This window comes from Pavona decussata, unplaced genomic scaffold (assembly GCF_977016875.1).
Source record: "Pavona decussata unplaced genomic scaffold, jaPavDecu1.1 SCAFFOLD_190, whole genome shotgun sequence".
Classification (NCBI taxonomy): domain Eukaryota; kingdom Metazoa; phylum Cnidaria; class Anthozoa; order Scleractinia; family Agariciidae; genus Pavona; species Pavona decussata.
In genome coordinates this window covers 1,106,548-1,167,495 of record NW_028145599.1, presented here as the reverse complement: position 1 = coordinate 1,167,495, position 60,948 = coordinate 1,106,548, and the positions used below count along the sequence as shown (strand labels likewise).

General features: G+C 40.1%; 2 protein-coding genes and 1 pseudogene across 2 annotated transcripts; 2 read left to right on the top strand and 1 right to left on the bottom strand.

The window, feature by feature from the left end:
- The first annotated feature begins 3,332 nt into the window (after positions 1–3,332).
- Positions 3,333–6,039, top strand: LOC146462245 (uncharacterized). The gene is made up of 4 exons (XM_085085808.1): positions 3,333–3,408; positions 3,690–3,734; positions 5,242–5,279; positions 5,610–6,039. The coding sequence occupies exons 2-4, from the start codon at positions 3,732–3,734 to the stop codon at positions 6,037–6,039; spliced, it is 471 nt and encodes a 156-aa protein (XP_084941934.1). The 5' UTR covers positions 3,333–3,408; positions 3,690–3,731.
- A 2,861-nt stretch (positions 6,040–8,900) lies between these two features.
- On the bottom strand, positions 8,901–10,594 carry LOC146462244 (uncharacterized protein KIAA1958-like; annotated as a pseudogene).
- A 4,580-nt stretch (positions 10,595–15,174) lies between these two features.
- Positions 15,175–16,943, top strand: LOC146462243 (uncharacterized; the record flags this gene model as incomplete). The annotated part of the gene is made up of 1 exon (XM_085085870.1): positions 15,175–16,943. A coding segment is annotated over one exon (1,203 nt), but the record flags the coding sequence as incomplete, so codon positions are not given.
- Positions 16,944–60,948: the final 44,005 nt, after the last annotated feature.

The following is a 60,948-nucleotide window of genomic DNA, read 5'->3' as shown; positions in this document are numbered from 1 at the left end:
TGCACTTCCCTAACGGTACACCTCGGGCATTTTATCAGCCTTTTTTTTAATCGTGATTATTGCGTTGCTGTTACTGGTTATTGTCAATTAAACGTAAATTGAATGATTATTTGCACATAGAAATGCTATTTATTGACTTCTGGGGGAATTTAAAGGAAACCTGTGTAAAGCGGTCACCCTGTATATAACGGTCACCTGGCCATTTCCCAAGGGTGACCGTTATATACAGGTTTGGCTGTACCTTTAAATCGCAAACACGAAAGCGTGTTTTAACAACCCTCTTAAAAGATGGTTGCGCTGGCTGCCATGTATGCAATTCCTAGACTTCCTGTTTACAATAATATTTTCACCGTAAAGATAATTGTGTTCGATCTATTGTCACTGTTTAATGTATTTTAAATAGACACAGCTATATGTATACAGTAGAACCCCGGTAATTCGAACTCGGATAACTCGAACTCCCCCGCTAACTCGAACTGAGTCTCAATTCCCCTGAATTTGACCCAACTTTTCAGTCATTTTTACTCGGTTAACTCGAACTCGCCCATTGAGATATCCCATTAGTTTTTCTTATCGTGTGATCGAAGTCAACACTAGAACAAAGACTGGACGACGTAAAAGGGAACATAACTTGGTGTGTTAAATAACCGAAGTGCTGGAAATCAATAAACTATTAATTATTAACCAATAGAAAATTGAATATTTTAATCGACCCCGATAACTCGAAACCCCGCTAACTCGAACAGTTTTTCGTTTCCCTTCAGAGTTCGAGTTACCGGGGTTCTACTGTATTTCCTTGTAATTTCGCAAGGGAAGAAAATTGTAATATTATTTTCTCAAGTAAAAGTTGAATTCAATTACTGCCGATTTACATGCTTCATGTTAAGCGTATTCCTCTGAAAACATTTTATACAGCTTGCAACGTACAAGTTCTTACAGACAGTTGTACAAAGTTGGTAGATCATCCGTACTAAGCGCATTCAAATCAAAAATTTTTTTAAAGCTAATTGTCTCTTTATCATAGGTTAGGGTGAATATCTTACAATGACTATGTGACCTGGGACGTGAAGAGGAGAGGCCCTGGGAACGAGGTTGCAGTAGCCTTACAAAATATTTAAACATGAATATTTACCTCATTTTCAGTATTTCCTATCCAAATTGAAATGATAAGGGTTGTTATTTCAAACGCCGTTGTAAAAGGCTATCAGGACTTCCAGATCCGCCCACCGCCATCGTTTTCCCTCAAAGTAACTAAAGAATATGGTAATAAGTACGATCCAACTGCGTGCTTGATTTAGGTCCCTGAAATCGAATCTATACCACCGGAGATGAGGCTGTTGTGACCGACATTAAGCGTGGCGAAACTGTGGCAACCATAGCTGGGCTTCCTATTGGACGGGTTCCAAAAGGACTACTGTCCTGCTTTTGGGAGCTTTTGAGTTCCCCTGATGTGGATTCAATTAAGTGCTAAGGAATTTCACTAAAATATCGGTTGTCGATGTTGTTTTTTAAATCCTTTTTATTCGGAAAAAATTAAACTGATTGTTTAACAATATTATGATAAAACCTTACCAAAAAAGCAGTTTACTAAGTTTGGAGAGATTCGGTTATTATTCTTATTATTCTTATTATTTAATATTGTTTAAAAATTATCACGGCTTCCGATGTCACAGCCGGTGGTTTTCTCTGGGTTCCAGGCAACAACACGTGGCCTAAAAAAGTGAACGAAAACACAAAAAGGTAAGAAAATCATGACCAAAGTTTATTCAGTTTTTTCTTATTAACTGGGAAATTCAATTCTCTTTTTAGCAAACAGACCGGAGATCCTTGTATTAGTTTTCCACCGTGGCCATACCTCAGACACCTGGAGGAGGCGCCGTTATACCGTGTGACTACATTATTACAGTAAAGGAAGACTGCAATTGGAGTAGAGTCCGAAATAGGGTCAGCGCTGCCGTGAAAGAAATGGTCGAGACGAGCGTTTTGCAAATAAAGATCATAAAACATGACAAATATTACGTGTTTTATAAGTGTTGTTTTCTAGTCCGGCCGAGTGTCGACTGAGTCAGTCACCAGACTTCCTCATCTTTACAAATTTGTCACTGGGCTCGAGTGGTTTAAATGCTGTGGACTTATTCGATAAATTTGAAAGAGAATGCTTTGAAATTCGGAGAAAAGGTACTTTTCTAAAAGAATAGGCCTTATCACGGTTTTCGACGCTATTTTGACGAGTAGGCAAACAGGCTTGAAATAACAGTGTTTGTATGGAAATCCGATGTCAAATAATTTTCGTAAAACATCGTTTCTGAAAAATTCATGAATTGGAAACTTTTGGCACTAGGAGAAGGATTTTTTCCCCCGAACTATTTTTAGTAGCAGTTCACAGCTGGTTCGCTATACAGACAAATGTATGGAAAGTTCAAAACACGACTGTAGGCTTTCTGGCTCAGCTACATCCCTCTAATTTTTTTCTTAAAATCCTTTTCCTAGTGCCAAAAGTTTCCAATTCATGAATTTTTCAGAAGCGATGTTTTATGAAAATTATTTGACATCGGATTTCCATACAAACACTGTTATTTCAAGCCTGTTTGCCTACTCGTCAAAATGGCGTCGAAAACCGTGATAAGGCCTATTGATCTTTATTTATCTTTTATGGGAGTTATTTTGCACGATAGTGAGGAATATTTAAAAAAAGGCAAATATGTATCTCAATACGATTGTCCGGAAATAGGGCAACCTGTCCGGAATTAGGGCGCCCAATTTGACCAATTCTTTTCGATATTTCGACGAAACCAAGAAGGATCTGGCGATGAAACTTCAAGGCCTAATTACAGACAGTTGACGCTACAGCATGGGGCCCAGTTCTCGGCCACTTTTTGTTCAACGTTTATTTCTCACGCCACAAATGAATCTGAATAAAAAGCAATTGTTTACAAAGGTCGCTTGATTCCTTGTCTTTCGTCCTGCCGAGTTTTGAGTTTACAGCGCTATATACTGTGAGCACGTCGAGGTGACGCGAAGGTAAGTGAATTTCGTTTCCCCTAAAACGTGGTTGTTTAAGGCTACTCGAATTACACGGTTTAATTCAAGTTTATATTCTGTTTGGGTGTTAGTAAAACGCGGGGTCGGGGTCATTTTTTTTTCTTTTTTTTTTTTTTTTTTTTAATGAAATAAAATAATAGTAATATATTCGTTAGAGAAAAAAAATTTTCTTCTTGTTGAGGTAATATATTCGTTATTCACCAACGGTGCAGAGGTGAATGATACACTGAGCATTATGGGAAGGGTTTTCGGTCGTTTTTCCCGCAAAAATGGACACGTGATCGACCATCGCCCTCCACAACACGTTGGATGGACGGCAGTTTTACAAAACGAACGTGATCATGGAAGGCGGCGGGGGTGTTCATGGTAAGTTCTTGCACATTCTAGTTTTCGAATTTGTTAATTCAAGACATATACTCGTACCAGGTATGTTTTGCTTCGTTTCTCTTCTAAGAAGAGTAAAAGTAAAAGGTAGTCAATTCATGGAATCGAACGTCCGCCAGAATAGACCTGCATCGAGTGTTGTCACTAATGACCAAATTTCCGAAACTTTTGAGACTTATTTTAATAATTTTTGTAGCCCTTAATCCTTAGTTGACCCTAGTAGATGTCTTAATATTTGAATAACTTATGGACTTTTATTCCAGGTGTTATTTTGATATCACCTGATTCATCAGATGTAGAGTCACATGGTAAGAAGATATGTAGCTGATCCTCCTTTGCAACCCTACTAACCGAAAATGTCTTCCATAGAGATGTTACAACATAATTTTATTGCCTATTTTGAGTTACTGACATTGACTTGAAGCAAAATGTGCATCAGAATGATAACAACTGTTACAAAAATTAATTCAACTCCGCGATGAAATAGGCAATCAGAAATTGCCTATTACATGACCTGTCCACGAATTCCGTGAGAATTCTTTACGCGAGTGGCATTATTAGATATTCGTAATTTTCTCATGGCTAACGGCAGAAATGGAAAAAAAAATTAATACGCTCATAATTACGCTTGGACATCGCTATAAATGCCTGTATTCTTTAAGAAACGTTAAGATCTCTGTTCATTAATGTGAGGAGACCCGCACATAAGAGTGAGCCGGATGCTCGCTCCCCCACGGAAGGGGGGGGGGGGGGGGGTTGGGGGGACTTTCTGATGTGGCCTCTAAGTGGACAAGCCGCTGGACAGGGTATGACTTTTTACCTCTCTTGTATGTAATTTTAAGCGAATGAAATCCTAGATTGTCCTAAATCTAGTCTTAATCTGTCCTAAGTCCTAAATTGTTGTCATAAGTTATGGTTTGTCCTAAACAGGGTAGGTTTATTTAAATCTGCTATTCTCTTTGTCCTAACATGGTCAGAATTTGATATACTAAGAGACATCACTATACCCAGACATTGGTCAAGCATTCCTCCCCCCCCCCCCCCCCCCTCACCTCCGCACCTACAGCACTTGCCTTATCTCTTAAGGGTTAAAAGTGTGGTTTTCTAACCTCTTAGAGTGTTCACTTACAAAGTGTTTACACTCATAGCCTTCATACCTTTTGGAGTAGAAATGAGATATATTTCATATGAGAGTGCCCTTTTAAAACCCTCCAAAAAACTGTTCATTTTTAGAGGGAACAGTTCCTAAAGTAGAGCATGTTTGATACTACTTACATGATCAAAGTCACAAATTATGAACATGTCAGTTAATGTTTTGTTTTGGTACCTCTTAGGGATAAAATTTATTAGAGTCATTCCCACAAACAAGGTTTTGGTTTTTTTTTTTCAAAATCAGACATACACACCTGTCACTTTTACATGAGAGTACCCCACCCCCAAACACAAGAGGAAATTCCTGTTTAGCTTGATAATAATTATTACTGGCCCTGTGGCCTTCAAAACGTTTTTCTTTTGAGACCACCTCTCCTCATTATAAGAATTAATTATTGTTACATGACCTTCCATGGGGGTTATGGGTAACATTGATAATGCCTTCATTGTTATTATAATAATAAGTGTTGCTTGTTTTGGCTACAAGCCTTGTAGAGATTTACATTATTAATTAACTATCTATTTAATAGAACAGAGAATAACAATAAATAATTCTGAAAGACAGGGTTTGAAGAAAACATAATCTTTTCTTCAGTGTCTACAAGTGTAGTTGGAAGATATTCAGTAGAGTTAATTGAACATGCTCATTTGCTCTTTCTGCAGATGTGTCCAGTGATGAAAATGATGAAAAGAAAGACTCAGTATGTTATTTTTAAGACCATATCACACAGATTAATAATGTTTTGTCGGCAACAGCAGACACATGCCCATGTATATGTGGATCAATATTTATTGATGCTAGGTATCACAGAAAAGTCTTGAAAGTCCAGAGAAAATGTTTAAAACACCTCTTACAAGGTAGGTATTGGAAACCATGAGTTTTAAATAGGATATACATATACAAACTCTTAACTCTATATTATGTTATATAAATTGTAGTGTACAATTCTGTTAATAAGCCCTGGGCTTATATTTTTTATACACGGTTAAGTCCCACGAAGTCATGTTCCATTTGAATTTATTACTTATAGACAAGACTGGTACAATGACGATCCACAAACACCAGTCTATACTAGGACAAAAGCTGTGCTAGCACCAAAAGAAACAGTGGAGTTGTTGCTGAACTGCAGAGATTATGTAGACAGAAGCAAGATATGCACAGCACAGCCGTTAAGAGTTCAACACAACTGTGCATTCATTGTGGATCTCAGCAAACTGAAAGATACTGGGGATGTCAAATGTGATGATCTAGGGTCTTGGAAGAACAATTCCGTCAAAAAGTTTGGTTTCTATATTGAAGATCTTGATGGCTACAATTTGGCCAGGTCAGGTGATGGGAACAAAGAATCCAAGGATCCTGAATATGCTTTGAGACGAGAATACTTCCAGCTCTGCAAAGACTTCCGTAAGAGAATTGATACAGTTATTAGTAAGTATTACAATGTCTTGTTTTCTGAATAACCTTAACCGACAGTGTATTTTAATAATGGGAAAGATGGTAAAAGTAGACCTCAGTCATCTAGCAAGTAATAAAAAAATTAGTCAGAGTTATCCAGAAGGTCACAAGCATGGGACTACAAAATTAATAACAATTTTAGGTCTGACAGGAATCACACCTATGACCTTCCAGAGACTACCCACTAAGCTCAACAGACTAGTGGACAACTACTTGTAACTATAATGGACTACTAACTTTCATTTTCCGGATCCAACCCTCTGGATTCACTGGATTCCGGATTCCAATAATTTGGAATCCAGATTACGGCGTCCTTGGTTCTACTCGTATTTTCAGCTCTTGTGTAATAATTTAAACAAAACACACACCTTTATCCCATCTTGTAGTGGAACAATAAGTCATGATTCCGTTGCGAAAAACACCGATACCCTCTCATAGAACAAACATTTCGAAAACGTCGACATTCTGGCAGTTCCTATATACCATTTACATGATCAAAAAATATCGAACAACGTCACATGTAGTATTTACTGGCAATTCCTATACCGTTTACATCATCAACAAATACCGAACAACAAATATTGACGGCTAATGTTCAAACTTAGTTACAATATATTATGTAACTTTCTGCATAAATCAGTGGCATCATTGGAAAGTTCAATTATGATGCACAAGCTATAAATCTAAACGTTCGTTCCCTTAGTTTATTAGGAAAATGATTTCCCTGAGAAATTAATGCACGTCACAAAAATGAGAAAGCTTTTGTCATTTGATTCTTATGAAGTGCGTTAATTAAATTTAAAAAGTTCTACTCATCGTCCACTTGAGCGTTACAGTAAAGATCATGATGAGCGGCGCTTTTTGAAAGGGTTTTGCTTTTGAGTCTTTCATTAAGCATGGTTGCGTATGGTTGCTTATTATATTAAAGCCTGGTTCGTTTCACTAGGGAAATATGCACAAGTATATGCATAACATCGCTATGTCCGGCATTGTCAAAGCGGGCATATAAGCATAAGTATAAAAGCTTATAAAAATCCAAAATTTCCCTTTTTGTTATGCTTTCTATTATGATTATGTTCCTCTTATGCTAGAGGGAAACCACATATGCAAAGCATAACCAGAAAGGACTATTACTCGATACATCTAATAATATAACAATCCTTCTTGGTCTCTTTCGCGTAAGCTGTCAGACGCATTTATTAAAAGGTGGCTTTTTAAAGCATCATGCTTATGTGTGTATTTCGGGCTTGTTTTCACTGACTTAAATCGTATATATGCTTTCGCTTCCGCTTATGTCCATAGTCAAAACTCACAAAACTAGGCATAAGGAGGGCGCTTTACCTCTTCCATCCCGTGCATGAGACTTGCATAATTGTCGCTGCCAAAGTGGGCTATTAGTAGAGGGTTTTTACCCTCGGCTACACTCCCCCCGACACATTTACAAAGTTCATTAGCTCATTCATTCATTCCGGTTGTCACTTTATGATACACCAGCCCCTTCTCCCCTTCCCTTCTCTCTCCTCACCTTCATTATATATCATGTTCAAAATGTGTTACTGCCAGATATTTGGAACCACTTGTCAATACTTGGAAACGCAGTATGTTTTCCAGCATTTGATAAGAAAGTAAAATGCAATTATTTGACCCGTGTAAGACTATAAAAAGGGTGATTGTACACAATGTTGCGTCGAATTATTAAATTTAGATTATTGGTGATTATTAAGTTATCGAAAGTTAGCTACCATAGCTAACTGCTCTAACTGAACTCTGAGCTAGAATTAACAGATTACGTTCAATTATTTTTTTGCGTCGAAACGTTTACTTGTAAAGAGTCAAAATGGTGTTTTATTTTACTAGTTATTACACCCATTTTGAAATCACTGGTGATCCTTGCAATCTGATTGGCTCTCAACAGTGCGATTTATTCCCAAATTACACCATTTTTTGTTCCAAATCGCATCCTTTCTTAATTAGCCCATCAAAATGGAGATGAAGTAACAAAGATAGAATATTAATATTGACAATAAAACTCTGATTTCAAAATTGGTGTAATAAAGTGGTAATTGAACTTTGTGTCGTGCAATTTTGGTCTGAAATCATACTTGTGATTTCAAATGAAACTTGCGCTGCGCGCTCGTTCGATTTTGAAATCACGCGTATGATTCCAGATCAAATTGCACTCCACTCAGTTCAGTTACCATTATTAATTCAAACAAAGCACCGTACATACTTGTTCTTTAACCATCAGTTTTACTTGAGTTTCACCGACCATTGTTTTTCTGAGTATGTCAAAGACCTTAGATCGCTTAGCGCTTTGAGTTTTTGGACTCTTAAGAAAGAAAACATCGAGAAAAACAATAAAAGCCCAAAAAAATGAAATAGTTCTTAATTAATCTGCCTTTATAAGCAAAGCGCAAGTCTCAGTTCCGGGGATATTGGCTCTTCGGTCACTGTTTGTCTTTCCAGGCGATGTCTGATACGGCTCAAAATATATAAAAATGTTGCTCTTGTTACTATGAATGTTTTCTTAAATCTTGCATCCGAGTAGTTGTTCCAAAAGGTTGCCCACCATCCATTATTCCTCGTTAATCGTCGACAGGAGCGAATAGGTGTTACGACATCATTTCGCTGAATTAGCGTCAGCAACAACAGAAAAAGAGAAATGCTTAACAAGTGCCTTCTTTTTGACAGCAAGTGTGTCACGGCCGTTTCCAGGGTACGACGACGTCTTCGGATTTTACCAAGCAAATACGTAAGGAAAAGTGATCGAGAAAGCAAGTTGTTCGTCTCGGCATCCGCCATGTTTGAATATTTTGTACCTCACATTTAATTCGACACATTTAAATGTGACGTCTGAATCAACGTTGAATTTAATTCATTTGAGTCGATTCAAATAGGTATTAGATTCGGCACATGAGAAGTTCCACGTTTGAACTGGGCTTATATATGTACTGAGATATTACAAAATAATGTTAACAACTATCAATTGCGCAATAAAATCAACACAAAGACCACAATGAGTTGCGAATGATTTTATTCGAGCAAACTGAACGTACAAAAATTCCTATCAACATTAAAGTTATTCAATGACTGAAGAAAGTGGAACAAAGTCTACTTTTAAAAGATTCTTTAACTTTAAATGACAATGAAAATTTTCAGCTTTAAATATCGCCGTTCAAAACCGTAACTATATAAAATTTGAAAAAGTTGACTGTTTTGTAAATCTAATTACCATAATGCATTATAATCAGAGTCAGAATCCAGTACTTTTAGCCTTTTGTACCTCTTTGGAGAAGACTTTACCTCCACTTCTTGGATTGCCAACTTCGGGGATTGATTGAGGCTGCTAATAGAAATACTGAATTGACCTCCATGAATAACAGCGCCCGTGAAAAGCGACATCGCTTGTTGGTGAGCCAAGCTAGCTGAAGGAATTTCAGTGGAGCATTCTCCAACTTCAGATGAATTAATTTTCTCTAAGCTATGCACATTCCTGGACATCAGTTCACTTAAAGTACGAGACATTTTTACTTGCTGTTTTTCAGAAACTACAGAATAATTTGTCACACTGAAGATTTTTATGTCCCGACAGTTGAATAATATCTGTCGCTGGGATGTCGTTTGTTAAAGTATGGATCATTGTTTTGCGACCGCTATGGTTCTTTACATTTGAACCCAGCCCGGCTTTTTCTGCCATTTTTTTTCATTAACAAATTCAGCTTGTTCACGCCAACGGCTGACTTTTTCAACCATGGTTGTGAAGAATCTTTTCTACAGTTATTTACTACTAGATAAAATGGCGCGTTGCTGTCGTTCATTTCGGACAGCCTTTTCTCCGCGTAGAACTTGTAAACAGTGACGGGATCTCTTTCACTTCCCTGAACCGAAAACATTTTCGGTTTTATTTGCCTGACATCTCTGGGATTTTCTCCGGTTCGAGTCTTAGTTTGTCTCTCAGTATACTCTAAAAATTCCTCGCCATTTGTAGTTTGGCGCAGTTGCACATCGCCCCAACACGTCTCTGTGTTCCTTACAACCACGGAGACCAAAAAAGACTGTGTTGTTGAACCAAACTGTATTCAGTAGAGCCTCAGGAGTTGACTTTCCTAACAATCCTTTGTCATACAACAGTTTTATGTCGTCTTCTGTGAAGGGAACTGAAGTGTTTGGTGAACTGAAGTCTTTGCCTTTCTTCTTGAGATCTCTTTGTTTTGATTTTAATGCCGTTTGTGCTATTTCAAACTCGAAGTCTCTTATAATGCTGTAGCCGTAATTCTTCTTCTTTAAATACCGTTCAAAACTGGCCATCATAGCACGCAAGGAAGTGGGTTCGTAATCTTCGTTGTTTTCTCTCTTTCTTACTGTTATGATAAATTCGCTGATAAATGAACTCAGTTTGTGTGGGGGAATTTCTTCAACAGGCCTTGACTCGTCTTTTAGCCTCAAAAATTCCTTAAGCAAAGCAACATTCTGTTCAGTTTTCTTCCTGGTGTTTCCTTCAATAAATTCCTCTACTGAAGTTATATGTGCAAACCTTGAATTGCTCGAAGAAGACGCCATGGTTTTCCTTTTGCCTAGTGACACCGTCAGTGAAAGGAGGGAAAACCGATACGATTTTTGTCACCAGTGAAAACTTTCGTCTGCGGCTTGTGATTGGTCATACGGTATTTTTCACTAGTGAAAAAAATTGTACAACCAATCAGATTGCGTGTACTCTGCAACACATCATTTTTATTTGACAATTCATTTTGTAGTAAATCTCAGTACATATATAATAAAGCTATATCCCTTTGTAACTCCAGTTTTGAATGTACAAAAACAAGTAGCAAGAAAATCATGATCCAAATTTTGGTGGTCTTTTTTTGTTCTACATAGCTTAAATATTATCTTTCCACGCGCAGGGTACCACCACAGCATGCAGGGTGTTCAGTCGACTGTATTTCATTTTTCAGATATCCCTGAGAAATGCAGTGGTGAAGGGATATCACGAGTTTAAAATAAGATCACCTGCCAGCCCTGTCATTTATTTATTTATTTATTTATTTATTTATTTATTTATTTATTCACCACGACATACAAACATAGAAAGTTACAACGCCTTTACATGTGTAAACTGAATGCTGAAGCTAATCGTGTGTGAAATTTCAAGTCCTTACGGCTATTCCAAGGTAAGACATACAAGTTTACGTTTTTTGTGCATACTGGGGAAATTTCAGCTCGTGAAAGCTGTTTTGAGGTAAGATATTACAGTTTTTGCAAAAAGCGTCCGGTAATAGGGCAACTGATTGTACTGACTGTGTTGCCAACAGGTTCGCAACAGCAGAATACAGTTTATGAAGCAGAATCCATATGAAAATTAGCCATGTGAAATTTTTCGTGTTGAGCCAATGACGTCACTTCCTGTAATTTGAGCCTTAACTTCCGGAACAAGGCCAAGTAATGGCGGCCGTGAAATCTCGGATAAAAAGCTAAAAAAAAATACTTCCAATTGCCGTAAAGGCTTGAAATTTGGTAACATGAGTAAGAAGGTCATATTCTACACGAAAATGCAAAAAGATGGAAAATGAAATTTTCGTCCCAGGGGCACTTTAAGGTTTTTGTCCTTGCACAGTTCCTCCCCCTTTTCATTCCAAAACTTCCTGCGGACTTTTTCTAGGCCTCTTGCCTTTACCGCCCTTAATCCAGCCAGCGAAAGGTGACTGTTTCTGACCTGCAACGAGAAATAGAAAAACGACAAGCATTAGCTCAGGACTTGACAGGTGTATACCAAAAATAAATTTTACAATCATGATTCTGCTCTCCCGTCATTTAAATTTCATACCGGTAACCTTGTAAATTTATTTTTCGACATTACACTATTAATGCACTGCACAAGTGGCTGTCTGTCACACGATTAATAAAAGTTAGGAAATTGTGAGTGGAGTCCAGGACACAAATGCATGGGTGACAGCTTACTGACTACCGCCCAGACTCCAATAGCGCTGCACACTGAAAAAATAGGTCATGTTTGCCGCATTAGAGTCCCCGCATGACTCGGAGAACAATTTTAGTTTGGCCAAAGGATTTGTATGAATGCGACGTATTCTAGATCACATTTCTAAATACGTTTACCTCATAAACACTGTAAAATGCTCATTAACAAACTCTCACGTGGTTGACGTGAATTGGTCATAGAAATATTAGAAACTGACGGTTCAATAAACCTCTTTCAATATTGGCTTCAGAAAAAGATTTTTCGGAAGGTGTTCCTTTTTCCTTCTCCAATTCATCTCCACTTTCAGTTTCTGAAAAATAAAATTGAGCCTGATTGAACATCTAAATTATCGCAAAAAAATTACCTTTTCACTCTAACTTATCTCTTGTTAATATGCGTCGTTCTAATCCTTGCTTTCCAATTGCATATTAATTGTCACCTCATTTAGCTTATGTTTCCCCGCTGTGAAACAACAGTAATTTTTATTTGATGGGGTTCTGGTAAGGTTTGAATTTAACTTACTTTCTATTGTAACACCAGAGGGACATGGTAACGGTGACCCAGGTGGACTTGGTAATGGCGAATTTGCTTGATACTTATTGCTGTCATCTGTATTGGTTTTGTTTCATCAATACGAAAGGAAGATGCTTTTAAAACAGTACGTGATTTATTTGCAGTTAAGATGAAAATAGATGAAAACGATGAAATAGAAATTGAAAGAGCACACAGGATTGAAGGAAAGAGAGATGACAGCAAACCACGACCCAACCTGCGTTATCAAGATAAGGGATATGTTAGGAAATCTGCATACCTCCTCAAGGGCACCAAGATAGGCATCACTGAGCAATTCCCAAAGGAGATTACTGACACAAGAAAATTACTTTATCCAATCATGAAGAAAGCTTAAGAGGATGGAAACACTGCAAAATTAGTCAAGGTCAAACTTTACACCAAAGGACAGCGTTATAGGGGACCGCTTAAGCTCATTTGTGTTATTTACAGTTCCAGGCAGGGCCGTAGCTAGCATTAGGCAAGACGAGGCAGTTGCCTCGTCTAAGTTTAATACTTAAAAAAAGAAATGCTTGCGACGTTAAAGTCGTTATTTTAAGATTGACAGTTTTGCCAGTGATTGCTATTCCAAAATGCACTAAGTGTACAGGCATGTGCATTTAGTAGCTTCACATTGTACTCAGTCTGGTACCCTTTGTTTTTAACTCAATTGTGTGAAAACCTTCATTTAAAGCGCTTTGAATTATTAAAAACACCTTTAGTAGTCAACTATTTTGTGATCTCATCCATGTTGCTGTTTGTATTAAACTTATCTCATTCCTCACTCTTTAGTCCGTCCTTTCGGCAATTATGCTTATGACCCTTCCCAAATAAACTAAGTGCGGAAAAGCCTCTGTTGAATAGCTTTCGTACTATGCAGACTGTAAACATGCAATTGTTCTTTGTAAAAGATATCATCCCAGGTCTTTGAGTTTGTAACCCAACCATTTTGTGATCTTATATGTGTAGCTGTTTTTTAAAGTTATCTCATGTGTGACTTTTGGTTCGTGCGCGCTATAATTTCAACAGATGAAGTGTTCTTATCTAAGTGGCTCTTTCTATTTAAGTGATCTTATTCGTCACTTTTTGCTTCGTGCTTTCAGCTATTGTACTTATGGCATTTCCAAAAAGAACTAACTGCAGCAAAATCTCTGCTGAATATGTTTCGTAATATACAGGCTGTAAACATGCAATTGTTCGATTGAAAAAGATATCATGTCAGGTCTTGACTCAACCATTTTGTGATCTTATCTGTATGGCTGTTAAAGTGATCTCACTCGTGACTTTTGATTCCTGCTTACAAACGTCATGTTACTAATGGACTACATGTTTTAAATAAACGTGCCTTTACACAAATTGCCACGCATTCCACAAATGTGTGACAAGACCACAAAACGTCTGCGTAGGAAGCTAGCTGACCTTACTTTACGCGAGTAAATTCTAATAGATCATACAGCGAACAAAAGCACGCAAGCAAATGCAAAAAGTTGCCCCCGCTTACCTTACTTTAGGCTGGTAAACTTACATTATCTTCCACAATCGGACACCCCAGAAGTCTTCATTGTTCTATTGTGAGGACACACCTCAACCCACTCTGTAGAGGGGCTCAACGTCACATTTATATAGTCGCGAATATTAAAATTTTTAATATTCAGAACTCGCCAATAAAAAACACTCCATAATAGATATTGTGAAATAAATTATATTGCTATCCCAAAATCCCATTCAACAACCTGTCCAATTATTTCTCAAATTGGACAGTATATGGTCCAATGTAATCACACGTAATAGGGCCATGTACTGTCCAATTTTGGAAATAATGATATTAATAATTACAAACATTTATTGGAAAATAACTGGATTCGGTTCAAGGACTGAACTGGAACTAGATTGTAATGAAAGTTGTGGGAAATCTGTTATAACTGAAATGAGTGACAGCCTTCACTGTATAGTTCCAGTTCAATCACAGCGGAAATGTACGAATTTATTTGAGGATTGATATTTTTCGACTTGTGCCGACAGATAATTCAACTGACGTTGGAGTAAATACTACTAAAATCCTCTTGATTTAAATGCAGTCTTTCCTTTGGATATAGGTCGACAAAGCCACAATTTTGATCATGACAGACGAACAGCTGTCTTCCTTGGGTGTCAACACAATTGAGGACCGGCTAAGACTGAAAGCGTTTTGCTCGCCCCCTGCATCCACATCCAGCAAAACGCCAGGCATTTCCAATTCAGAGAGGCAATTAAAGATAGATAAAGTCAACAATATTCTCAATCAAAATAAGCGAAGCAGGAGAGCAGATGTGAAGAACAAGTCAGCTGATCGTCCACCAAAGGTGCAGCAAAAGGAAACCCTTAAGATGGAATTTGGTTGGAAGCATTAGTCCAACGGAAAGTTCAAACAAAAACGCACTGATCATGGAGGTGGAAAACGTCGGATAGATGTTGCCAGGGATGCCGCATACAAAGATTGCCTTCAGATAGCGAAGAAACTTTTCTTTCCAAAAGGTGTCAGTTCAGAAGGCCACGAAGATGAGATGTTTATTATTGGAAACTACGCAGGCAACCCAGTTGTTTTCAATCTGGAGGATGGAAATGATATCGTGCCATTTCCGCTGAACGGTGCAAGAACATAACCGGGTTCACCCTTCCAAGCATTTATTTGCTGTCAAGGAGTAAATTATCAGCAGACAATAACGACTCGGATGAAGATCTTGTGCCTGTCTTTGAGAGCACCCGCGATGAAGATAATAAAGATGTCTTCAAGTCCTCAGCACGCATTGGCAATACAAACGAGAAAAAGGCGTTTTTTGCTGACCTAGAACAACAACTTGCTGAATCAGAGGCTATAGACAAAGCCAAACAGATGGAGAAAGAGGCTGCAGAGAAAGAGAGGCGTGCACATATGGAGCGAGAAATAGCTAAGGCAAAGGAGGAAGCAGAGGCCTTGGAGCAGCTGAGAACGGCTCGAAAGCACCGGGTTCCACCTGAGCCTTTAGATAATAGTGTCCTTGTTGCAGTACGTCACGTCGACTTAGGCGTACTAACACGTGCCTACCCCTCATCATGCACAATGTCGGCTGTATACGATTGGATTGGGTCCCTTAGTCTTTCACTGAAATATTTTAAATTTACTAAGATGCCTAATTCCACCATGTACCCAGACGAAAGTGTGACCAAGGCGGAGAACGAGCTCCTCTCTATGAGTGAAGAAAGTGATCCACTACCGTTAGCACAGGACGAGAATGAAGTAGCCTTCTATGAGGGAGGAGGTGATCAGCTCTGGGCGTTTGAAGAGACCATATTGGATATCAGTGACAAGCCTCCAGAGGTTCTGCTTCAGAGTGACGTGGAAGCAACGGAAAAAGAGCAGCGCACACGCGACAGCTATGAGGAGGCACGCCGAAAGCAGGAGCATCATGCACTGGAGACAACAAAGCAGGCAAAGATCATCACCATCAGTCGCCACAACATAACAGAACTGATGAGCATTTACGAAGACCCACAAATTCCTCAGCACAACCTTTTGGTATATTTTGGCGAAGACTCTGGCAGTGGAGACGGGGTGGTTCGCGAAATGTTCTCAGTTTTCTTGGACAGGTTCGTGATGTTCAACTGTGAAGGAAGTTCCCAATACACCATATCAGTATCGACAGCGATGCAGCCTCAAGATTATGTCACAGTGGGGCGAATTTTGACCCACGGCTTCGTCATTTGTGGACGTTTTCCAGTACAGTTAGCACAAGCCTCCCCCACCTTTGGTACAGTAAGCGACGAGTGCCTTCTGGACAGCTTCCTGATGTTGCTACCCTAGAAAGAATGAGAAGCGATGCTTGTTGGTTTAAATGGCACAAAGCCATTTCCGTTAAAAGAAATCGTCGACATCCTAGATGATTTCAAAGAAACAACAATGCCCTCGTTTGCCAACCTTTGAGAGATGCTACTGAAAGTAGCTACAGCAGAGTTTATCACCTAACCGTTTCTACTCTTGCTAAAGTTAAGAGAAGGATTGGGGAATTTTTGGAATGGTACGACAACCAATGAGTTGGATGCGCTTTACGACATGTGTCACCCGACCCCAACGAGAGTCACCCATCATTTGAGTCCGCTGTTCCTGGGTAATCCACAAGAAGAACAGGTCTACAGGTGGTTGCAATGGTATGCAAGAAACATGGAAAGCAAAATGGCAGTGAAGTTTGTTCGTTTCTGTACTGCCTCTGATGTGCTTCTTCCAGACAAACATATCGCTATTAGCTTCGACAACATGTCGCCGGGAAGGAGCTATTCGACCAACGGCTATACGTGCTTTCGTACTTTAACTGTGGCACGTAACTACCGATCCTTCAATCATTTGAAGGAGAACTTTGACTATTACCTACATGATCCCACTCAGTGTAGCCTGCGAACGCAGACGTATTTCCGGCTGTCGAGATTCTCTCCACCGAAGAGAATCTCGACAGTCGGAAATACATCTGCGTTCGCAGGCTAAATCAGTGGAATTTATCAGACTAAATACAACGATATTTGTAAAACCTGTCTCTGTAAGAGACGATGACTGACGAACAGCTGTCTTCCTTGGGCGTCAACACAGTTGGAGACCGGCTGAGACTGACAGCGTTTTGCTTGCCCCCTGCATCCACATATAGCAAAACACCAGGCATTTCGAATTCAGAGAGGCAATTAACCCTATCCAGACCAGGGGGGGGGGGGGGGGGGCTTTTTTCGCCCACTCAAACTTTGAAGTTATGCCATTTCAGAACGGTGGATGCAATAACGACCGAATTTGGTGACTTTTCCTAAAAACTATCTGGGAACATTTTGGCGATCCTATTTTGTGGTCTCCTGTGTTGACGTTTCCATTTCAACCATATTTTGACAGGCATGTGTTTCCATATTTTCATTTCTGACATTTATAATAGCAGTTTTTCGGTTTTTCTTCGCAATTTTAACAATTTTTGATCACTTTAGCTCTAATTTATTGATTTTCATTGATTTTTACTAGTTTTGATGGTTTCTTTGTTGTTCTGAGCTGCAGGCGTGGTGATTTGAAATCTATAGAGAGGTCGCGTTCGATTGTTGTTGGGAAGAAAATGGGACGGGGTGAAATAAGTAGACTTGGTGGTAAGAGAGCGAGGAGTGAGGGGGGATATAAACGATCTGGAATTATCTTCGTACGCTATCTTTTACAGTTACACAACGTTGAAGCCCGTAATCTAAAAGTAAACCGAAAGATGAAAAAATGGGATAAGATAAACTTCTTTAGGAATATTTCTATTCTCAGATACATTAAAGGGAGAGTTTCACGGTTCGGCGCATGTGCGAGCGATAACGTAAGCGCTATCAAGCCAATTGTTTTTGGACCAATCAGAAGCGAGTACACAACACCGGCAGGATACGGCGGGTTAGTCTTATAACGTGCTGGCATAAAAATAAAACTGACTGGCCAGTGTTTCGGTCACGTTTCAGAAAGAAACAAAAAGGCTGTCCATATAAAACACATGAATGGGGATTTTTGCAGCGCCGCTTCATGCATGTCCCATGACATTCAAGAAATGCCAGAACTTATGCAAACGTATACGGTTTTCCTTTAGTACAATGTCGATATCTCACGGCATCGCCCTTTTTTTATTACGCGCGGTTCGAAAAGCCGAGAAGCTCCCTCAAACTTACGTACTTAAATCCAGTATTTCATCAGCATTCAGTGATTAACTTACTATAGTGTGTTCGTTTGATAGCCTGAGTATTAGACCAGCGAGAAGGCGGAGAACAAGAAATCCGTAAGCTTCAAGAAGCGATGCACCATTTAGTAACAACAACACTGAGCGTCCTTCCGAGATGCTGGAATGCATTTGAGAAAACTCTGCCATGGTGGCAAATCAAAACTTCGTTTGCCATTGGCAATGACCATAATTTTATAGATAAACGAATACCTTACAGTAGATTTTGTAGTTTACCGCAAATCTTTTGGGTTTTTTTTTCTACTGCCCGCTATTCGAGCCCGATAAATTATAGACGACTACAACTAACTCGCACATTTGATCACATATTTATTCGCTTCGCGTCTCAGTGTTGTGCAATTTTTTCCATCCAAAGCAAAACACTGATGTTTGATGCTGTTTGTCTGTCGAATTCTCCGTTTTTGACAGTTGACTTCCATGTGAAGAAACAGTACGATTGAAATCTAGAAAATCCTCGCGAGTTCATCCAAAGCCAGTTGGTGACCTTTGCCATTTGCAGCGAAAGCAGATGTGCCGCGAAATCGTTGTCTATTTTAAACAGACTTATCCCTTTACCAATTTTCCACGTTTCGTGGACGTATCTTGTTAACCACACAGGATTTTTACATCCACTCCACTCTGTCCGCTTTAACTTCTGTTCTTCCAGAGAGTCCACAGAACGTCCAGTCGCCGGTCGGCCGCGATGTCTCCTTAGACGATCCATTGACAAAAATGTCGTTTTCGGATGCTAAAACACTTTTAACCTTACAAAAATCGAACTTATATTTACAACAGGAAACAAAGATTATACAAAGTGAAGAACGAAGAGCGGATGATCCAAATTCGGGCGCGATTTCAACAGATTGTTCCACCACAAGCTCGCATCGAATTTAGTGTCGACCCGTACAATTTATTTTGGAGCCGGTCTACTTGCACATGCGCTTGACCGTGAACATCGGCCTTTAAATATGCTACATAGACTATTACAAAGTATGTAATTCCAACCCTTACATACTTCCGAATGTAAATTAGAAAATATAATTTCTTTTGGTCAATGTTTTCATAAAATAAATTAATTTCTGCTTAGTAATACATTCCATTAAATGGAAGAAAAGTAATCCTCAAGGAAACTCTTTTCGCCCGAAAAGTCATCAATAGCATCAGAGCGAAAAAACCTTTGTAGTCCAGCAACAACAACATTCTCGGTTCCACAATCTGCCCTAACAATGCGGGGAGCCCCTAAAATGGTACATACCGTCTTAAGTGATACTTCTCTTGTAATTACTCACGCATACATTACTTGCAGAAATCAATACAAAATTTTTTGAAATCACATTTAAAGAACATACCACCAAGTTGTGGTACACAGTCAACATAGTACTTGGTAACAATAGCTGAGTCGTTGTTTGTGGAAGTAACTTCCAACCACAATATGCAACGAGAGTATCTGAAGGTGAACACCGATAAGTACCCTTGGTAAGTCTATGTGGACTAACCAGCGGTTTTTGTGATAAAACTGTTCAAGGGTAAATATGTTTTAAGAAGAAAAAATTACCTACCCGTCAATAGCGCCATGGATACAAAATCCATATGGCTTTAATTTATCATATCCATCTATGTGCCAAAGATAATTTGGGCCCTTAATTTGGAGAAAAACAATAGATGTCACATTGACTCACAAAATCAGCATTGAAAGTTTATAATGGAGAATCAGCAAAGTTTTTAGTGGAGAGTTTCTTCGAAAGACACTCTCCACTAAAAATGAGTAGATTATCTATATACGATGTGCGACGACGATGATTATGATTATGATGAACATAATACTTGTTTCTGCATTGTTATGGGGTGTCAGTGACAAGCCTTGAAATTTACGAAATCAGCGACTGGCACAGTGAAGATTAATTACTGGCGTAATACTTTCTTTTACCTTGCATCAGTATCATCTCTGTTGTAATCTTTCCCACCCCAAAAACAATTCTTGTTGTTTCCCTAAACGAAACAATTTACAGTTGCTAGAAATCTCCTCAGAGACAGAAAAGCCCTTATAATTTCGCAGTGAAAATGAGTCTTGACAGCTTAAATAACAATCCTTGAAATAGACTGATGCCATCACTTGAATCGGATTAAAGCATACTTTAATAAAGACACTCCTTAGACTTTATTAGTATCCAGCTATAAAGTTCTGTGCTGGCTTCAGTGAGTTTGCCGAGTTAGTAATTTCAGGTGTTAACACGAAATTTTATCTGAAGAAGTTGTTTTTTATTAAAATAACCAAATAAATAAACACTTTCAGTACCTAGTTACAACGAGTCCATGATCATTTCTTAATCTCTGATGCATCTGTCTGTAATCAACACAGCTACCACTACCAGTTAGTTCTTCCTGTTGGGGGTAAGAAATGTAAAAAAAATTATTGGCAAGATTTAAATAAGGTTGAGTTATAAAAAGAAAAAGTCTACTCACTTCAATTGCATCAACGACTTCCACAATGCCACTACTTTGTCGTCTCCTTCGTAATCCCTTATGCCTGATTATTCTCTTGACTTGACGAAGGCTACAGGATAAAAAGGAAAACATTTTTTGCAGCAATTAATCTGATGATCTCTGGCTCCTAAAATCTATAAGAGTGTCTATAGAAATTTTGTGCGACATTACTGGTAACGATTTGGTTTAACTGTTTCAAACCGAGAAGGCTCATGACATGCAACCATGATTTGGGCTGTAAGCATGCTGATTGTATGAGTAAGCACATCAGCTCACCATTAGTTACCACTGAAGAAACGTCGGAGAAACTGAGGTCAGCAGTCGGCTCTACGAGTTCTCAGTAAGCCAGTAAGCATTCGCACGGTTACTTGGTATCTTATTAACATTATTTTGACGGGTGTTGGGGTAGCCGGGATTCTAGGTGACCTGTTTAATATTGCTTTGAGAGCCACCGCCATGCCTTGTTCCTAGATGCAGTGGGCGACCTGTTCCTAGACCTAAGGTGAGTTATGATTGGTTAATAGTGTAAAAAGACAACTATAGATGAATCATAACTCAGATACTCGCCCAAACTATCCCACAACTCAACTATAAACGTTCTAAATTGGTTAATATCACTATTCGGCATAAGCAAGTCACTGACTGATTTTTGAAGGCTAGAGAGGAGCCTTCTCTGCTTGCACGACGACCTCATCAGAGGTTGACATAATATGTGTCGGTAATCAGAATAGATATTCTCAGCAGTGCACACCTTATTGTCAGTTTGGCGACAGAATAAGAACAATTGGAAAAAGAGAGAAAAATTCCCCTCATTGAGGAAAGGAGAAAATCTGCTATCACTCGCAGTCAGTTTGACCGTCCGCATAAATATAAATATAAAATCTGACCTGATTACTATTCCATGTGTAAGGCACAGAAAATTTCTGGGTAGGTGTACCCAAGGTTAAAGTAGTCTTTAATGAGATAATTGGCTGATTGGGTTCAGGAGAAATACTGAAGGGTAACACATGAACTCAATGTACAAATCAGCTGATACAGGACACGTGTCTTCAGTTTAAATGTACAACCAGCGGCTATCTTTAGACAAATTAATCTAAGAGAAAGAGATGGAGAAAGAACTGGACTTCGAACAAAAGCTGTTCGAGGCCAAGATGAAGTTCCAGACCGAGCTACAATTAGCAAAAGAGAAAGGTGAAGGAATGCAAAACAAGACCACAGATGGCACATCTGTCTTAGGCCACGAGCTACCGGCAAAACTACCGAAACTTCAAATAGCTCATTTCAACGGCACCTATGAGGATTGGCCCAGGTTTTGGAACCAATTCGTGGAAATCATTAACAAAGCGACAATGCCTGGCGTGACAACATTTGCGTACCTAAAATCATTTCTTGACCAGAAGGTGAAACATTCAATTGAAGGATTGCCATTTTGAGCAAAGGTTACAACAGAGCCAAGTCCATGCTGCTCGATAAGTATGGAAAAGATTCAGATATCATCAATGCCTACACCCAACAAATATTTGACCTGCCTTTCATACCTAACCAGAACCTTCACCGAATTCAGACGCAGACGATGGTGAAATTGGAACAAGTCAATGGTTATGTCGCGATAACTTTGGACAAGTTACCTGGAATTAGAGGGGACCTAGTATGAACAGACCCATCATGGGAAAACTGGACCTTTGACAAGTTGACAGAAGCGTTGCGACTCTGCGAAGAAATCCAATCATTAAACAAGATGAGAGAAAGATGAGAGAAACCGCCGTGATGACAGGAAGAGAGATAAGCCCCCATTTAGAGTGTTCAACACTCAACAAAGAAATGGTTCATGCACGCCATCTTGCGTGTACTGCAATGCGACAGAGCATATGTCCTACAGCTGCCCCGATGTTGTAAATCTGGCAGAAAGATGGTCAATCCTTCTGTGCTTCAATTGTACCGGCCCTCATAGGGCTGAAAATTGTTGCAGCAAAATGGCATGCCAGAAATGCAGAAAGAAACACCACACGTCAATTTATGACAGTGATCAAAGGTCTGAAGGACTGTTGACAGCCCATCTATGTGGTAAAACAGAAGTTGTGTAACCTGTGGTTTTAGTCAACGTTAACGGAATTAAAACCAGGGCCTTATTAGACACCGGCGCTGGAAGTTCTTACGCCTCGGCTAACCTAATCAATGCCTTGCATATGAAACCTGTTGAAACTTAAACTAAACAAATCGAAATGATGCTCGGTTCCATGACGACCAATGTGGAGATATACATGGCAGTGTGACATCAATTAATGGCGATTTCAAGATGAGCGTGACAGTGTCCAAGGTCGCCAAACCTGAGCTTATGATGCTGGAAAATCTTAAGTATGAAGAGCTAATGGAGAAGTACACGCACTTGAGTGGCGTTTACATGGACGACATGGACACCAAGCCACATCTTCCAGTCCATCTAGTGTTGGGTGCTTCAGAGTATGCAAAGATTGAAACTAGTACTTCACCAAAGATTGGCTTGTCAGATGACCCTGTGGCAGAAAAGACAACAGTGGGCTGGACAATCATGTGACCAGTTCACAAACACCAAACCAACACAATGCTCCTCACCCAGGCAACCAGCGTGGATTTTGAAAAGCTGTGTCGATTAGATGTCCTTGGCCTCGCAGACTCATCGATCTGAGTTCAAGGAACAGCTGATACGTCATCCGGACGGATTTTACTAAACCGGTCTACCCTGGAAAGGAGGTCATCCATCATTTCCTACAAACAAGTCTGGTAGTCTTAAAAGACTTCAGCAGCTTCTAAAGAAACTAGAACGCTCCAACACCTATGACCAGTATGACGCCATTATCAAGGAACAGCGAGAAGAACCGCTTGTCGAGTTAGCCCCCGCCGAACCAAAAGAAAAAGAATTTTACATAACTCACAGAGCCGTAATTCGAGAAAACACAGGAACAACCAAGTTAAGAATTGTTTACGACGCCTCAGCCAGAGAAAACCCCAGCCAGCCATCTGTGAACGACTGTTTTCATCCCGGACCACCCTTACAGAACCTGCTATGGAACGTCTTAATCAGAGCTCGCTTCTACCATGTATTGCTAACTTGAGACCTGCAGAGAGCTTTCTTACAAGTACACATAAAAGAAGAATGGCGTGACGCCCTAAGATTTCACTGGAAATTTAAAGGACACTCTAAATAGAGACTTTACGATTCACCAGGGCCCTGTTCGGGCTTACGTCATCACCTTTCCTGTTAGGAGGGGTTATCGACCAGCATTTGAAAGTGTGTGTATAGCAAGAGTCAGATTTAGTCATTCAAATCAGTAAGAGTCTCTACGTTGATGATGTAATCACTGGAGCACCGACAGTACAACAAACTCAGAAGCAGAAAGAAAAAGTGACCAAGATCTTCAGCGATGCTCAATTCACCCTGCACAAATGGAAGTCAAACGTCGCTGAGTTAGAACAGCCTGCTGAACTATACCACAATGAAGAACAGAGCTTCGCAAAGCAACGACTAAGAACCAACACCACCGAAACGAAGCTACTGGGATTACCTTGGGACCCAAATGCAGACACGTTGAGCATTTGTTTTCCACAAGAAAAAGAAGAAACAACCAAGAGGGGCGCCCTCTCTTATTTAGCCAAAATATATGACCCACTGGGGCTAGTATCACCCATGACGCCTTGGGGCAAGTTTGTATTCAGAGACATGTGTGAAACAAAGCAACCTTGGGACACACCTCTCTCAGTAGAGTTAGAGAAGAGCTGGAGGAACTAGTGCATCGATCTTCTGGAATGCGTGAGTGTGAAGCGCACAATTGCACCATTCAGGGAAGCAATTGATTCTATCCAACTCCATGCCTTCGGAGATGCACGCTCAAAAGGGGTCTGTGCGGCAGTCTACGCGGTTATCAGTCAAGAGTCAGAAACCTCTAAGGGTCTCATCACTTCTAAGTCATGGCTGTCAAAGAAGAACCTAACTATTCTCAGACTGGAGTTGGTTGCAGGCCATATGGCGGTTAACCTGGCTATAAACGTTGGTAATGCACTGCAAAGTTGTGATCCCGTTGTTCACTGTTGGTTAGACAGCACAGTTGCCCTTTGCTGGATTCAAGGCAGTGGAGAATACCACCAGTTCGATGCAAACCGAGTGCAAAAGATCCAACAGCATCGAGAAATCATCTGGTGCCACGTGCCAACAGATCAGAACCCAGCAGACCTGGGAAGTACGGGTGGAACCGTGACCAGTATGTCGCTATGGATACATGGACCCCCGTGGTTATCTAATCCAGATCAGTGACCTAAAAACATTGAAGTTGAACCTTCCTTCGAATCTCGAGCAGAAGCCAAAGTAACAAAGGAAATCCTGACTATTGCCCTACCAAAGAACGATGTGTTCAATGAGATTTTGGAAAACTTTAGCCTGTTGAAAACTTTGCGCATCTGCGCATGGATCAGTAGATTTCTCGCCTACTGCAAAAACTCGAAGTCAACAAGATTGGAAAGACCGCTGACCACAGAGGAAATAAAGTGCCAGGAAGTCTGGTGGACTAAACGTTCCCGAGCCAAAGCCACATGCGCCAATAATTTCCAAGCAGACAGGCTTCAACTTAATTTGCAGCCACGGAACAACGGCATACTAGAGTGCAGAGGAAGAATTGTTGGTGCCTACTCCATCTACCTTCCTGACGACAACTTGTTTGCCTGCAAGTTTGTTCAACAAGCCCACCTTTTGACCATTCACGGGGGAATCACACTTACCATCACAAAGATCAGAGAAACCCACTGGGTACCTCGCTCGAGAAGATTGACAAAGAAAGTCTTCAAAAGCTGTTGGGGCTGCAAAAGATTCCAAGCTCAGGCTTACCAGACACCACCGCCAGGTGATTTGCCACACACGTGCACGCAAGGAGTGACGCCCTACCAGACGATTGGAGTTGACTTCGCTGGTTAAATATCGATTGACGCCAAAAACAGAAGGAAAGGTTTACCTGGTTCTTTGCGCGTGTAGCCTTACACGAGGAGTGTACCTCGATCTGCTGCCAAGCCTAGAGACGGACAAGTTTCTCACAAGTTTGAAAGAGTTCACAGCCAGGCGTGGTCGCCCGCAGGTGATCTACTCCGCCAATGGAAGCACGTTTAAGGCCACTGCTGATTGGATTAGCAAAGTCCGAAAGGAAGAGAAATTCCACCACTACCTTGCCAAGCATGACATTGCCTGGAGATTTAACCGCAGCCGAGCCATGGTGGGGTGGCCAATTCGAAAGGCTCATAGGCGTTTTCAAGTCTGCCTTTCGTAAAGCAGTGGGTAATGGAACCTTAACCTGGAGTGAATTGTCTGACATCGTACTCGATGTAGAAATTGCCATAAATGGTCGCCCACTGAGTTACCTTGAGGATGATGTTGAGATGCCAGTACTTACACCAAGCTCTATGCTGTACCTTCAACCAACCCAGCTCCCCGGGCTAAGTCCACACCACCTTCAGGAGACAGATCTTAGGAAGAGAGCCAAGTACCTCCTTCGGTGTAAAGAAGCGATGTGGTCTAGGTGGTCGAAAGAGTACGTGCGGAGTTTAAGAGAGCGGCACAGAAGAAGTGGGGGAGAGCAGACCTCGCACCCCTCAGTCGGAGACGTAGTGATTATACAGGACGTCTCGAAATCGACACTCATGGAAACTTTGAATCGTGGATAAGCTGATTGTAGGACGTGACGGAATTTTATTTGCTGCCAAGATGCAAGCAGGAAAGGGAGTAATGGAACGGGCCATGCAGGACCTCTACCCACTCGAGTTATCGGTCGACCACAAGCCCATGGCAAGCTCAAGCCTAAACCCGGTAGCCCCAGCTTTCAGGCCAACACGGGCTGCAGCAGCAACTGCCAATGAGCTTATCTAGGGGATTGCACGTGCAGAAGAATCCAGTGACATTTAAAGTAACAATGAACTGAGAACACTTTAACTTTAGCTTTGTTTAATTAAACTCGGACATGATTAACTAGGGATCAGTCTCAAAAGAGAACAAATATTCCATAGAAAGAAATATATGGGGGGAGTGTGGCGGAGACCGAGGCTAGTATTTGTGATTGCGTGATTGTGCAGACTTGAGTTGATGACAGAAAACCCACGTGATAGATCAAATTAGTTCGATAAGTGATTTTGTTAAATAGCCATGAATGATATGTGTCAAGGACCGGAAATTTACTCGTTCAGTATAAACAATAAGTGCCTGTGATTTTAAGTTCAGTCGTTGAGTTGTTGACCCTATAAACCAGTCGTGGGATCGCGAGAGCTGTGACCTGTTGAGTTTGAACCTTTGAGAGTGATTCCAAGCTATTAAACCTATCACTGGACCTGTGAGTATGATTTGCCTTGAATTATTCCTTTTTCGTTGTGACATTTGTGGGGAGTCGATTCCTGGAGGCAGGTGTTTCCCACAAAAAACCAAGGAATTTCTCTATAATAAATTTTTAACAAGAAAATTAATGATAGTAAAACAGCACGACGTTTCGACGACTTCATATCATCATTGTCAAATGAGTAAAAATGGAAATGACGGAAAGGCATATTTATAGGTATTGAAAGTGAGAAAATAAATTAGCATGAAAGCATTTAGGTAAAGAGTTTCGCGCGAATGGAATCCGCTTGCGTGTTCAGTTTCGGTCTTTTGTTCTTGATCCACAGCATTTCGTAGACCAAACATTCAAATTTGTCACGGCATTTCTTTATGACTTTAAAGTTCTTCATTAAGTTGTTAGGTGTCAAACCACGCGCGTCCCTGAGATGTTTTACGACAGAATGTTTATGCTCCTCAACGCGTTGATGTAAGTAGCGGCAAGTGTACCCAATATAATTTGTATCACACAAATCACATGTGAATTCGTATACTACACTTTGCTGATTGATCAGGGGAGGCTTTTCTTCTGTGACTCTCAGATGATCAGCGATCTTTTTGCTCATGACACCGGCTGTAGTTCTTGATTAATTTTAGTTCCGAGGTCGTCTTTGCTGATGTTCATGTTGTAGGTCTTGTTGAACCAATTATCTTTGAAGGCTTTATCGGCTAGAATATGGATGGTTTCGTCCAGAGGAACATTTGTGAAGAGAGCGGTGACATCATAGTAGACAAGAAAAACATCTCCATCGAGTTTGAGGTGTTTGATTTCTTCGGCAAAATTGAAAACATCAGAGATTGTATACTCCTTAGTCGACAAAGGTTTCAGCTTTTCATCTAGCCATTTCGCGAGCGCATACAACAACCAACAACCTAGGGAATAACTTAATTAGCCCCAGGACTCCACGCCATTTCCGGCTTGTCATTGACTGACGCGTCAGTGCAATATGATCATTTTGTTTCACTCGTTCGTTCGCTCAAGTTGTTTTGTTCATTTCGCGTCGACCTGTTTGTACCTTTTTTTCTGCATGGCTTCTGCCGCCAGTAAACGTCAAGTCAAGGCACCCTCTTTACCGACGGGTTTTTTTTACGACCTACCCTCACTACATCGGCCGCCTAACAGTGCTCCAAGTGCACAAACTTCGATTCCAGACAATTTCACTCCACCACGTGTCTCGTCGACCTCCATGCCGGGAGATTCCCAGGATTTGGAGCTCCTCAAGCTTCAAATAGAGAAGCAGCGTCTACAAATCCAAGTCTGGGAACTGGAAGTTCAAGCAAATGGCGCGATCGCTGTCGTCTCCTAGCAGTGGTAAACCGGCAGCGATTCCTTCACTCGACACTGTGTTCCGGACACAATGCTGGTAAGTCACAAGGTCAACCTGACCACAACACACGTATCACTAATTCGTAAGAATGGCCTCATTTGCATGTCCCATTTGGTCTTGCCAGGAAAAAGTTCAAAGATCTGACTACTTCCGAATTTGTTTATGGTTATTTAGACATCGTTAATTCTGAGCCACCGGAAAAACAAGCCGTCATGACACGACATTTGATGCCTTTAATGTGACTCGCTTCGAAGTATAATTGGCCTGCTGTTCTTTCCTTTCATGTCGCCGTATTAGATCGCATCGAGGCCGGCCTTGCCGAATGGGGCGATGACTTCAGCGACATTGAACGATTCAACATCACCGAATCTCAGTGCCTTCCCACCACAACACCATCCCCACATATCACCACACCCCCAGGTCCCAACAACCGCTCATGCTTCTATTGCCGCAAATGGAATCGCGCTGGCACTTGTAACAACACCAGTCACCAGCTGGGAGTGGAGCATATCTGCGCTTCTTGCAAACTCTCAGATCATACTATCAGATCTTGTCTTACTCGACCGCCGCCTTCTTTAAACCATTCCACTCCTCCTACGTCTGATTGACTAGTCAACTTTCCGAATCCACCTGACCTAACTCCATTATCCCGGAACATCCGCTTGAGCCGTTAACTTCGTCGGAAGTCTTGTCCGTTTCCGTTTTGCTGTCTGGTCAGCTTTCGCTCTCCAGTGCCCGCTCGTACGCTGCCGCTGTTCGCCACATCCTCTGTTCCGACATTAAAGTATGAACATGATTATAAATACTATCGAAACAAATTGAAAAATCTCATCAGAATTGCTAAAAAGAATTATTATTGTACAAAATTCAGTCAAGCACAAAATAATATAAAATCTACGTGGAATACTATTAATGAATTACTTGGTAATAGAAAATCAAATATCTCTCTTCCCAGTTCATTTCTGAACAATGAATATGATGAAATCAGTGATCCTCAATTGATTGCAAATAAATTTAATGGATTCTTTGAAAATGTTGGGCCTGATTTGGCTATGAAATTTGATGACGGTTCGAATGAATTTTACAAATTTCTAAAGGGAAATTATTGTGACTCCATGTTTTAACAAGACACTACATGTGATGAAGTAAACAAAGAAATTGATAAAATGGCAAACAAATCAAGTTGTGGTATTGATGACATAAACAGCAAAGTAGTTAAACCTGTAGCCCCTCACATATCTCTACCACTATCTTACATTTTTAATCTTACTTTTTCAACTGGTTAAGTCCCAGATGAATTGAAAGTAGCATTGGTAACACCAGTGTATAAATCATCTGATAAAAATGTATTTTCAAATTACAGACCAATCTCTGTTCTCCCCTGTTTTTCGAAAGTACCAGAAAAACTGATGTACAAAAGATTAATGAACTATGTAGATAGAAATAATATTTTATTTGACCATCAATATGGACTTCGAAGTAAAAGCTCTACTAATTATGCAATAATTGAACTTCTTGATAAAATAACAAGGGATAGAAAATAACCAGTTCACTGTTGGTATATTTCTTGATTTATCAAAGGCGTTTGACACAGCAAATCAACGATATTCAAACTCTCTTTCTATGGTATACGCGGGAATTGTCATGGATGGATAAAAGATTACCTCATAAACGGAAAACAAATTGTTTAGAGTGGCGGTCAGAAAATATTGGGCATTTGGTGGCAGAACCCCTAAAATCAATTTCGCTCATTTTCTGGCTACAAAAAGCCCTTAAGTAAAGAACAAATTAGACGCCTTTGGTTTTCTCTAGGAGCGCTTAACGTTCTAGAAGACTGAGAAGAACAAATTTGACCCGCGAGGATTCTTAAAGTACCCGCACGGCAGTGTGAAATTAATATTCTGCACTGACTCTTCATCTGCAAGGAAAGAAGATCCACGGTCTTTTTATACTCATTATTGACAGACCGCACGTTTATAGCAGAGTTTGAACAAGACTTGACCATTATTAAAAAAAGCAAACAGAGCTTAGGAAAATGTCCCTCTTTTAAGCAGAAAAAATCCCGCAAAAATGGATAAATTTTAAAGATGGTTTTCGATATGGGGTATAAGGCCGATTTTTCTTAAACTTTCCCTTTTGAGTAATTTAAAGTTGTTCTTGACAATATATTAAAATCAGCCTGGGTTTTGAATTAAGCACTTTACATGACAGTTTTGAAGTCACCATAATTCGTTTAAAATTCCTACAATGGCTGAGTAAACAACAGTTGTTGCGTTACCGTGACAACAAACGGACAAATTTTACATATACCAAAAAAAGCGTAATGAAAACTAATTTCTTCAAAACTTTACATCCTTTCTAATTACAATAAGGAAAAGTCCGGTCTTGGAACCGATCTTTCTTGTTTGCACTGTGAGATTTTACTTATAAAACCATATCTAGTAAGGACCAGTAAGCATCTCAATGTCAATTTCTTGAGTTCGCTCAGGTGTCAGATTGCTAATGAAACTGCATCAAAAAGGAAGTCTGTGGGGTTGACGTTCTCCCCTATGGCTATCTATGGCTATGGAAAAATGGTCGCTGAAATAAAAATTGTAGACCGGTCAAACTTTCTTATCTGTTTTTAATTACTTGGGCGGAGCCCAAGGTATAAAATAGGATTTCTTCTTAAGTCTCAAATGGCAAAGAGGGGTCTGCTGCGTGTGCGCTACGTATTGGGTGAGTCTGCACCTGTTTCTTTCCTGTATCTGTCGAGGGATCTCGAACGTGACAAAGTTTAAGTCGTCATTCTGTTAAATGGTATGGGCATGTAGTAATATTCATAAACTTCGCAGGTAATATTTTTGATATGTAAGAAACTGGTGTTCCCGAGTGGCGGTGATAATTTTCTGGAAAGTAAAGGATGATTTCAGTCGTTATGAAATGTGGTGCGCCAGGAGCTTCAGGGTTTTGAGTAATTCAACCAAGTTACTAGTATCAGTGGACAAAATTAAAAAACCTACAGTGTTGGCTAGCTGGGCGACATGTTAAATGCGACAATGTGTAGATAAAACAGTAGCAAGCAATGATTAACGACTGGAAATCGTAATAATTTACTGCCTTTGTTTTGGTGGCAGAGATGACCATGTGACTATGTTTACACTTCATTTGCCGCTTGCTGTTTTTAGTTTCTCGTCTATGTACTCATTTTTTCAAGAAAACAAAACCGCGAATCTCACGTTTGCTCTCTAAAAACAACAACTCGAACACCTAGCAGTCAAATATGGAATGAACGGGGCACTTTTGCTTATTTTGGTGAATTGAAGCTAGTTATATTGCATCGAGGGATACCCATAACACAAGCGTTGAACTAAGTTGCAAAAACGAATGAACCTGTAAGACAAAATGTGATCAAAGCGTGATTTCTGGAGTGATAACAATCAAGACACTGTTTGTTTGTTTACCTTGCGGTTTGAAGCTGCATCTCATTGATGACTAAATGATGGTTTTTGACACTCAAGCAAGTAGATACTGCGTTGCTGCTTTTCTTAGAAGGCGTGACTGAGTCAGAGTGACATGAAATGTCATCTAGTAAGCTCATTTCACATACAAATACAAGCGCTGTTCACGGTAGACCCACACACAAAAAATGTTGAGCGCTTTCGGAACGGGGCGTTGCGTTAACTCAAAGAAAAAGCAAGAGATATTTAGCAATTATTCACCGAAGTGGAGGTGAATAGTGATGGATATATACTGAACTGCGAAGCGGCGGGGTAAATATCCATCACTTTCACCGACACTCGAGGTGAATAATTGTTTTAGTATATATCACACAAGCTGAATAACTAGCGGACCAAAAACTTATTTTATTTCTGACAACATACCAACAAAAAAAACGTGCCACGAGGTAAGCGATTTCTTATGTTCCGTCTTGCCTTCTTGCAGACAAATAAAACTTTTGGAGACACTTGTTTAGTTCCTGCAGTGTCATTTCTTCAATTTTTCTGTGAAATTTGTCTTGCTATTGAAACCATGCTGAAAAATATTAGATGTTTCATTGTTTTCCCCGCCCCCTTATATGCAATGACAACCGAACACGGACAGCCAAAAAACAACTCACTTCCTGTTACTTTCTTGTTCATTCTACCACAGTTATTTCTTCCTCCCCCCCCCCCCCCCACCCTTTATGCAATGTTGAAATGGGAAGTGATGCTTGCCAGGAACTGTTCGTGACCCAGAAAACAACAATGATATATATTTTTTTTGGGGGGGGGGGGGGGGGGAGGGAGGCGAATGTGGTGGTTAGCTTGTTTACCAGTGACTGCACTTGGAAAGGTAATTTTGTTATAGATTTTGTCCAAATCAAACTTGTTGGTTTCCAAATTCTCGTTAGCCTGAAAGTTTCCACTTTCCACGACCTGTGTTTAGTCGCACCTGTCGTTGTTCCATAAGTAACGTTTGTGATGACATCGTGGTATTATTTCAGGGGTTGTAACAAGCGGAAAATAGATCAAGGCAGTGGTGATAAACAACTTGCGTATCGTACTGGCCCTGAGTTGGTTTTGCTTTTGTTCAGCAAAGTCTGTAAACACACAACATCTATGGGTCTCTTGAACAGTTATGAAAGCGACGAATGCAGTGCGGAGGAACCGGTCGAAACGTTGTCCAAAAAATGCCTCCTTGGTAGTGATGATTGTGCATTTGCGAATTTTTCATTTCAATTATCAATTCCCTCTGAAGCATCAAACATAAATCCCGCCATGTGCACTAAGGTAAACAAAGTGGCCTTACCAATCCCAATTTCTCTAAATTCGCACTTATTTGGCATACACTGTACAGAGTTTTTATTGTGTCAGAAACAGAGTTCCATATTTGAATACAAAACTTTCTAACAAGATAACAGAACTGTTTGCCAAAGTAGACTGTTTTTTGGATAAACTTGAATTGTAAAGGTGCAATCGTCACTTACCCCCTTTCTCCATGGAACCCTTCAATTAATGCCGTCAAACCAAACTTTGTTGCCATTTATGTAGTTTTTAACAGGCGCCGCGTTTATCGAAATAATTTCCTCTCAAGTAACTGTGGCAAAACGAGAAGTCATCTATCTTGTTTCTCTTCAGCTGCTCGGAGGTGAATAGTACTTAGCTAATCACCTCCGAGCTAGCCAATCAGTGCGCGCGAAAAGCACTATTCACTTGTGTGGTATATACTAATCAATGATACCAAACGGACGAATGGACAGATTGTCAACAAAGAAAAATGGAAAGCAGTTGCTCCACTTTCGTACCTCTTGTGATTGTTGTGTTATTTTACACTCGTTTTTTGTATATAATCGTGTAGTTTGGCATGTTCCACAAGTGCAATGTTCGCGGTTGTGCATCATCAACAAAATCTTTTGTAATTATGTTTGCCTATAAAAAGCCTACACCTGCCCTAGCTGTGAGTAAGGTCCAAGTTCCTGAGATTTCAGAAAGACGGGAATGGAACTGTTTGCAGCATCTGAAGAAAACCGCCACGGGACCGGATCTCATTCTGCTTTGGGTGTGGAGAGGCCAGGGAGAAGATTTTACTCCTTTAATCTGCAAAGATCTGGAACATGTCCCTGAGGTTTAGTATCTGGCCCTCATCTTGGAAAAGAGCTCTCGTGACCCCCTCCCTAAGGTTTGCGTTCCCAAGGGAAAGACAGACTACAGAGAAATCAACATCACCCCTGTAATTGCCTGTGCATTTGAGAAGTCTGTGTACAACATTCACGCGCGAAACTCTGTAGAGCAACACCTGAGCTCAAATCAGTTTGTTTACAGGGCGGGGGGCTGTACAGACGCGCTCCTAAGTACGCAGCACACCGTCTATAGGTATCTAGACGACCCTAATTGTAAAGCCGTGCGTTTGTTTGCCATGGATTTCAGTAAAGCTTTCGACAGCGTTAATCATGAACTTTTGTATTATAAGCTTAAGGAGGTACCGTTAAATCCATTCATAATCAATTGGTACTTAAGCTTTCTTGAAAATCGTCAACAGTGCGTCATTTACAATAGTTTTCGAGGACAATGGAAATGTGTCAACAGGGGCACTACACAGGTAGTGTGAGTGGTCCGTACTTATTTAGTATTTTTATTAAAGATCTGGAAATCAGCATAGATAATAACCCAGCCCTGTTTAAATACACGGACAACTCCACTCTCATTATTCCCATTTGGAGTAATGGCCACTGTCGCGCTGATTTAGTGGATCAGTTTTTAAATTGGTCTGAAAAAAATAGGATGATTTGTAATCCATCAAAATGTAAAGAAATCATTTTTTTGCAAGAAAGGCTTTATTCAGGATATTTTTCACGTCAATAACACTCCTTATTGCACAGAGCTCCCCATTTTAGGTGTTACATTTCAGGAGACTTGTAAATATAGGGAACATGTACATGCTAAGCTGATTAAGGCAAATAAGTGTCTTTTTGTATTAAGATCGTTACGGAAGGAAGGTTTTAGTCAATTTGAAGTAGACCGCCCATTTAGCGCCTTAGTTTTACCGAATTTTCACTTATGGTCTGTTTATGGCGCTGTAGACTCAGATCTTACGGTCATACAAAACTTCCTGGACAGATGCTTCAAAAGGAAGTGTATATCTAAAAGAATGGATATTCGAGAACTTTTAGTAAAGGCAGATAAGAAACTTTTCAAGGTTCGGTCAGTGGATCCCGATTGCCCACTTAGTCACATTGTCCCGAAGAAGAAAGAAACTAAGTATCAACTTAGAAGCAAAACCACACATCGCCCAGAGATTAATACAGATAGATTTAAAAATGCTTTTGTAAAGTAGGCTTATTTTTAGATATAATTTTTTATCTTCCTATTATCTATATACCGTTTGTTTACTTCTAACAATAAATCTAACTTAGGAGGAATAAAGATTGATTGATTGATTGATTATCGTAGTGATATGTTGGAGAAAACTATGAAGGTTACTGTACCTAGTCTACCAAAGGAAAATGGTGTTCCAGTGAAAATAAACGTAATTTCATTGAGATTTCTTCAAGCAAAGTCATTTTTGGCAAAAATAATCATGTTGGATTTCACAGGTGTGTGTTTCGATGCGATGGTGTGCCCAGATCGTGTTACCAGTTAAAAAGCTGAAACATCTGTCATAGAAAGCCCAGAAAATAAAAGTATTAAGGTGGAAAGGTATTCACACAAATACTCCTCTGTTGCCAAAATTCATAATTACCACTGGAACCACAGATACCCCTTTGCCACCAAAATTCATCATCATCTATGATCTTAGATGCACTTCATGGTTACAAAATCCGACATGTTTTGTAAGGGAGTTATGTTTTATTTTGTTTATTCATCCTTTGCGTGACATTTTTGGTTGAACTACATCACGTTTATTGCAAATACAAAGTGATGCATTAGACTCTCAGCGAGTCTTTAATCGTTCACCGTTTATCACACTGAACTAACGTGCATGCTCATATACTCCCTAATACAACGACGCCCAAGTATACGCTCCCACAGCGTCTTGTTCACTAAATAGTTAGGGTTGCATTGTATAAATTCCGAAATCACCAATAATCAGTGAATAATATCACGCATTGGTGTTTACTAAAGTAAAGGTAAGATAAATTCAATTACGGAAACTGGAAAATTCGTCACTTTGGTTTAATGTTCTCGTGCCGTCATGGAAGTTAAGTGTTCTTTTAGCTTCTTGGTCGGAGGTCCTTGCTCTTATGACCCCAGAGACAGGAAAAGAGCAACTGAAGTAATTTGCAAAAGGAACTCGCGGGTCACAAGTCTTCCTTGTCAATAGCCGATGTAGAAACCGAATGCGAACTTATTCTGACAAGAACGGTTATCTCCTTCATCGCGAAGTTGAACTTTATGGAATTGACGATTTGTCTTCGACACCGCTCGTCTCTGGGCATTGGCTGGCATCGAGGTTCAAATAAGTGTCAAATTCCTCCTCCGATATCGAGCCATGACAGCCAGGCACAAAAAGTCGCAAAAGCAGAACTAGGACTTGGCAAAAAATTCGTGCCATTTGATATGGAAGAAACTAGGACTATTTATTCCAGTTGGTTCAGGTATGCGTATACATAATTTCCATTACCTTTTGTATATAATAAACTCTCAAAATGTCTGATGTAACACTTTACCTTTTTGCACATTCAGTCTTTTCCAGCACAAAATATTAGTATTCAGGTGTATTTTCAGTTCATCAGATGCGGAGAAAGCCGTTAAATAGATTAAACGTGAAGTTTTCAGTGTTTTTTTTTCTGTGCTTGGAACCCTAGTTCTAGTGCTACTGACTGTGGTAGATCTGGGACAACTTTTTGTCCACCACCTCTTAAAAAGTCCCTTCTCTTGAGGAAAGCAAGACATTGGTAAGTCCTAGTTGGAGCTTGTCAGGCTTATGTAACGTCCATACGAAAGATGCATTCTCCCTATTAAAGAAAAGTATTGAAAACTTTTCAAATGAAGGAAAAAAAGGGCGGATCCCAGCTCTTAAAAGTGTGAAGTTTATGTCTACGCCCTAAAGAGGCCTAATGCTAGGATTTTTAGGTCTGCATGCACAGTATTTTAATCTTTAGAACAAGGGAAGCAGCTTATGATGGTCTAAGTGAAACAATGAAGAGGCTGGAAATAAAAAGAAATAAGGTTATGTATCTAATTATGTCACCCCCACCCCCTCTCTGTTAGTAAGAAGTGAATTTTCGCTCTGGACTTCAATCACTGAGTGCAGGTTTTTATGTCTGTTCCTCTGGTGTATCTTTCACATTGACGGTTTTCATTGCTGGTTGCAACGAAAAAGAAAATTCAATAAAGAACTACGGGTATTAGTCATTTGCGTCAAAGTTGTCACAAAGAGTTCGTTAAATAAGATAAAGAACCAAAATCCTTATGACCGATTTGTATTTGTTAGTAGGGAGTTAAAGATAAGACAACGGTGATGGTAGCGAATTCGAAAACATTATTTTAAAGAGAATTCACGTTCTTTAACACCTTATCGCAATAATTCCAGCTCGCTTTTTTTTTTTTTAATTTTAGGCGAATTCAGTCTCCTCTTTGGTTACCAAAGAGCGAAAACCATTTTGAAAACAAAATATGGGAAAATGAGTAAGATTATCAACGCATACGTGCAGGCGATTTTGGCATTACCTCACATAACTGGAAGTCAGCCAGCGAAGATACACGATTTTTACGAAAAGCTGCTATCAAATGTGACATCATTCTTCAATTTGTGACAAGGGACCATACAGCAGGTGCCAGAGGACGTCGATGGGAAAAAAGTCTATAAGACAAAAGACTTGGAAAATAAAAGTAAGATTTATCAGGCCCTGAAGGATGGCAGGAAGTGGAAGAAAGATTATCTCACATCTTGGGCTGGCCATGCTCGTGTCAGGTATGCGGATTGTAAAGGATCGAATGAGTGTGTCAATGCAAACTGTCCTTTTAAAGTAGAGTACGGAGTTGTAAACACTACACAATTTGAGAAAAGATGGGGATCGATAGTGTTGTTGGCGTGTAATAAAATTATGGATCAGCAAGAGAGAGTTGTATTTTCAATTGTTCCCATTTTGCTTTTAATTCTGCTGCTTACACAAGCATGTAGAGTTCGTTTCCTTCTTACATACAACTATTTAGATCTTGGGACCAAAGAAAGTGCAGCAGTTTCGTTAATTAACATTAGATGGCAAAGACAAAGACAAAGAAGAACACACAGGCAAGCCTGGGTTTACCCTCGACCACAGGGATGGTTCAAGGAAATGTATAATAACCGGCTCCTTTGAGCCCTTTGGAAAGACCATTTTAGGGTAACACTGGAAACATTCGACTTCATTTGCCAGCTCGTTGAAAGGGACTTACAGAAAGAAGACGCGTCTAAGAAAAGGTATTTCTGTCCATGAAAGAGTTGCAATAGCTCTTTGGCGATATAGATGTGGAAACTCATACAGGACGACTGGGATTACCTTTGGGATAGGAAAATCGACGGTTATAAAGATATGTGACAAATTTATGCGTGCATTGATTCAGAAGAAAGACAATTTTATTACATTTCAATCAGGTGAAGAGGAGTTGAACTTAGCAATTAGAAGAATGAAAAGTATTGCTGGTTTACCAAATGTTGTTGGTGCTTTAGTGTGTGGAAATCCAAGCTCCAACATCTTGTCACGAGGAGTATTTTAATAGAAAACGGAAGTGTCCTATAACCCTTTGGAGTGCGTAACTACAATTTTCGAGTGTAAGCGTGTAGTATCCTTTGTATCCTTCTTCCAAGTGGCACTCCAAAAAGCTTCTCTTGTAAGCAGGCGGTTGTCGAGGCTATTGTGATCACTGAAATTGCAAATAAGTTAGATTGCGATGCAATTTCAGTGATCACAATAGCCTCCACAACCGCCTGCTTACAAGAGAAGCTTTTTGGAGTGCTCAACAACCTCACGGGTTGAATAAAAGATCAGAGTTCAACTCTAGAAATAGAATTAGATACAATTAACACCTTGTTTTTATCATCCACAAGCGTTCTCTCTTTTGACTTGTTGACAAAGGTTTTTAGCTTTTAGATATTTCTTTGTATCAATCGTTCAAAGGCTCAATCAACGATTTTGTTTCAAGGCTGAGAGAAGACCACACAGTGCTAGAATTCAGGGGCTGATAATTAGGATTTTGTTATTAACCATTCCAAGGCCTTTCTTTTCGGATCCTGTTACGACGATTTGCATTGTGAGTTCGAAAGCGCCTTGTTCAAAGGCTTTGATTTGGGATTTTGTTACATTATTTTTTCTTCATTATTTTTCCTTCATTTCATTATGTAATACCCTAGAGGCCTGGTGCCTATCTTTTTACACCATTAATTTTATTGTTATTTCGATCGTATTCAAATTTTTTACCCTATATAAGACTTAGTCATAAGTTTCTTTGATGCATGCGTATATGCCCAAACGTTTTAAAAAGTTAGATATAAAATAGATTAAACACCTAGCTGTAAAAAGTACTAGCACCACTGTCCAGTTCAAATTGAACTCCGGCTAAATATCATAGCTGTAGTTGGCATTTAGACTGCAGCGAATTCAGTAAAAAATGAAATAGCAAGGTCAGGTTTTGGAGGAATTTCCCGCCTTGAGGACCTCGCCTAATTCCCTAATTACACTAACCATTAAATTGTGAGTCTGCTCATCTGATTTCTTTAAATATGAGAATAGCTGGTCTTGTTCTTCTTCCCTCCTCTTAGCATTCTCAGTCTGCCCTTTTAAAAATTCCAAGTAAGCATCTTCTTCCTCATCAGCGACGTGCTTGCATTGTTTGGGTTTCCTTCCTTTTTTGCCTTTTGGGGGTGTTGGTGGTGGCGGGGGGGGTGATTTGGACGACTCAATCTTCGACGCGCTCTTTCTGCTTGCTTAACTCAGAATTGCAAGCGGGCTCTAGATGAAGAGGACGCAACAACTCCTCCACAGACAACACCTTGCAGAGCAAAGCGCCCTCGCAATTCGTTATCCAGTAAGGCGTCATCGTGGACATCACTTTGACTGGTCTGTAGACTTCGGTCACTTGACAGACTCTGCGAGTACAGTTCGCTTGAGATGGTGCTGCTGTCATCTGCATCAATAGGTTGGTCGTTGGTGCCCGCCTCTACTACGTACTTGTTTGTCACTATGTCCTGAGTACCCCATATCTCGTCTAAATCCGCAAACTCCGGGAATCCTTTCATTTCTTTGCTTCCTTCCCCGGTAGCCTTACTTTTGTCTTTAACGTTTTTATACTTTTTATTAAGGTTTGTAATCTTGTCATGACATTGCTTTGCATCCTTCTTCCCTGCAAAGGAATTCATTTCAGTGCTTTCACTGTTCACGCGTTCTGCGATTTTCTCCCACATAACATCTTCGCTTCTTCCACGATCTTTGTGCTCGTATTCCTGGCGGTATACTGTAATAAGGAATTTAACTTCCCCCATCACTCCAACCTGTTCTTTTGCTTTGGTGCGTGGATGTTGCAGTTTTGCATGACAATTCTGTTTGACCTGGTGTCTCAGGGCCTGAGTTTGTTTGGGATAAAAAAGCCTGTTCGTTCGCACCGCCAAGCAATTCTTGGTAGTAAAACCTCCCAGGGATTGTATCCCGATACACATCAAAAGGCATTGGGCCTTGTGGAGGTGGGATCGGCGAATCATCAGTTGGAGGGATAACAAACTGATGGAAAGGAACTGCTCAGGGCACGAGGCGCTAGCGTTCTACGACAACAGAGCCAAAAAACAAATCATTAAAACGTAACATTCTACAATAAGATTTGCATAGTTTGCACTTTTCCCTCTACTTCCCTTCCTAGCCGTTCATAAAGGTTTTTGGCAGGCTTTCTACTATTTATTTGCTAAAGACTACATTTACGAAATGGGTTTATCTTTGATCTTTTTGGAGCGCATGTTTAGGTCACTTCGACATAGGATATAAATTTTTGCTACTTTATTGCTTTTCAGGGTTTGGAACAGAAAAGCAAAAGAAAATAGATCGACTGTTGTACCATGCCAGAAACATCCCGCGCTAAAAAGAAAACCTTCAACCCACAAGGCCTAGAGACTATTTTGAAGAGAATTTTCATTTGTACTGAATGGCCAAGAATAAAGTAAATCCGCACTTACCTAAAACTTGTGAAGGACGAAGAATTAGCGCTGTTGAAATCCATGTTCGCTCAAGCACGCGTGAATGAGCGGGAAAATAAATTTCATGTTTATAAAATATGAATCCACAAATGTATTGTAATTACTGCATTTGTCCAAAGAGATGACAAACTGACAACAAAATAAGCATGGTTTAGATAGACAAGAGATGTACCCACCTCTTTTTTTTTTGGTAACTAAATTCTTATCTGGGGTCAAGTCAACTTTTTTCTTGCCACTGTGGTCAAGGCAACTTACCAGAGCTAGGTTTACAATGGTAAACTTAGAATTGGGGGTCACACTTGTGGTGCCGTTAACCATGGTAAACTTGAGTTTACCATGGTTAACTTTCTCCAGTGTGACCTCCACCAATGTCATGGTCCTGATATCGACTAAAATAATCAGGCCCATTTTCTACTGGGGTTTTTATCTTAACGTGGGTACCATCTATAGCACCAATAACATTAGGCAAAGCAGACCACAGTTGAAAACTTTCTCTCACAGCTATACCTTGTTCCTCGTTTTTGGGAAACAATATAAAAATCCTTTAGTTCCAAGAGAGCGTCAACAACATCTACTGCCTCAAGTACTGTAGGTCTACTGAGATTAAAGTTAGGCCCTAGAGCAACGCAGGAGCTCCCATGTCCCAGTCTGTGAGGACCAAGAGCTAGTATTTTTTTCCGGGGATGTGCATTTTCCTGTCTAGTTAGCTGTGGTCGTAGCTTGTGTAGTAAAAGCTCGAATGTCCTCTTATCAAGTCGAAGCTGCCTTCTGAAAAATGTCGCAGGAAGATTTGGGTCTCTGTAGTGTATTTCAAACTAAGATTCCTGAGGTTGAGGAAGAGCCCAGTGGTATGCATGCTGTCTTTGTCTTCGCCGTCGTCTTCTCCGTCAATCACGATCTTCGTATTCTTTAATCAGTAGGGCCCTATTCTGGAGTCGGTTCATCTGATCCACAAGACAAATAACTAATGCTGTTTAAAGCTAAGTGTGTTCTGCCATGAAAAAATATCTAGGAGCAAAACAGCCAAAACAATCGATACAAGTTGCATAAGTTCGAAGTTGTCCATGATCAGAGCATTCGCATTTAGTGGCGCGGGTGTGAGAAAATGGATTTTGTAACAGTCGTCACGCTATCAGGTTAACATTTCACCTTGAAAACAAAAATGTCATTCATGTATCTGTGATGCAAATGCGAATCAAAAATTGTTGCGATATTGTCGCAATCATATTACGCGGCGCAACATTCTCGCGACGACAAAAAAATTGTCGCTAGTGCGGATCAGGCCAAAATATAATAAAGACAGTTGTGTTTATGTTAAAGTGCTCCTTTTATTTTGCAAATCAAACATCCCTGACAGGCATCTGCAGTACATTATTATGATTACCTGCTGAAATAACTGGACAGCTCCGAGATTCAAGTGAATCACTCGGTAGCTTAAATTGCTTTTTTACTGAAACAAATGCTACTACTAACATTAAACTTGACATGAGCGACTTATTCAGTACTGTAATTCAGAGTAAGTATCCGCAATGTCTGAAAAAATTTCTGGACATGACAGGTGTAATTCTACTTAAGTTATTGTAAATCGCAACCACGGTGTGATTTTTAGTAAGCTCAGTGTTTTTTTCGAAGCCACCCTCTTAACACACAAAAGCAATATTCACATGTATTATACACAGGAAGATAAGGAGGCTGAAATAGTAAGGTACATCCATTTTAAGCTGGCATATTTCTTAGAGCTGGCTCAACATGTCTCGTGTAGTGTAAACCACAGTTATCCATTATCACTGTGTCACCTAGTTTCAGCACGGGATTTTCTTAAACATCTTTTTCTTCTAAGGCCTCAGCAAAGAAATTCAATAACTCCAATCCATTTGACGGGCCATTTAAAACATTAACGTGGCTTATTCCAAATATGCTATGTAGGAAATTTACAGTGAAATTAGCGTTTGACGCGTAGCGCTGTATTTCAACTGCTGGTGCTCCAATTTATGAGTGATTGTACCTTTGGTTGCCTGTTTGCCTGTTGTTTTAATAACAGAGCATTCATCAAAAACATGCTTGCTTATTGGATCAATTGTGCTACATGCGGTTAAATATTCCAAAAGGCGCTGTTCTGTATTCGCAGTTCACAACTCTCTCGCTGTTACATTTAGTCGCTTGTAGGAATATCCGAGATCTTCCCTCAAAGCTGGAGTTATTGAAGATGTGGATGGACAATTTTCTCTTAGACACACGTTATCGACAAGTTTCCTTAGAATTTCCTCGGCGGAAATGCTGGGCTGTTGTTGTTTCAAAACTCTGTATATGTTACATCTTCGGTTCTTGCCAGTCGTGTCTCGTTTCCCCCAATTTTCCAGTTACTGTATCCACGTTCAGCAAAATTATTGATGATATTGTACTTTTTGGAATGTTCAAATCTCTTCCTACCTACCTTTGTATTTTGCCATTCAGCCACATGTCAACGATATGCTCTCTTGCTTGACTTGGAATCACCTTTCCTTGATTTACAAAAGGATTCTGAGCCATAGTACAAAAAAGTCTTACAGTAATTGGCTAGCCATTTCGTCCTGATAGACTTCAAACTGGGAAGCGAAGTTCGCAAATTTCGAATCGAACTTCAAGATCAAACTCATGGTCTTCATTTCAAAGTTCGCAATTTGATTGGCTCCAATAACAACAAAACCGCGATTTTCTGGAATGTAGTTCCCAAGTTCCCAAGATGTTTCCGAACCAGCGCGGCCAAACTGAGTTGAAATCCACTGTAAACGTAGCGTGTGTGATGACTCTATCTTTGAGTGCATGAAGTCCGAGAAGAAGGTTAAAAAAGTGAACCAACTCAAGGGAAATACCTTATCAGAAGGCATTCAGAAACTCCTAAACACCGAACAAGATGTGCATGGATATTAAATGTGGATTACAAAGTGGTATCTCTAAAAAAAATCAGGTAAGTAAAATCTATCATACCTGTTTCTCAGAGAGTTTAAACAGAAGAGCTGCGTGTTTTAACGACTCTCGCTGCAGAGTTCCTCCCGTGTTTTTGAACTCATCCAGCCCTTGTACCTGCCAAAATTCAAAATCCTCCAAAACTTGCTTCCTTCCCTCCACCTGTGAACTATCCGTGTCTGTGTCTGTAAGAGCTATATAAATTCCCGGGAAAGAGTATAAATTAATTCAAGTGTAGAGACACAGGGTGGAGACTAAATTCATATCTTCTTGTATTGACGTAACTTACTTCTCTTTTTCTTCCCTTGGGTTTTATTGGAAGATAAAAGCTTCTGTTGCTTCTCCTTGTCTTCCAAAATTTCTTTCATTGCAAGCCAGGGAGCTTTTTGCCGGCATGTCTTCTTGGGTAGTTTTAAGAAGATCAGAAATTGTCGACTTAGCTCTCCCCAAGTATTTTGCAAGTCAGACTGGGTTAAGCTTTTTGAAGAGAGCCACGATTTTATCTGTGCTGCAATCACTTTCAGACTGTTTGGTTTTTCTTGCTCTGGTTCCACTGACCTCAAAGCTTATGACAGAATCGTCGTCATCTAAATTATTTAGAAACCTCTCCTTGTTTCTGACCGTAATTTTAAGTTCAACTACCTCTCCAGGTACAGGGTGAATGCTAGCCATAGCTGGCAACATCCGCTTTGACTCGCAATGAATTGAAACTTTTATGGATTGCCAGATAAGAACATTTGTATGGCATTTATCAAAACTGCCCCCTTTTCCCATCAGCTCTCACCAGACATTGATCAGCGGAAGGGCTATGACAATGCCAGTCATCGGGAACCGCAAAAAGTATCGAAATGTCAATAAAATACACCTGAAAATACACGGAATACGAAAAATACCTAATTTGTTTAAACTAAAGTTGAACTACCATTAACAATGTAATGCACTTGCTTCCTAGTAATGGATAGAACGTCTTATAGGTTTGATAATTAATTTCTACTGTCATGCACTTCTCATTTAAAAGCTTATTGTTTAGACTAATCTGGGCATGCGCAATTGTTTTGGGACTACCACAATGTTAGAAAATCCTAAGCTGAGCTAAGCTATTTGGAATGTTACCCTCTACAAGTCAGTCAAAGATATTAAAAAGGTTTACATCAGTGCGCGGCAGCATTTGTAGGTTTGGGCCTGGTGCAAGTTCTCCCAATGCAGCTGACCCAGGGGCGTTCTGTGGCTTTCCGAAATTGGTGAGTTGCGCCACCACGTAGGTCGGGAGTTGTTGGGATTGTTCCGTTTCCTTTTCCTTTTTATTGCAAAAAACAAAAGTAACCAAAAGCGTATCAAGCCAAGAGTGTAGTAAAATCCATTGAAACAATCTTATAATGAAGACGCTAGCGAGTGTTTTTATCTGGTACTCAATTCGCGCATGCTGTCCAATATGCAAATTTTTGTTTTTTGTCTTGTATAAGCCCAGTGAAACCTTTTCTGGCACCCGATCCAGTTTATTTTGATGTACTCCTAAGGCTTGTATTTTTTTAAAATAAACATAGGAAAAGGAGCATTGACAAGTTTTTTTTACCAGCAATGGATGCTCCTCTCAAGACCATCAACAGGAGACATCTACCACAAGTGTTAAAGTATACTACCTCAGCGTTAGGCCTATCGCGTCAACCGCCCTGATCAATGTTTTTTCAAAGAAAATATGCCAAAGATATCAGATTCTTAAGGTTTGTTGTTTCGTTTATAAAACTTCAAAACGTTTAACAATACTTTGTTGGTAAGAGCTGGGGTGGGTATAGCTAGGTGTGGGTGGGAATAAAAAAAATTGGTGGACCGCCTTACCTTAAAAGTAAATTAGTGTAGTAAGAAAAAAGACAGGTCTACTCAGCATCCCTAGCCCCAGTTATGGGTTACATAGCCAGGCATCATAAGAAAACTGAAGACTGGTATGCTTTTAATGTTATTTTCCCTTTTAAAGATTTAAGGAAATGAAAGAATGCCAAAAGGAACTTCAAGCAAGTGTTGGTACCATCGCCCATTCAGTTGTCCAACTGAACAACAAATTAAAGCAAAGTCATGAAAGAAAGAACAAAGTTGAAGGTGCTGTGTTTCAAGCTTACGAGGAATCAAGAGAATACAGAAAGTCAAATGAAGAAAGAACACTGGATTCTTTTCAAACTGCTGTGTTGAGTACGCAAGAATCAAACGCTGGACACTTATCTGTAGCAATTGTACACATGAAATGGAATGATCGAAAACGTGAAATACTTTCAGTACAACACAAGATTTGCACCTCTTTAGAGATAAATTCTTAATCACAGAAAACTTTATCTCAAATCGCAGAAAGTTTATGTGATGATTTTGCGACAAAAGGAACAGTACACATTTTGATATATTCTGAAAAGGTTGAAATCCTTCAACGTACAACTCTCCCACCCTGTGTAGAAAAGTTTGCAGAGCTTGTCCAGAGGTCAATGAAGCAGTGTTGCATTTATTAAAGATTTAGTGCACAATGCTGGCAAAGCTAGTGGTAACCGTTGGTCAGAAGCCACAAAGTCCCTATTTGCTTTAATTCTAGACTATGGAGGTCCGAGTTTGGCAGCTCAAGTGCGAAAGTCAATAAGTGGACCTGCAGTAAATACTATTTATCAAACCGCACGCTTAGGTTATACAATTTCAAGACAGATTCAATCATCATCTTTTGCCAAGGCTAAAGACTCTTTTGATCGTTCAGGTGTGAATGGTCCATTTATATTCGCTGTTGATGCCACGCCTAGTGAACCAACTTTAAAGGTGCGTGGTAATTGTATTTCTGGACTGGCAAAAGAAGAAAAAGAAGAGGAAAGTCGCAAAGACTGCTGAAGACATAATCAAAATAGTCTCAGATAAATTCTTAATCAAAGCAAATCAAGTTATTGCACTTATTCTGTCCCCTTTACATCAATCAGAACCATTTTACATCATTGCTTTACGTCCAATGTTAAAAAGAGGGAACTATAAATCTGTGAATGAATGGTTTACCACAGCCCAACGAATGGGGGCCGAGAATGGAATAGATATTGTGGGACTAGGTGCAGATGGTGATTCCAAAGTACGTAAATTTTACCTACAACGTTATCTCACAAAAGGGGACGATGATAACAGACTGGGTTTGAATTATGATCGATTTGACTTTTCTGCCATTTTAGAAGGTAAAAGAGTCCCTTCAATCCCGACTGGCGTCATTTAATAAAACAGTGGCCAAATCAAATTTTAAACACACAAAAGGTGTTAATATTGGGGAAGAGATATGTCCTGTGCCAGCATCTAATGCAAATATACACAAAGTATAAACTTAAATCAAGCTTGTGGAATCAGATGTGTACGTCAAAGACAAGAAAAATGTAGATGCTGCTATCAGGATTATATCCCCATGTGCTCGCAAGTGTTTAGCTGATTGGTGTGATGACCAAACAAAAGCGACACAAGTTTATTTGGCTATTGACAACTCATTATTTCGAGCCTTTACTGATGACACTAATCAACCAAGAGAGAGAACCAAATTAGCATGCAATGCCATAATATTCTTACGACTATGGAAATAGAGGCTAAAGGTAGAAGGCTACGATAACACTAAACATTTCATTAGTGATCAGACATTGACTGATACAATTCTTGCAAGCCATTATGTAATTCTCAGTATGATAGTCTTTTAAGAATACTACCCAGAAGCACCTTACCGCCCTTGGTTTTTTTATCTGATGTTTTTGAAAAGCTGTTCTCTTACTTGCGAGGTTTTTGTCGCGGAAAAAAAAATTTCAGTTTTCTTGAGATGCTGGATATTGCTGGCAGGGTACAGAAACTTCAAGAATTGAAGAAAAAGAAGCCACGCCCCTCCAAAACTACCACATTGGATAGGTTGTGAATATCCAGTTTGTTTAAGATGGTGGCATGAAACATGTTTAGGTGTGACCTTTAAATCTAATCAAAAAACGTGAAAGATACAAATTCGTTTGTCCAAACCACGATTCTAATGATTTATTCACGGATAAAGTGACTATAAATCCTGAAGACAGTGGGTTTTAGAACGAGCCAACATCCCTAACCCTACTTTGGAAACAATCCACAACAGAATGTTGTCAAAAGAAAACTACATAGAGTACGATGGCCAGGTATTCCATATAGCCCAGTTTCTATCTCTGCAGCAAGGCAAAGTTTATGCCCCAAATTCTAGACGAATTGCATGCTGGATGACAACTTCTAGAGAAAACCTTTATGATTCTATAGAAGAACAAACACAAAGTTTTCATTCAGGCACGTTAACTTTACAGTCACGTGTTGCCATTTTTAGTCCAGGTACAAGACTTGTGATTGGAAAGGTTGTCTGAATGATGCAACGTTTTAAAACTTTTCTTCATTTCCCTTGCTTACAATCGATCGTAAAGTGTTGAAAAAGCAGCTGGCCTTCACAGAGTTGTGTGTTTTGGCACTTGACGAAATCAGAGAAACGGAATGCGATGACACAGAAATATCACAAACTTACAAAGAAAGTAAAAAATACATTTGGTGTAGCTACAAGGAATGTATAAGCCCCGTCACAGTCATAATAGACGATAAAAGCACAATCAGATTATCGCAAATAGATCACGAGAATGTCTCTAAGCTATTACCCAAAATGAGAGAAATTGAGAAGAAGAGGCAGTAAAAGAGCGCAAACTCAAACAGATGAAGGCGGGTCCTCCTAAAAATGACAGTCGTAATTCTTTGCAAACTTTTAACTGAGTTAAAAGTGCCCTTTTAAAACATCTGATAAAAAGAAAGTACTTTTAAACAAAGTGCGATAGAAGCGACAAAATTTGAATGAAACTGGCATTTGTTCCCATGCAACTATGATGACGCAGGAGACCACAGAATGCGCAAATGGCCCAAGAAACGAGCAAGAACCATTGTATGAAGATCATTCAATGATCAGCACTGATCTTGAAACAGATTACCGTAATGTTTGAATTCAAGTTATTTATTTTGACTCTAGGAGGCATCCCCTGTTAAAAATATTTAACAAGTAGACGGCAAGCTCGAGGTTTCTATCGGCTGATAGCCAACTATCAAAGGCGATAGAAACTGAGAGCGAACCATCTGATTGTTTTACCATACCTTTGTGATCGATTTATCAAGCAAAAAAATTTTTTATTTCATGAATTTTGATACATTTGCGCAATGATGCATGCTAAATCGCACGCGCTTTGACAAACTGTTGCATTTGCAAAGTTCATTCATCAATTAAAACAAAGCTACACAGTGATCTCGCCATACATTGCGCAGTCTCAGAAACTTGCAAACCATAGAAGAAAAAATGAATTAAGCTCAACCTAAGCTTAATTTCAAAGTCCATTTCATTTTCAAACTCTGGAAAAGAGTTGACAAACATTTTGCCCTCTGCCGGTGTTGTCGTTTACGCCGCCTTGGTGGGTTTTTGTCGACAAAATTGCTGGCGGAAACTCTCTTCGCAGCTCAAAATATCGTCTACCCTTGGGTGTTTGGCGGAGGATAAACATCTTTGGAGTAGCTTGGAGTGAGACTGCGTTGGTTTTCTCTTCCTCTGCTCCCCAAATACAGGTATGTTTAAAACCACCCGGTCTGCTGTAATTGTTTAGGATCTTTTGTATCTGCATTTCCCAGTTGACCACTTTCAAAAAGCTTTTGCAATTGCTCGCTTATGATGGGAGTTTTATGAACAACTGGCCAACCTTTCCCTCTTTCATCAGATTTTTACAGACTGCATTTAGCATATCATTTGCCTGCTTAAATTCATAATCACTGACGATAGGCCCCCGGCTTGTTAATAGGTGCTTGCTTCAAATATCTATCAATGGCTGCTCAGATGGCTTTAAGAGAAGAAACTTTAAACGGTTCGCCATTCGTTTGTCTCACTGACACATACAGTGTAAAACCTCTGCAAACACATGTTTAATTCGGCTTTGGTTTGTTGTTTAATGGGTGTTGTATTTCTTTTTGGGTTGAAAACCAGTCTAAAACAAAACAACGATCGCAATTGTTACTTTTCTTTCACAACTTTGTTTTGTTTACTTACGAACTTAAGTAAGCTTAGGCATAATTTGTTGTTGGTTTTAAATAAAGCATTTTATTTCGGAAATTGTTCTGCACTTACCTTTAAAAATCTTTATTCCATACTTTGTAGCTTTCTTTGTTTTTTTTCGGGAATGGCACTTTGCAAAACGTTTTGTACGTCTTCTTCACAAACTTTACAAAAACGCGGAGGGGAAGCCATTTTCAACAGCTGCAGATCGATAGACGGCATCTGTAAACAAAAACAATAATTGCGTTTCTTGAATCACATGTAGTGACATAAACAAAGCACAACACAATTTTTGGAAATTATAAAAACAAAGGTGTCAAAGTTTTAAACGTAGCTTTTAAAAAAAATTTGGAAAAATAATACAGCTTTTAAAAAATGTTTGCTGCTAAAGATAAATCGAAAAGCTTTCAGTGTCCAACTTCCGTGGATATTTTTAGAATATCAGTATCAAATTGCATGTCTTGTGTCAGGTTACATATTCATAACAATGGTCTGCAGTGTTTATAATTAAATAGTAACAGGAAGTAAACAGTAAATAGTACTAAGTAATATATTACTACTGTTTACATGTTGTTTTCATGTGGTAGATTTAATAACTTTTTTCTTTTTTTCTTCATGTATAGTAACAGAAATTTGATTTTGAACTTTACAGGTGTGAAGGAGAATCGCCAAGCCACTATTGCTTTTACTTCAACTGGAGATATCACAATAGGACCAGCTGTGGTAAATGATAACAGTTATATGGGTACCACTCCTTGACAATTACAGCCATAAGAAATATTTCCTTAGTAGCAGAATGAAAATGCAATCATGCAGGGAACAAAGTAATAACACGTGTGCATTCACTTATGTTGATATACATTGTAATTGAATTACCAACCAGAGGTTTACATTTTTACTAGATCAAAGATCACATAGTGTGTATATATATATATATATATATATATATATAGTTAAGTAATTAGTCCATGTTCAGGAAAAACTGAGGCACGACAGGCCTGTTTCGAAAAAGCGTTGCCTTCTCTCTTCAGGTGCGAGTTGAATGGCCAAGATCTGGTCTTCTATAGCGAGGGTTTTATGCGTGTTTTAACAGGTATGCATTGGCGTGCCGGCATGTGCTTGTTAACTCGTTTCTTTTGTTTAGGGAACTGCGATGCGGCTCGCACAGGATGAAGTACTTCTCAGTGGTGCAAAGATTGCATTTTTTGTTAGAGTTTGAGTACGGCTTGGCCCGTGCCACTATTTCCCACGTGATGGTAAATTCTATGTTGTTTTCTTTTAGGCGCCAGATATGCTTACTCAGCTCCATTGCGTTCTTTTTCTTCGGGTCTTTGAAAGACGACAGGTGGTTTCGGTAGCGAGTCTTAAATTCAGTCGCGGTAAGACCCACGTAAGATTCCTTCCCCTGGGGGGTTGTTATGACAGCCTGATAGATGACGTTTTTTGTCAAGCATTCTTCGGCTAAAGGGCATTTTGCCTTGACCCTACAATTACATGTTCTGGTTGTGGTTGTTTCATCGCTTTTAAGCATGTTCTTGTTGTGCGCGCTTATTTTACTTTGCAAGTTCGGCATGCACGAGTAGCTTATCTTAAGCGTGTTTTTGTTAAATATTTTCTTCAGCGGGTGGCCCTTTGGGAAAGAATCCCTCACAATGCTCAGGAATTTCTTTCCCACGTTGGTCTTCACGTGCTTGCTGAAGGGCGGATTGTACCAGGTCAGGACTGTGGACTGTACATTTCACAAATGAATGTTGTGTCTCTGGAAGAGTATATCACTTACAGATTTGAGTACTGTAAAAGGTACCACAGGGAACACTGTTCAGAATGTATTTTACTTATAAACATGGCTTCACATATTGCTCAAGAAGGAATTGTTAAAGTTTCAGAGGTTTACAGAAGGCAATTTCCAGAGGCCAACTATCAGTCTGATAAAGCAGTGAGAAGGTTATTGCAATTACCCTGTGTTATTTTCAAGCAGGGAAATCTGTATGTTACGGAACTAAGGCCAGAATTGCACTACAAGACGCTGATTCACTAGATTGGAAAGACAATGCCAGGGAAAGATAACATTGAACATAACTTGGATAAACAGACCCTTAAATCTTTATGTGAGCTTGCATCAACCGAATCAGACAGAACATTGATACAAGCGGTACTTAGGGTACGTCTGGGAAACAAGCCAGGAACACTTATGGCATAGAGGAATATTCCTGTAAAGTGAAGAAAGTGAGGGAAGCAATTACCAATGCTCAAAAAGTTCGGGATGAAATAATGTAGCTGGCAAAATTGGAAGAAACGGCGCTTCTGCAATCACTGGGTGTTAAGGATGATTCTGAATCAGAATCGGAGAGTACTGTAGGTGACAGTGATCTGGAAAGTGTTCTTGACAGTGACTCGGATGAGGAGCATAACTCCAGTTCTGAAACAGGAAGTATTGTTAGCTCAGTGCAGCAAAAGAATCAATGTGCAAAACTGACAGATGAGTCACAGTCAGATTCAACAACTACTACCGACATAAGGTTTAATCCTGATTTCCTGTCAAAAGATGTTCCTGCTACTGCGAATCCTGCTCCATGCAATGGGACCTTGCTGTCATGGTTAAGAGAAAACAAGCTCAACTGGTTTTCATTTTACGAGGAGGTTTCTCAGTACCTCAAGAGCTACAGTTCAGAAGTTCTTAGCCAAGTCTTGTTAGATTTTACTGATTACTTAAGTAACTCTGACCTGAGTGAACAAGAAGGGAGTTTGGTAGAAGTGTGAAGACAAGCGTTTTTAGAGTTCAATCGCTTTTGATTGAAGGGAAGGAGGTATTTTCAGAGTCTGATAGTGAGGTGCAAGGTCCAGAAAGATTTGAACAAGTGACATCGCTATTGAGCGAAGGCAAAAAACATCAGATCAGCAAGAATTTCAATAAGAAAGAAGGCAAAGAGAGAAGCCGCAAAAATGATTACATCCAACTGCATTCTCAAAAAGAAGATACAGAAAAGAACAAGTCGTGTTATAAAAGAACACCCAAGCATTGAGAAGAACTGGAGTGCTGACTTTTGATGGAATTAGAACCAGAGGGAAGAAAGTAATTTACAAAAGCATTCAAGAGCATCTTCAGGAAAAATATGGTTGCAAGATTAGTTATGGTGTCATGAGAGACTAGTTTTTGATCATGTTTGTTTGTTCATGTATTGCACATGTGCGTGAGTAGTTGCCCGGACCTCATGGTTAGTTCAACAGAAGTCGGTGTTACTGCAGCGGTACTGCAGTAATAGTTTTGTAAGGTCACCGCATGCATGTCACCAATTGTGCTTGGTGACCGCTCATCCTGGCTCGTAGCCGCCATGTTTTCGTTTTCATCACGAGTGTGATTTTGTTTGGTCTTTATCCGTGTAATTTTTCATCATCCACATGTGTGGAAGGCCGTCTGAGTTTTTATCTTAAGTAAAAAGTTTTATCTTACAAATAACAATCAGTCTTGCTTGTCGAAACTCCTTCGGATGTTATAAGTTTGATGTGCGAAGGCAGCCGCAGTCGGCGTGGAACAAAAAGATTGATGTACACTTAAGACCTGTCTAATTAAATAATATTGTTCCTGTTTATCTGAGTGTTCATGTGTAGCATCAACTTGACATGGTGACAGCGGTCAAGTAAGAGAAAGACGAAATGCTGAAACTCAACCCGCCGGAGAAACTTGACTTCACAAAGCCCCAAGAGTGGCTGGAGTGGAAGCAGCGATTCGATCAATTTAGGTGCGCTACGAAACTTAGCGAGGAAGATGAATTTCTTCAGATAAATGCCCTTATCTACACTATGGGGAAAGAGGCAGAACATATATTCAAAGCGTTTACATTCACGGGTGGCAACAAAAAGAAATACGCCAAGGCTATCGAGAAATTCGACGAGCATTTTGTACCGAAGAGAAATGTCATTCACGAGCGAGCATGTTTTTATCGACGCGTTCAAAAAGAAGGAGAAACCATGGAAGCTTTCGTCTGAGATCTCTACGAGTTGGCAGAACATTGTGAATTTGGAACACAGAGAGATGAGCAAATCAGAGACAGGATTGTTATTGGAATTCTTGACAAATCACTATCGCAAAAGCTTCAAATGATATCGGATCTCAATCTCGACACGGTGATACAAATGGCGCGTCAGTCCGAACTAGTAAAATTTCAGGTTGCGGGCCAGTCCGATGGTAAGCATTTGGGAGAAGTACACCAAAAGAAAAGCAAACTGAATCCAGTAAGAAGACCAGCCCGTAATGACGGTAACGTGCATGACAAGAATCCTAAGAACATTCCGATAGTTCACCCTTGTTCTTGATGTAATCGCATACACAAACAAGATGAAACTTGCCCAGTGACTGGGAAGCGATGCTCTAACTGTCACAAAAAGGGCCATTTTGCTGTTGTGTGCCGCTCTGTGAGAGAGGTAATGCTCAATTCGGGAGGAATTGATCAGCAATTTTTCCTTGGCGCCGTTAGTTCATGCGATAAGTTCGAAGAGCCCTGGAGTGTTGTGTTACACATCAAACTTAAACCTGTACAGTTTAAGATTGATACAGGAGCTGATATCTCTGTGATCTCAGTCTAGACCTATCAATCCCAAACTCCGCGTCCAAAGCTGAAGCCTTCAAATGCCATGCTGTCCAGTCCAGGTGGGCTGCTGAATTGTAAAGACCAATTTACAGCAGAAATCTCCCTTAAGGACAAACAGTACTTTGCTGATATTTATGTTATTGAAGGATCATGTGTAAACAACCTCCTCAGTCATTAGCAGTATGCCAGATGGGTCTAGTCCAGCGCATCGAAGAAACTACTGCTAATGTGTTCGGTGACATTGGTCTAATGAACTGTGAGCCAGTTAAGATTGAGCTCACCGACAATGCAAAGCCGTATTGTGTCAATTCTGCGAGAAAGATTCCATTTCCTTTACTTCCCAAAGTGAAAGAGGAGCTCAAGCGCATGTTGCAAGAAGGAATCATTGAGGAAGTTAACGAACCGACCGACTGGTGTGCTCCTGTGGTTCCTGTTGTTAAAACCAATGGTTAAGTCAGAATTTGCGTCGACCTGCGGAGATTAAATGAAGCAGTTAAAAGAGAAAGATACATTCTTCCGACCTTCGAAGATGTTGCTCCGAAACTGGCTGGAGCCAAAGTATTTTCAAAACTGGATGCATCTAGTGGTTATTGGCAAATACCTTTACGCCCAGTACACCCAGAAAGCTCAAGGTTAACCACCTTCATCACTCCCAGTGGCCGTTTCTGTTTCCGCTGTTTGCCATTCGGGATAACCTCTGCACCAAACATTTTCTAGAAAAGAATGACCAACCTTCTAATTGACCAAGAAGGTGTGGCAGCTATCCAGGACGACATTATTGTCTATAATGGAACTGTCGAAGAGCATGCTGCAAGACTTCAGAAAGTGTTTGTAAACATTGCAAAGTCTGGACTTAAGCTGAGTGAGAAGAAGTGCAAAATCCGCAAGCCAAAGATATGCTACTTCGGAAATGTCAAAAGCAAAGAGGGAGTCAGCCCAGATCCAGACAAAGTTAGAGCTATTCAGGAACTTCCAGCACCAAAGAATGTACCTGAATTGCGTCAGGTGCTCGGAATGATTAATTATCTGGGAAAATTCCTGCCAAACCTGTCAGATGTGATTAGCCCAATGAGTGAGTTGCTTAAAGCCGATAGTACCTGGAATTGGTCCCATCGCCAGCAGGAACCTTTCGACAAGGTCAAAGCCATGATAACCACAGTGCCTATACTAGCATTCTACGATGTAAACAAACCGACAGTGGTCTCTGCAGATGCCAGCAGCTATGGGTTAGGTGGTGTCCTCCTACAGAAGCATGGTGAACAACTACGTCCTGTCGCATTCGCCTCCCGTACCCTTACTAATGCAGAGAAGAGGTATGCTCAGATCGACAAAGAGTGCTTAGCGTCAGTATGGACAAGTGAGAAGTTTTCCCGCTACCTATGTGGTCTTGAGTCGTTCCAACTGATAACAATCCACAAGCCGTTGGTACCACTGTTTAATCATCAAGACCTTGATCGAGTACCCTTAAGGTGTCAGCGTCTTCTAATGCGCATGATGAGACTCAGGGCAAAGGCTCAACATGTGCCTGGAAAGCAACTAGTGGTGGCTGACATGGTTTCAAGAAATCCCCTCTCTGTCCCATCCGAGACATCTGACACAGAAGAAGAAGTCAGAGCCTACGTGAATGCAGCAGGCATGGTACGACCAGCATCACCTGAGAAGATGGAAAGGATCAAAGAAGCTACTTTTTCTGATCCTCAGCTGAGTCGTGTTCTGAATTATACTGCTAATGGTTGGCCAAAGTATGCTTCGGATGTGCCAGAAGAAATCTGTCCTTATCATGCGGTGCGCGGTGATCTTTCAGTAACAGACGGCAAGGTAATCCCGCCTTGTTATACCTCTTGCCCTAAAGCCTGAGGTGTTGGAACGCATCCATGATGGCCACCAGGGCATAACCAAGTGTCGTGAAAGAGCTAATGTGTCAGTTTGGTGGCCTGGCAGTGGTCGCGACATCCAGAACAAAGTTTCAACATGTGACTTTTGTCAAGAGAACTTACCTACTCAGAGAAAGGAACCACTTATCACTACGCCTCTCTCAGAAAGAGCGTGGAAGAAGATTAGCACAGACTTATGCGAACACGAAGGAAAGCAGTTCCTAGTGGTTATTGATTATTATTCGAGATTTCCTGAGATAGCTTTCATGTCCAGCACTACCAGCAATGCTGTGATCAATAAGCTTAAGGACTTATTTGCCCGATGGGGAGTACCAGACGAAATAATTATTGTCAGTGACAATGGTCCACAATTCTCCTCTGATCAGTTCCTCAAGTTTAGCCAAGAATATGACTTCAAGCATACTACCACTAGTCCATATCACCAACAAGCAAATGGTCAATTGGAAAGTGGAGTTTGCATTGGCAAGAAGATATTAAGACAGCGTGGTCCCTTTCTTGCACTTACGTCATATAGAGCTACACCCCATACAGCCACTGGTGTAAGCCCTTGCCAGCTTATGATGGGAAGAGAAATTCGCACACTTGTACCTACTTTAGAATCCAACCTAAGGCCAGTTTTACAAAGCCAGGAAGCAGTTACCAGAAAGGATGAGGAAACGAAAGCTGCCTACCATCAGTACTTTGACCGGAGACATGGAGTGTGAACCCTTCCTGACCTACAGCCAGGCGACTCGGTGCGTGTGAAATTGGATCAGCAGAAAGGATGGATGCCTGGGAAAGTCATTGCAAGAAGCCTTACCCCCAGGTAATACGTCGTCCAGACACCTTTCAGCGTGGTGCGTAGAAACCATAGACACCTACGCCCAGCAACCAGTCCCAGGAGATTGGAAATACCTGTTGAGCACGATTTGGATCAAGATCCAGAGACACAAGCAGAAGGCCCAGGCTTGGAATCCTCACATGCTGAAGCAGAGCAATTACTGTAGATTGTGAAACCTTGTAAAGTGATCCCAACTGTATCCTCCTCTGCAGAAACACAGTCTAGCCTACCACAACCAGAAGTTAGGACCTCAAGTGGTCGTGTTGTTAGGAAACCTGTCCGTTTTAGAGACTTTGTTTGATCAGTGTTTACTTTTCTTTGAACAGTTAATGAGACATTGACTGATTAATATGCAAGTTTTTGATCATGTTTGTTTGTTCATGTATTGCGCATGTGTGTGAGTAGTTGCCCGAACCTCATGGTTAGTTCAAGAGAAGTCGGCGTGGAACGAAAAGATTGATGTACACTTAGGACCTGTCTAATTTAATAATATTGTTCCTATTTATCTGAATGTTCATGTGTGGCATCAACTTGACAATGGTACTGTCGTACAGTTGTGTGTCATTCGAAGTAAACGAAGAATTTCAGCGAGAAGATACAAAGGCATAGCTAAGGTCACATGTAGAAAATCCAGAAAAGGATTCTCAGTGAAATTGAACCCAGATGCCCATTTGAGCAGTGCACTCTACAAAGGACTGAAAGATGGGCTAGACAAAGTTTTACTGGATCAAGATGACCAAGCAGGATTTAGACTTGATACCACCTTCTTCCATTGGCAAGGGAAGTATATTACAATGGAAAATACTCCTGCTTTAACCATGCGGATTGACTTTGTAAATTCATACTCATCACTGCTACAGACAACGTCATCCTTGTTTATGGCATCAGACACAACAGAGAAAGCTTGTGTGGGAGTGGTGAAACCGCATTTTACGTTTCAGAAGAACCCAACCCAGCACTTTATAGATCTAGAGATGCTTGAAAGCAAGGGAAAGGTCCATTGAATGTGTTCGCGTTGACGGTGCAACAGACGAGGGACTGGCGCACATAGAAGTTCAGTTCCTATGGACAGAGAGACACATTGACAAACGAAGGATCTGTACTGTGGTAACCTCAAGGCACAGCAGAGGATCATACTTGAATGAAGTTGAATTAACGAATGGCTGCATAGGAAAGGCACATGCAAATCTTTACATTCCTTCAACTCTGTCAGGAAACAACTGATTCAAATGGCCTTAACAGTGAGAAACTGTGTGAAAACCTAGATATTGCAACTGATGTTTATATTGACAGGGTCAATGGCTCAGCATGCTGTGGGACAACCCTGCAACTGTACAAAGGAGGTCAGAATGAAGCCATTACTGCGAGAAGGCAAAGCCTTTTGGTCTTCCTTAAGGGTGATGCAAAAGAAAGAATGCAGCTAAAGCAAAGCAACCCAGACTTGTTCAAGTACTTCGAGAATGTCTGGAGTGTTCGTGAAAATCACATGAACAAGGCTCTTCCAGAGAATTATATATTTATGTTAAATCTGTGTTTTAAAACCAGAATGTCCCCATCCCTTGTGCGCTGACAAGTCTGTGAGAAGAGATGCAGTATGGTATGAAAATGCACCAGTCTTATCATACATTCCTGCCCCTATTCCAGACACAAAACGTTAAGACGCATGGTGCCGTAGGGTTAATGTACAAACCCCCAAGCATTGTAATGAAGGAACAACTTTATGAACCTGTGAGGACAGGGAGAAGTGTATCCGAAAGCAAGTTGGAAGACGCTGCTTTGTATGGCGGAACTGCAAATGCATGTTGAACATTTAAGACTTAGGCTGAACGACGAAAGGAAGGGGCTAAGAAGGCAGCATTGACACGAAAATCGAAGTCAACAACAACGAGGAAGGGCAAGAAAAAGAAAGCAGAGATTAATTATTAGTCTTTTCACTAACCTAAAACTAATTCTTATTTCATTTTGTTGACAAACGCAAAATACGATTTTTTAAATTTATGTATTTAATTTTGCTCACAGGTGACAAGGCTGTTCCAGACAAGAATGTTTGGTGCTGGTGTCGTGAGGAAGAGCATGGGAGCATGCTTATGTGCAAAGGGCCTAATTGTCCAGTTAAATGGTTCCAGTTTGCTTGCATGGGACTATTGCACAGCCCAGTGTTCTCTTGGTATTGCCCAGACTGTAATGGTAGGTGTTAAAAGACTTGTTTCAGTTAATGACATGAGCCACATTAAGATAAGGGTGGTAGTGATGTACAGTGGTACAGTGGTAACGATCAATTAATAATTGCTTTTTGCCTTTTAGGGGATTTATGGCACTTGAGATATGACTGACTTCTTCTCGTTTTTGCTCTATTTATAGAGGAACCTGAGCAGTATTGCCTGTGCAACCAGGCAGAATTTGGACTGATGTTGTCATGCTACAACAGAGAATGCACCATCCAGTGGTTTCACCTTTCCTGCGTGGGTCTCGCAGATGCCCCTATGGGGGCATGGTTGTGTCCCAAGTGTGAGTCATAAAGTGGCAGAACCGTTACAGTGTCAACATCATCTCAGATTTCTAGATTGCTTAATATGAAGAACCGCTGAAAAACTTCCACTACCATATCATGCTTGCTGGAGGTAGTATTAAAGCATTGCATTGCTGTTAAAGACTCGTAGTGTGCATATTCTTGTAGCTATGTTTTTGCTATTCATTATATGAATATTGTTAACTTTTTTTGTTTATTGGTCACTTTTGAATTATTTAGGAAGTGTTAAATGATTTAGGACCACTGAAAAACTTCTAGTACCGTATCACTTAACATATCACTTTCATTTATATTTGTAAACAAGAACAAATGAAGCTTCGCTGTTCATATGATACTTGCCTATGTGTGAATTGAAATACTAATAGCTTGTGTAAAAAGGCATAGCAGTCCACATTTTGATAATTCTTCAAGGCAGAGCAACATCACAATTTCCTTCTAAACAGTGGACGTTGGAGTGAAAATTGTATGAATGATGAGTGCTTCAATCTATAATCTACTTGCTAATAAACTGTTTAAAAAAGGCCAAAATCTGATTTGTGCTTACTGCATAACTCAGCCAAAAAACACTGGGGCCTTGACAAGCGACCAAGGATATGGGGGGGGGGGGGGGGATATACGGGGTTTTAAAAATGAATGATTCCCTGGTGACCGGGGAAAATAGCAAAATTTAACACTTCATAAATGTTAAATTCTAGCTGATAGTTTTACTCATGAGTTTATGTTCCGATGGATCCTGTTCAGTTTCCCAAATGTATTTCGTTCTTTCCTTTAGATCGGATAATAATATATTGGAATACATTATACGATTTGCACAACCTAGTTGGATTGCCTGATTGGTTTTATTGGACCATTTCATTCGATTTCTGGCCTGATGAAGAAACTGCGCTAATCAACAACGACCATGGCTGAAGCGGGGATAAAACAAGCAAAGCATGACTGATGTTCAGCAAAATTGGCTTCACAAGGGCTGGAGAAGCATTGGTACATGCCGTAGAACATAAGA

Bases quoted from the DNA above. Each gene is read 5' to 3' on its own strand.
- LOC146462245 (XM_085085808.1), top strand. The intron at 5,280-5,609 runs GTATGTTATTTT...TATTACTTATAG, and splicing joins ATGATGAAAAGAAAGACTCA to ACAAGACTGGTACAATGACG.